The 60948-nt window shown below is 36.6% G+C and overlaps 2 protein-coding genes across 4 annotated transcripts in view; one reads left to right on the top strand and one right to left on the bottom strand.

The window, feature by feature from the left end:
• Positions 1 to 240: 240 nt before the first annotated feature.
• snrka (SNF related kinase a) lies at positions 241 to 58197 on the bottom strand. 3 transcript variants are annotated; one of them, XM_048151879.1, is made up of 6 exons: positions 58008 to 58197; positions 48392 to 49109; positions 22052 to 22193; positions 7770 to 7982; positions 6274 to 6408; positions 241 to 3895 (listed from the first exon to the last, which is right to left on the bottom strand). In XM_048151879.1, the coding sequence occupies exons 2-6, from the start codon at positions 48978 to 48980 to the stop codon at positions 2572 to 2574; spliced, it is 2403 nt and encodes an 800-aa protein (XP_048007836.1). In that variant the 5' UTR covers positions 48981 to 49109; positions 58008 to 58197; the 3' UTR covers positions 241 to 2571. The 3 variants fall into 3 exon arrangements, with proteins under 3 accessions (XP_048007836.1, XP_048007835.1, XP_048007837.1); XM_048151878.1 differs by lacking the exon at positions 58008 to 58197 and adding an exon at positions 55867 to 56085; XM_048151880.1 differs by lacking the exon at positions 58008 to 58197 and adding an exon at positions 50665 to 50752.
• Positions 58198 to 59753: 1556 nt separating this feature from the next.
• Positions 59754 to 60948, top strand: part of pomgnt2 (protein O-linked mannose N-acetylglucosaminyltransferase 2 (beta 1,4-)) — a 16077-nt gene continuing 14882 nt past the window's right edge. Inside the window, exon 1 of the mRNA XM_048153541.1 lies at positions 59754 to 60735. The gene's annotated coding sequence lies outside the window, so the exon portion shown is untranslated. The remainder of the gene's footprint in view (positions 60736 to 60948) is intronic.

Raw genomic sequence — 60948 nt, 5'->3', positions numbered from 1 at the left:
AGCAAATACCTTTCAGCAGCAGGGGCTTGTGGGCAGCGGTACTCTATCAAGTTGAACTTCTTTCCACAGTGTCCAGTGAAAGTCTGAACCAAGACTTTTCTATTGTACAGAACGCCCAGTGATAAATAACTTGAATCATTTTACTGTGATGTATTTTGGAGTAAAACAAGATATTCAATGAGAAAAAAAAAAGTAGTGTTCCCCCACACCAAAAGAAGAAAAGGACAAAAGAAGTCCAGATTTAAAGACAACATATTTCACATTTAATTTGGACATCACCATAGCTATATGTAACTTTTAAGGACAAGTTTCAGCAACAGAACATTTATTCATTTTGCTTCTTTAAAGTTTTTTTTTTTTTTTTTTCCTTCTTTTCTTTGAACGTCAGTACATGGTTTGGTCCTGTAACATTTTGTGGTGGTTCTTTTCCTCTGAATGAACGGGGATCAATAATGTCAAACGCACAACACATGCACATATCGTTTAGCTGTTTACATAAGGGTAGGACAAAGTCAGAGACTGACATTATGCATATAGCACGGTTTTCTTTTCAACCTCCCTTGCTCTGTTTTTGACACTCATATCTAATAAGGCTATATTACAGCTATGAACATGAAGTCCAACACTGCATTTCTAAGTGTAGAGCACCATATATACACCAATATTTACAGACTTTATTTTTTAAAACAAAAAGACGAACAGAAATACTTAAGATAAATTTGAGTCAAGTGAGCCATTTTAAGGATGTACAGGTTTGAAATATAAAAACAAAACAAAATTATATTTACATATAGCTGCAACTTATAGCTTAGCTTATTGCAAATGCCCTTTAAATCTCGCAACCATTTCTCTTTCACACTCACAGTCCTGTAGAGCTTTGATTTATTTCTATGCCATATGATGGTCAGCCAATGGCCAACTCTTGAGCCATATTTCCTGAAAGAGTGGCCATCCACTGAATAGATGACATACCATTTAATTATGTTATCAGGTGGCCAGGTGACAAAAAAGCCCCGTTTTATCCCAACTACAAGCCAGTTTAAGGCTCACATCCAAAACAGCATTTTAAAACAGCAGTCCTTTCAAGAAAATAATCTTTAAAAAAAATTATATGTACATACTTATAAACAGCCCCTAAGGCCAGTCAAGTCTGAGACTGGTATATACAGTAACTCAAAGCTGATTGGTACAAGAACAACAGGGTTGAAAGAGAACAGGATCTGCAACCAAAAATGATTTCTTAAGCCAAAGAAGAGTTCTTAATGATAAAATCATTTCTCCATTCAAATTTTGTCTTATAATAATGTCATTGAAAAAGAGGGGTACTGGCTCAACAGTTCTCATTAAAATATTCAGTACAACACAAGCTGAATACTGTCGCTGTCTGCGGGTTTGATTTCGCTCTGGCAGAAACAGCATTGTAAAGGCTAATTATCCCCACTGTGATTTGTATGGTGTTCAAAGTATCCTAATTGTAGACTCTACTTATACCGTAGTGCAATTTTAATTTTATAATTTGATAAAAACTAGGATGAACGCATTAATGTGTGGGTGTATCCACAGTGCTGTCTGGGATGCAAATTTGGTAAACATTATTACTTAAGAGGGCATTTCGCAGATGGAATTACATAATTTACCAGCTTGAATGTATAAATTGCACTTAAATCCCAAATGATCCCTCATATATACACAAAGAAAGAAGAAATGTGGTGTGATGTAAATCAAGAACATGGTGAATGTGTCAATGTAATTCAAACTAAGTCATGTGGGTTATCCGTAGCCCCCTTTAGGGAATTATCCATTAAGAATGTCCCTTGTTATTGCAACTGATTGTCACTAACCCCAGAAATTTAACTATAATAAATGGTGACAAGGAAACAGTCAATAGCACTTTAAAATTGGTCGGGGAAAAAAGAAAAAAAATTGTGCAAAATGGTCATTCAGTTTAAGACTTATCAGACAGCACTATGAATTAAAACAGTTTGTTATTTACTTTCACTATTGCTTTTACTGTATTACCATCTCATTAGAATCATATTGGGGCTTAAATTTACAAAACCAATTGTGGTTTTTATAGGTTGAGCTTCTTTAAGTGCTTGTTTTATGAATTGCCATGTCCTAATCTATCATACTGTTAGTCTTAATTTAAATATCTCACTTTATTAAAAGGTCATTTTATTTATACACAGTTTCCACAACTCTTGATTGACTGGGTGGTGTTGGAACCATGGAATTCAAATTAAGAGTGTTTCATTTCAAGGGCTATAAAAGCAAAATAAACAGGACTTAAAAACAAAGATTGAATTCTAATAAAGTCTAACTGGGCGAAACAAATAAAGACAAAAAAAGGAAAGGATAGCAGCGTGCACTTCATTAAAACAAATGGGTCCAAGAGAAGAAACAATAAATAAGTTGTGAGAATGATTAAGACAACATAGAAGGCAGATTTAAAGGTCAAGTTGGGATCAAGAGAGGTCATGTACAGCTACTAGTGGAGAACTCAAGTCATCATATGCTACAAATGTGGCAATTGGAACAATCCACTCTGAGAACCAGCCGTGTGCTGTGCCATCATATGACCTGACAGCAGTTGGCCTGGGCTGAGGCACAGAGTAGCCCATCCCTGGGGCTTCGCTGGATGTTCACGGAGATGGTCTTTTCACACAGAGGTAGCTGGAGAACATTATTTTTCAAGTTCAGATCGTTCTCCTTGACCAGGCCAAGTTCATTTAACATGACTGCCGTTTGGTCTTGATAATGCTCCATTGCCCCAACGCCACCATTCAAGGCAGGGTTGATCACTTTGTCCAGACTGTTGTTGGAGCCAATGCACATCTTCCAGGATGATTTCTCCTGGACTTTAACGCTGGACAGGCTCTGAGGATCAAGGATAAACCGTCCGCCACCACCACCTCCAGAGCTGCGATGCTGAAACTGAGAACTCAAGCAGAGACTCATGAGTTTTAAACTCTCAACCAGTTCCCCTGCACTCCGAGCTGCACTACGTGTTGAGCCAGATGAAGCATTGCTGTTGCTACGCGAACAGCTGGAAGGGCCTCCCTGTCCTTTTGTACTCCCACCACCTCCACTGCTTCCTCCTGTACTACCACCATTTCCTCCTCCTGGAGGGCTACCCTTGTCTGGTCCCGAGTTACCTTCCCCAGGTGGTTTGCTCTGCCCTCCACTACTGCCGCCCCCATTACCCCCAGAGTTTCCAGGTGGACCCTCACTACTGTCTCTGCGGTTCCAGTAGGTGAACCCTGTGTCTTTGTCTAGTCGGCGGCGATGGCTCTCTGAATCATCATCGCTGGTCTCTGAGCTAGAGCAGCTTGAACCACGGCCCTGACTTTTGCGGCGGTGGTAACGCTTCTGGGCCGTACCGGGAGATGCCATGTTCATCTTCAACCGGCTGAGCTTGGGCGGAAGACTCTCATCCATGTCAAAGTCATCATCTGACTCGCCTTCCTCCTCGAAGATCTGATTGAGCACTGGGGCACTTTTTCGAGACGTAAGTCGGTTGGTGATGGACAGTGGTTTGCGCCGCAATACCACCTGGGTTGGCAATGGTGAAGGCTCCTGTTCTTCCTCCTCCTCCTCATCTTCCTCCACTCGAAAGAGGCAAGTTCGTTGCTTGGCTGAAGCGGATACAAGAGGGGCCATGACCCCAGGCTTAAGGGGATTTGGGGGCAGAGCAGCAGGTACAGCAGAGCTGCTGGAGGCTTCGCTGATCTCCTCTCTACGGCTCACTTCCAGAAGCCCTTTATTGCGGTGACCGTTTAGCAAGTTCTCTGTACTGCGAGCCGGAGACTGTGGACCCCCAGCATGAGAGATGGATGAAGAGGCTAAGCTGTCCTCGATGTCCTGATGCATGTCGAATTTAGTTGGCCATGACTGCCTGCAAAAAAGAAAAGAACATAGTCCTTAATATAAATAACCTTGCTTTAAATCGAGTACAATCTCCCTTAAAGTCAAAAACAGCATAAGGTTGTAACTAAAAGCAGGATATTATTAAGTACAGGTGGACATTGCCAAAAACAACTTTTAAAGACAGAAGCTCTGGAGAGAAACACTCTGGAGAGGAAAACAACCCAAATGTTAATGACAGTCCTTGTCAAAAGCCAGACTTGTTTCTTGTGCCAAGCACTCAAGCAAGAAACATGGCAATTCAGAAACATGTCTCTGACTTGATGCTGCAACTATCCTTACATTCCTGCTGGAGTATCATTTACACAGTACACTATGTGCACTTAAGTCGCTATGGAAAGATATACTTTGTTCAGGTGGTACTTTAGGCTTTTGAAACAAAGTGAAACAGTGGAACGGAGCTCCACAATGTCCTCCCTGGTTGTCATAACTGCATGAACACTCCATAAACTTTATGCTGGTATGACGACAACTCAAAAAATGCAAACACAAATGCAGCAAAAGCCTTGTGTGATTAAAGAAATGTTTATTCACATTTGAAAATCTGTTAGCACGGATACAGGGTGAAACTTGAGTCAAGCTTGGTAAAATGTTGCCTATTTTAGTCTGTTTTTGCATTACTTATGTTATTATTTCTAGGATGTAATAAAGAAGTGGACTTAGCTATAGTTTCATAAATCAGACCTGGTCTGTGTTCAGAGGCCTGATGAGAAACGATTGTAAACATTTCCATATACGTTCATCATTAAGAAATGAATTAGATAATTTCTGCAATGGCCTAATAGAACTGTTGCAAATTATGCAGTCAGTCTATACATGTGAAAATTCCTGCATAACATCAAGAGTCAACCTCATACAGTGGAATAACGTTCCAGCTACAATTTATACTCTACTACTCATCTGTATTCTCCACTAGGATGAGGAATTACAATTCTGAGTACATACAGCCTATAAACTCTTTGTGTCTATGAAGGGCACACTGATGAACGAGAACACTGCAATCGTGATCTGGGTAACCTATTGCAACGCCAAATTACATGATTCTGGGAAGAATCTGGGAGGCTCAGTTTGCTTTTCCATTCTGTTGATACTTCTACATAGATTGCCACAAAAAAAAAAGTAATGCGTCACCCTCTCATGATCCCTGCTGCATCCTGAACTCTTTCCTCTCTTCCCCCCTCCGACATCTTACTTCTTTCCCACACCACATCCTCTCATTTCTTCCACTCCCTGCTCCTTTCAAAAAGCATCCGCAGCCTCACTGCTTTTCTAGGTCAGTCCGAACCAATTTCAGCCTCATCTTTTAAACACATTTGTCACACGGCGTGGCGCTCCGAGGATGTGCTGACTGTCCACACACAGCGCAGAGAACAGACAGGGATACTGACATCTAGCAGATCTGACCTCTCAGAACCTCTTATAGTGAATCCTGCCCCTCCCTGAGCACATACACCTACTCCTGAGAGCCAAAAACCTGCAGTTAGCCTGCCTGTGTACACCATGACATGGTAGACTTATTGAAAAGAGATTATTTTTGACTATGTTTTGACTCCTACAACAAATGATATGAGCAAGACTGTTAAGGATTTATGTTTCATAACATTTCATAAAATGTGGCTTCACACTGCAGTCACACTTCACACTGAGTTTGATTGACAAGCGATCTAACCAATCAGAACGCCGCATCCGTCATTTTGTCCGACAAAGTAGCCAGTAGTTAGAAGATTAACCTTGGTGGAGTTAAATTCGAAAAATTGTGTATATCGACGTCTCTACGCGTTTGAAACAACATTCATTCTCATGTTCATTCATGTTTATTTGCCGCTATAAATGAACTAGTAGGAAGAGATGATCGGTTAACGAGCCTCTTGAGCTGAGGCGTTACAGCAATCGGTCACGACCATGGTCACGACATATTAAAGAGCCACAAAACGTTTTTTATTGTTTGAATTTCTTTAATAACTACACAGTTTGAAAGCTGGGACTTTGTTTAATATCATAAGTAACCTGCTCTGTCTTGTCTGTCGACGTGCTGTCAGTGTCCTCTTCGCTCCACAATGTATTTTTCACTGCGTGTGGCGTGACAGCGCCACGGTTTGTCGGACAAAGCAACAGTAACTAAGGGGGGGTGGGTCTTTGCGAAGGGTCAATTGGTTGTAACTGGGGATGAGTACATATCACAAAAGTTTTAAATGCCTTCAACACCAAGTTATACATTTTGCCTGTTGCACCAAAACTAAGAAACCGTGGAGAACTTAACAATAGAGTACATAACTAAATAGCATTCTCCTGACAAAACATGAGTGTATAAATAACAGACAGCAGAGAGGAGTAACCCCCATGAAGTACCTGAAGTGGGTCTTGATGTTACTGGGACTGGAAGAACGAGGTTGGACCTCCTTCTCCTGCTTTTCCCTCAAAATCCGTTCAGCCAACAAGAAGTAAGTAGCAGTGATGTGGTTGTACTTGTTTGTCTCCAGGGCTCTGGAGGCAGAGCAAAGAGAATGGACAAGTGAGGAGGAGATACAGACAGTGTGTGAGAGAGAAACACCAGTTTAGACAATGCAATTTGACATGTCAGTAACTAGTAAAACTCTAAGGCTCTAACAGCTGGAGACCCATGTGGCTTCTATCGGTTCAAAAGGTCTTGTATAGTGGCCTACATTTTGAACACCCGAGACTAAAATAACTTAAGAATCCCAGATAGCACACTGTCCCAATACAAATGGGACATTCTGCATCCAGCTTTTCTAGATGGTGAGTCTGGGCATGTTAGCAGAGATTACACTGCTTCTTTGGGGATTACATATCAACAATTGAACAAATGAGTTTGAATCATGGCCTGTGTTCCTAGCTCAGTCCAGCTCTTTTTTTTTTAATGCACTGAGCATTTAACATGAGTAAAGGAGTAAGTGCCACTTCTGTTTTAATCTCACCTTTTGTGTTTGTGTGTGTGTGTCTAATAAACAAGGACATTTTAGAAAAGGAAGAATGACTTGTACATGGGATTTTAATGCAATCATTCAGTAGACATTCTCTTTAAAACATCTTGAGGGGTTCTTTAAGGCAGATTGACTGCAGTTTCTCATAGTGGGGTTCCCTAGCTGCCAAGGAGTGGGATCAAAGACATAAAGGAAAGACTGATGGGTGCTTTGAACTGTCACCCAGCATGCATCTTTCTACAAGACTGTACAGCGGGTGTCTTCTGCACTATGTTTGTTTCATGCTCCACTGACAGAGGGATGAACTTATTTTTCAACACTTGTACCCTACTAACAATAAAACCATGTTATCTTACAATAGCTTAGCTAGACAACACAACAGTATGAAATGTGGATATTCATTTTGAGAGTTGCTAAAGACTATGCTATAGTGCCTGTTGTGGCAACACTAAAAATAAGAATATATGATTCATATTATTCATATTTTACATTATACATTGCTTAATAAATTACATTCAGACACATTTCAGAATACAAGAATGTGTGAAATCTAGCTTGTGCAGATTTTGTGTTCTTGAATTGTGTAGAGTACACTTTGGGCCTAAGATGTTGGCGAAAACATTACTTGACAGGTGTCATTGAAACTAGATGGAACACTCACGTTTAATGCTACCTATTCCCTGTCCAGCTAAATGGTCTTCAGGCAAAGAGCTTCGACACCCTTTACACCAAACTCTTAAAACTGATTATGCATAAACCTGGAGGCTCTTTCTAAAGTAGTCTTTAAATTCAAGACAGTCCTGCTTAAGGAAAATGAAAGAATGACAGAGGTACATTTCTGTGGAAAATATTGCACATCTCAGCTTCATAAAATTTGTATCACAAGCCTACAACAAGCCTTACTCGATGATGGCTTCTCTATCGGCAATGTCTCCCAGCACCATGCGTTGGATGATGCTGTTGTGTTCCTCTTCTGACAGATTTTTGTGAGACACCAGTGGGGTGTTGTATTTGGTAGCTGGAGATGGGTCCACCCCTTGAAGCCACGCGTGGCTCTCGATCTCCTCCAGTGATGCTCGCCTCTTCGGATCCCTTTGAAGCATTCGGTTTATCAGGCTGTGAAGAACAGAAAGAGAAGACGATGAGGAAGATGCACATCAAAAGTTTCTTGAACGTGAGCTCTAGACACTATTCAAAGCCACAGGATTTGTCATTCTTTGCTGGAAACCAAGGATTAGTTCAGTCCAAATATTTATCTGAGAAAAAGATGCTCCATGATATCCATGTTACTATTAAGTTCTCATGTTTCAGTGGTCAAAATTCTAACTCATTGAAAGTTAAGCTAGGCATCTTACATGGTTATGGGGAACTAATGGGGAACATGCTTAAGATGTAGCCGCCACAGAGGGCCTTTCCATCATTAACTGAAAAGAAGCCAATAATACACTGACTGAAAATGACTTGAGTTGCTGTTGTTGTGAGCAGCCGCTGAGGCAAAGTTCGACCGGACGCATCAGCATTCAGCGCACGTACGTGGCAAAATTACAGCCCAACCACCATGAAAGAAGCCTAGGAGATTCAGCAGGCTTACAGCGGCAGTCTGAAAATCATCACCACTGAGCTGCAGAAGCAGCTAGCCTGCTCTAGTCATTATCTGCACGCAAGAAAATTGTTAAGGCAGAGAGAGAATAAATAGATATGAGAACTGGCGAGAGAATCAGCCTGTTTGTCTCCACTTGAATATGCTGCCAGGCTCTTATCAACCAACATTACATCTTAAATTTCCATTTTAGTGCCAAAAATGGGATTCGGAACAACAGGACGCTTTTTGAACAGAACCGAAGTGATTAAAGCCACAATTTCTCCCTGTCACAATATGATAGGGGACGAGACTGCAAGATGTCATGATGACGTTTCCTCTCCAGGGTCTCAGAAATAACCACAGTCATTAGGCATTCTGGCAACAACAGCTGTCATTAGTGTAACGTAATAAGAATATAGTTATCAAAGGCTGTGGGACAAAGTAATGGGGTCCAGATGTAACCTTTCAAAGTCAACATTTTAAAAGCCCAAAAGAGCAAACTATGCACTGTGCCTGACATCTGAAAGGCTGGGACTAAATGATATCTCTGTATTCCTGTCATCAAGGCTTGCTTGAGTTTATTAATATGCTGTTGAAACATTGAAAAGTAAAGTGCATATTTTCATTTTGATATCCTTGAAAATAATGATAACTTGCCGTTTAATGTCAAACAATGATTCAATAACCGCTCTAAATGATTCCGTTCAGTGTAGGATGTGTGAAACCTTTTTTTTTTTTTTTTTATCAGATCACTATAGGAACTGGCTCATAAAGAGTCGTAAGTTTATGAATTACAGTGTAGTTGTAATGGTAAAAACGCTGTGTTTTTGATTCATAAAAACAACTAGTTCATAAGAGTAAATTGTTTGTGAATCAGGATACACTGGTTATAATGTTTTTGATTCACTAAAAATAACTGTCTGTAATAGTCATCTCTTCATTAATTTGACTACACTGGTCATGGTGTACATTGCTCTTGCAAATAGCCCATCAAGACAACTCAATAGCAAGACGTTTCTTGCCATTACTCTATGGCACGGCCTTTTTATTGCATAACATTTAATACAGACAATAAACTAACATTCACAACTCAAGTAAAAAATGGCAAAGCACCGCTGTTGTAAAGTGGTGCAAGAAAAACTGTTGTTCAAAGTCAATCTTCAATTCTGTGCTGCTAATGCCACACCACTGTTAAGTTTTCCAGTCACATTCCTGGTTCCTTATGGCAAAGAAAGCAATCTACCTTCTCCAGACAGAATCTGTCACCAGGAAAAAGGACACCACTTAGATTCATAGCCAACTATATACTTTTAACCTGTCATTGTTTTTAACACGTTTGTCAATGAAATATTCATGCTACAGTAGAGCTTTCCATTTCTGCTCTCCACAGTAGAAAACAGCTCCTTCTGCAGAAAAAAAGGTTTCAGGGCTTTATCTAAAACAGATATTCCTTTTCTGCAAGGATTTAAAATCTTGTCGCAATCTGGAAATAACAATTACGCCAAGTTGCTTACTGTCCACAGCCTCTCTGTGAGGGTCATTTTACTGCTTTAATTGTTCTTATTAGCTAAAGACAAGATGAGATTTCACAAAAGCTAGACGTTTGAGTAGCTTGCAGTTGGTGAGGTGGAGGGCTGTCTATCAGCTCAATAGCTTCAATTTCACATGCAAATCAAATGTGTGAAAATAGAGGTAGTTGTTTAACGAGAGTGAGAGTATTATGCAAGCAGACAGTGACTAAATTAATCTGCTTGACGCGGTTTCCTTAAAATACCCAGTCTGAAAAGCCCTGGAGATAAAACCAAATCCAAATAAAAGAGCTTAAAACGGAAATCAGAGAGACCGACAAGCTGCAAGTTAAAATGAAGAATGGATGAAATCAACTACTCAAAACACTGAAATATGAAATAATAAAATGCTGTCAGCATAGCAAAAGAGAAAAAGGCTAGAATTTTGCAAATCGAAATTAAATTCAATGTAAATAAAGAGATTTAGACATTAATTTAGACATTTAAAGTCTTCTAATTCCAATCCATTTTTTTCAACAAATATAACAATTAAATTTTTTTTTTATTATGCTACCATATTTTATATATATATATATATATATATATATATATATATATATATATATATATATATATATATATATATAAAAAAAATCAAGTACTTGTAATTAGAGTAAACTACTTTTTAAAATACTCGTAATCAGACTAGTTACTTTATGGATTACATGATTACATATTATTTACACAATGGCAGCAAATTGTTCACAATTCATTGATTCTTTTTGATTTTTCTTTTTTTTTTTTTTTCTCAATGTTTATATTTTTTTCATAATAAACCAGTTTTTCCGGCGGTGAGGGGGAAATATAGATGAAATATAGATGAATATATATGAAATATAGATGAATATATATGAAATATAGATGATAATGAAATAATAATAATAATATATTAAATATAGATGAAGTATTTGATGTAGCAGTGATATTGCTGTGAATTTCATGTTTTTCACTATTTGTTTTTGTAATGTTGCTGTTTTCTAAATTTACTTAATTTTAAGTAAATGTGTTTTAAAATCATAAGATGTGATTTTATTTTATTCAGTGTTACTATCAGCAAACACTAACAAGTATATTAGTGTTAGTATTTTGAAGTATTAACTGTCCATACATTGCAGTTTAAAAAGAATCTGTTGAGGCTCTTGTTGGTGAATAGAATATATTTTTTCTTTATATCTGTCAAAATAGTACAAGATTATCCTACAATATATGTGATACCAAAGGGTTAGCACAAAAGTAATCTAAATGTAATCCAAAAGTAGTCAGATTGTTACCAAAAATGTGTAATCTAAGAGATTACTGATTACAAATTTTGTCATGTAATTTTTAATCAGTAACTGATTACAATTCACAAGTAATCTACCCAGCTCTGTATGTGTGTATGTGTGTATATATATATATATATTTTTATATATATATATCATTTATATATTTTCTTTCTTTATGATCACTAATACAATTCATGGAAAGATGCCAAAACTAAAATGTGTTAAACATATACATAATAAAAACTGAGAAATATGTCATTAATAGCCATAAAATAAATAAATTAGCCAGAATCTATATTTTGTAAACATGGGCTTTGGAAATGGCTAACTGACTTTATTGTGCGTTGGCTACAGTAGGTAGTTCCAGTGAGAACAACAACCATGCATGTCATTTCTGCAGACTGCATCTTACTCTGTGAGATAAACAGTCACTCTTTTCATAGCTTTTGCTGGCTCTGAGACACCCGCTTGGTATTTCTCCTGCTCTTTGTCTAGCAAAAAAAACCCTCATCCCTCATGAAAGCTTAAAATGAAGGCCTGATTATTTCAGGGGCCTTGTCACAAGTCCATTGTTTTTGAATTTCTGTGTTACTTTTGCTATATTTTCACACTTAAAACAATGATTTTGTAATCCTCTTGTCCTCTTTTGTGCTAAGAAATGAGTCTCCTGACAGTTCTCTCCCAAGTAGTTCCATTGCTGTCAACATTAAGTATGAGAATGATTGGGCTATGGGCTATATAGTGGGCTATATAACACTTTTAATTGTCAAGAAATTACTTATCTTTAAATGTTTTGGTTCAACATACTTACCTGTTGATCAAAAATTGCCTTAAACTTACACCAGAAATTTTTATTTTATTTATTAACTTTGCTACACAACATTTTATCACCTTGATAAGAAAATCTTATTTTCCTGAATAATTTTGACATGCTTCTTTGGTAATTGATTAAGCGGACTTGCTGGAACATTATATTTCTAAAAGAACCCTAACATGTCTTCTAAGGAATTGAGTAATTGCTGACTTTCAGAAGTTTCAGAGGGGGTGTATGGCAGAGATGTCTAGCACTCATTGAAGTATATGCGCGAGACATCACTTTAGTTGTCAGAGCGCGATCAGACCTCACCAAGCGAATGCTGAACGCAGTTGGACATAGTGGTGTTTTAGAGGTAAAAAATGATATTAATACTGTTAATTTTCTTGCACAAACCGATCGTTTCGTGTCTTAGGACATCAATGTGCCGTCACGAGTCGCAGGGTTTCATTTGGATTTGTCTGTGCATGTTTATTGACTCTTATAGACTGTGTGACCATTCACTTCCATTATTTGACTGACAGATGGCAGCGGTTGCAGTTAAAAATCATCATTTGTGTTCTACTGAAGAAACAAAGTCACCTACATCTTGGATGCCCTGGGGGTAAGCAGAGTTTCATTTTTGGGTGAACTATCCCTTTAATGCTTCAGCATACCAAGACATTTTGGACAATGTCATGCTCCCATCTTTGTGGGAACAGTTTGGGGATGGCCCCTTCTTGTTCCAACATGACTGTGCACCAGTGCACAAAGCAAGGTCCATAAAGACATGGATGAGCGAATTTGGTGTGGAGGAACTTGACTGGCCTGCACAGAGTTCTGACCTCAACCCGATAGAACACCTTTGGGATGAATTAGAGCAGAGACTGCGAGCCAGGCCTTGTCGCCAACATCACTGCCTGACCTCACAAATGCGCTTCGAGAAGAATGGTCAAAAATTCCCATAAATACACTCCTAAACCTTGTAGAAAGCCTTCCCAGAAGAGTTGAGGTTGATAGCTGCAAAGGGTGGGGCAACTCCATATTAAACCCTACAGATTAAGAATGGGATGGGATGTCATTAAAGTTCATGTTCACGTAAAGGCAGGCATCCCAAATCTTTTGGCTATAAATATATATATATATACACACACACACACCATTCCATTTGTTGACACTTGTGGCACAGAAATGACAGACTACAGTGTTAAGCATCTTTAATAATAGCAAAGCTTACATTTAAAGTAAAAAACCGTCAACATATCACATTGTGATTTGTCATCTTCCTGCAGTGAGTTCAGCATTAGATTCATGGACTGACTCTATCTCTCTATGAAGCCAGACTGCTGTCAAAAACTACTTCCTCTGAGTCTCCACACACCGCTCAAATCTCCAGCATGGCAGGCAATCCTGATAAGACTCCTACTCAATCCTAATAATCACTCTACCACTGCTGAACGGTCCAAAACACTTTTGCAGACCACTGCTGCTTACCTACCACACACATGCTATCTCATGTTTGGCAAAGTGAAGGTTTTTACTCACGACATAAATATGAATGTCTACTCTTGTCCAGGGAAAAAGATATATAAAAGTGAAGCATAAATGTAAGGCCCCAATATACTTCAAGAAAAATCAAATAAACTGGTGACATAATTTCAAAAGAAATCTGAGATAAACGAAGTTTACTTGAAGTTCTCTGAAAACAGCAAACTTTTCAGAAAAGTTTGCTTTGGCTAGTAAACACCTTCGAACTACCATTACGATTACATAATAGGTAGGTGTGCTCTGTGGCTTCGCCTACTTTGACGTGGAAATCTTCCCTAGTTCATTTCTTCTGTTCAGTCCGTTAACATCAGACATGAGTAAAAACAAACACACTGGAGAGCTGCTTTACAGTAGAAATTGAAGTTGTAATTCTTATTGAAAGCAAAACTGACTCTGCTTTTTCATGTTTAATCCTGTAAAGCTGCTTGCTTTAAAGCAATATATTGTAAGTTATACATTAACATGACTTGAGCGCAAAATTGCAAAGCTCATACAAACATATCCATACAGCTATGATCAAATGCTTTTTTAATGGCTGTTTTCTCACAGCTGTCATTATGTATGAAAGCTTGTTTCTGCCACTAAATAAAAAAATAAAAGGTAATTGCGACATCTCATAATTCTTTTTCTCCATTTTAACACCTATTTGCCACTTGTTTGCCACCTGATGTCACCTGATGGAGTTTGGGTTCCTTGCCGCTGTCGCCTTTGGCTTGCTTAGTTGGGGACACTTGACATTTGACATTTGATATTCAATAGTATTCTTGACATTTATTCAACAGTGCTTCTGATCTGCCTGCATTGACACTATTATTTAAGAGCTGCTGTGCAGCCAAATTATGTACCAGCTATCAATGTAAAGCTGCTTTGACACAATCTGCATTGTAAAAAGCGCTATATAAATAAAGGTGACTTGACTTGACTTCAGACTTTTTTCGCAATTCCGAGTTATAAAGTCAGAATTGTGTGATATAAAGTCAGAATTGCGTTATAAAGTCAGAATTGCAAGACATGGTCTCAATTGCGTCTTATAAAGTCAGAATTGACAGATATAAACTCGCAATTCTGACGTTTTGCTCAGAATTGAAATCTGACTTTATAACATGCAATTGTGAGTTATTAAGTCAGTCACGCAATTCCGACTAGGTCTATACCTCGCAATTCTGACTTTATATAATGTAATTCTGACTTTATACCATAGAATTCTGACTTTATAACTCGCAATTTTGAGTTTCTCTCGCAATTCTGAGAAAAAAAAAGTCAGAATTGTGAGATAAAGTTGCAATTACCCTTTTTATTTTTTATTTAATGGCAGAAACAAGATTTCATAATTATGTTTATTTTGTAATTGAGAGTAAAGCGCACAGCACATATTCATCTGTTTGCTGCCCTCAGATATTTCAAACTTGTTTTTGCCCCCAAGCAAAAGAACGAAAAAGAACTTTGCCGTGAGGATATTGGGGCCTTAATACTTCAGCTTCTGCAGAGATTTGTCAAGGATGTTCTCCCCCCGAGCTGAGAAATGGGCACTTTGATTGTTTTGTCTAAATTTATCTCCAGTATCTCTACTAGCGGAAAGGCCATCGCATTAACAACCGTGGAAATCTGTTTGGAATGTTTACGCTCTTCCTGAGGTTTCCAAGGACAACAGCAGATATTCACTGCATGTAAAATCAACAGAAGACACAACATTCAGCGCACAAATGTAGGCTGAATAATCCAAGTTATGCTTTCTATTTGTGTTGCACCAAGAATGTAGATGAGATCCACATGAGATTCTTCTTCCTTTAAGAATATAGGAATGTAGGGTAAAAAAAAAAGAAAAAAAAAGTGACCAAATAATGATGAATTATTCATGTTAGTAATGATTGACATGAAAATGGTGGCAGATGGAAGCACAGTGGTGTTGATGAGCCAACCACTGCTTGTACACGTATTAACCACATGGTGTGCTGCAATGCCTATCAAATTCAGCTGTGATTCTGCAGCGCTGAGAGAGAAAGCAACCTGACAGCAGTCACAGGGGTATAGAAAGGGCTAAATCAGAGAGCTGGCTCTTTTTATGGCCAAAATACACCCTGACAGCGTATGCCAGTCTTAAACACTAAGTTTATGCTGCATGAGCCAAACTAAACACAGAAAAGTAAAAATAAAGGAATTTGCAGAAGTGCTCTGCAGGATTGGACGTAGAGCAGGGCACACCCTGATGAGAGGAGATATTAAGACAGAATGACAGATAGTACAACTAGTTCTAGCTGCTTAACAATCTTTGTGTTGACACATAGGCCAGGGTTCCTTTTTCCTGTTAACAGTGCTTTAAAGGAGCAATGCAACATTTTTGTGGCATTAGCAGTTTTATTTTAGTATTTATATGCGATTTTGTTAATAGTTTGAATTTGATTTCATTTTCATATTTTTAGTAATTTTGTTGTCTTTTTTAATATGGCTATATAGCTTCTTTTTTAATTAAATTTAGATTTTAGTTTGAGTTTATTTTAGTTATTTTAGTACTTCAAAATTAAATTAAACAAAAAATGAGAAATGTTTGACAACTAGCAGAAAAACACCAATTGATAAATACTGTCATTAATGAAACCCAGGGAAAGATTTAGACAAGACATTGCACTTTTCACATTTTTATTGAAATGATACAGTAATTGGAGCATGGTCTTTTATCATACCACATACCAGTCTCATATTGCACTACTTAAAATTCTGCCATTAATTACCCTCATTTTGTTCCAAACCCATAAGACCTTATTTCATTTTCGGTCACAAATTAAGATATTGATATTTCCGAGAGCTTTCTGATCCCCCATAGAACAACGCAACTACCAATTTCAAGGCCCAGAAAGGTAATAAAGACATTAAAACAGAGATGTTAAAACAGTCCATGTGACTAAAGTAGTTCAACCTTAATTTTATGAAGCTATGAAAATACTTTGTGCACAAATACTTAAGCATGCTTTAAGTGTTGGAATGTATAAAAACAACACTGAAAGGTGAAGACAATCCTTTCAGAGAAAACCATCATTTTCTATAATATGGGTTTTAGTGGAGACAGTTTGCTGATAAAGCCATAAATCACATTTGCCATACTGCACTGTAACAGAGATTATGTTTGTGCAGCAGAGCAGCAGATGCAGTTCCATAGTGATATCAAAATGACCCACACTAAAAAAAGAGGAAAAAATTGAATAAATAAAATGAGAAGGGTGAAAGCACAGGACAAAAATAGAAAACTGATGAGGGAAAAATGAAACTGAACAAATAAAAGACTAATGGAATGCTCTGAATTTTTCATGCATCACTTGTTCACATTTGAACATGCTGAGAGAGCTGCACATTAAATGATAATCTTTCAATATTACCATATTTATTAAACTCAAAGAGAATAATAACAGAAAGAATTTGAGGACTATGAAATGCAAAGATATGAATACATAAAATGAATTCATAATATAATAAGATACAATAAATTAGGGGGGAAAAAAATCTAACAAAAATCTTGACAGGGACACCAAAAGAACTCTGTTGTTTTGGTGTTCTTTGCTGACTAAAGGAGATTCAGCTCAGTGAACATTTAGAGCTGATTGGATCCCCACAGAAAGTTTAATCACATGCCAACATCCAATTAGCCCCGTGCTATCCATATGAACATTTCCGCAGCTTACTGTGTTAACCTTATTAACATGTACACATGTTGGCTCTACAGGTCTACGTTGTGTAGTTGCCTCTAACAATGTATGCATAAACAAATAAATCTTATGCTTTTATTGTATCTTATTGTATCTATTGTATCTTTTATTGTATTGTATGAATATCTGAGCATGCAATATATCAAAAGGGAAAAAAAAAAAAAAAAAAAAAAAAACTTTATTCTATGCACCCTTTTTTAATCAACACTTGAATGTGGGTAAGTTTAATAAAAAAAAAAAAAAAGCAACATTTTAAACAAGAAAATAAAAAAATTATAAAAAAAATATTATATATATATGATGGAATTAAGGCTCGTTCACACCAAGAATGATAACTATAAAGATAACCACAACGATAAGCGATAAAGGTCTGTTTATTCTAATCTCACGTGCTGCGGTTTCAAAGTGTGTACAACATGTTTTTGCTGTTCTTGTTGCATTCACACGGCTTTAACCAGCAGGTGTCCTCAGCATGCTATGTTTCAAGTGAATAGCTAGTGTAATCGATGTAATCAAACAGTGAATTTACCTTATGTAGTCAATATAATGGAGTAAAAACAACAACTATTCTTTTGCACTGCAACTTCAAAGTAAGCAAGACAATGTTGTTGAAACTAACACTGGATCCCTGAGGTAATTTTATGTTACACAGTTTGCTAGCCTGGCATTATGATCTCATCGTTAATACTTCTCGCTATTTATTCCGAGGGTATGACCGACTGTTTTCCATATATCAATTTTCTTTGAAGTATCCTTGTAAAGGGGGTTTGACTTGTCAAACAGTGGTGGCTTTTTCTGGACCTTGGCGATGAACTTCCCCGCAAAGTTGTCTTCTGTTTTAAAATCATGAACCTTTGAATTAGAATGGATTCTGATTGACTGTCAGTGATTTATCGTTCAACAGCTGGAAAACATTTTTTTTTCTGAAAGTGATCCCAACTATTTAGTTTCTATATATTCTTGTTGTAGTTGTGGTGGGGACAGTGCTATTATTATTTAATATTTAGAACGATTTTTAGAATTATATCTTCATCGTTATCTTTATAGTTAACGTTCTTGGTGTGAACGGGCCTTTAAAGTTACGCGAAAATGATATTCAAACTCAAATGAAACAATTTTAATTACGTGAGACATTCAATCCCATTCCAAAATAGAATACTGTTGCTCACAGTTAAGGACAAGAAATCTGATTAACATGGAAAACTTTTATCTCATGATGTGTTATGTTTCACAGAATTTGTAATTTCTGGGTTACTAACGTTATCGTGAGTGAGCTATTGAGAACTATACATTTGATTGTGAAATCCAATATACACGAGGATGTGCGAGTAGTTCACTCTATTACTTGGTCAATTAATTAAAGGTCAACTTTGTGTAGTTTCAACCAGCTATATATTACAATGACTGTAGTAGACATTTACTGACAAATAAACAGGGATATATGGGTGCAGGTAACATGGAGATAGAGTACACATTGTTCATTTACACATACTACAGACTTAATACAAAAATAATACAAAGTTATCCTTTAAAAACCTATATTGGAAATGACTGTGCTAAATAAATAGGTTCACTGTGCAATTTCACTTTCATTATAAGCTGTGGTTTGAAAAGTGTCTTAGTCATTCAATAAAGTGGCTGAACTAGGTGAAGTCATTCTGACTTGGCTTTTAATAACCACCTCAACACCTTTGTAATAGGTCACAAGCTGCCATCTTTACAAAGACAAAACCTAAAATTCCTTTCATTCCAAGAGTAGTTTGCATTTATCAATGAGTAACTGATCTTTACACAGATATGTACTGAAATATTTACCACCGGTGAAACAAGTTTTGTTTCTGTGCTAAACTGGCCCAACTGTTCATGTAATTTCCAACAGAGCATTGTGTGATACTTTTAACAGCCTAACAATGGCATCCCGCAGAGAAACAACGTCAAGACCCAACACATTTCCTCACCCCACCACACAGTTTCCACCTTGTTCTTTCTGAAAGTGATAATGATAGGATGAAGTCTGCAGCACTAGCATAACACATGCTAACTTTTCTGAAGTGTTTGAATGTGTTTGGCACTTGAATTTATGATAAACAGAGACTGTGATAATCAGAAAACACTATTCCTGTAAATATCAAAAGTAGGCACAAAAGGCATTAAGGATGTGCAAATAACGTAATCGGCTGATATTATGGCTGTCAATATAAAGCACTTGAGAGTGCAATATAAATTTTGTGTATATATAACAACATTTTACAGTCAAGATCAAAGACAGAATTAAGGCTTATGTTCGATGACAAACGAAGATATAAATTTCTAAAGCCAATTTTTGCAATGTCATTTCAATGATTTAGTGTTACACAAATTAATGTCTTTTAATCTTTTAATAATTAAGAAATCAAATATGTATTGATAATTTGGGAGCAAATACTAATATATGCAATTAATTACCATAATGCAATTAATTAGCATATACTGCAAAGATAATCAGTTACAGCTGGAGAGACTGTTTGAAAGATGTTCCAAGATAAATTTTTGCTCAAATGGTGGCAGGGCATGTAAAGCACACAAACCATTTTGGACCAGATTGTAGCGTTTCCACCAGCTGGACGTATGAATGTGTGTGTTCTGCGCTGTTTCTCTGTGAACAGACTTTCTATTTAAGCTACAATATAAGCAGAGTCTAATTTTAGATGTTGGCAGCAGTTCTGAAAGATGTTAACACTAAACATGTGTGCTCACAAAGCCCGGACAAAGAACTGAAGAAAAAACACACACACATACACTGGCCTGATATGCAAGTTCCTGAGGACAAACCGCAAGAGATGGCTAGTAGTGTGAGCTAAACGACACAGTTTGGAGTGGAGGGGGGGAAATATGGTGAGTGAATGAGAGAGGTTAGTTCTGGCTTCTGTAAAGATGCCTGGAGCTTATCAGTTACATAACCGTGCTGTTTGACACAATACGATCAGTCTGGCTGCAACAGCCTATCATAACAATACATTTTCCCGGAAAACCAATCACAAGCACCCTGACACCTTAAGGACACAACAGATCTCTTTTTACCTTAGGTCTTTAACCCTGCTAAATAAGGGAAATTTACAATTGACATCTTCATATACCTTGTAGAAAAACTCAGCATCGATACGGAAGCTCTTGACGCATATAATTTTGGACATTTTGCGGTCATGTCCAGGACATTAAATACTAATATTTGTCGAATGATTTTTGTGTATTATGGACCAAAGTACTGCCTAGCTTGCATCAAGGACACAAAACGTAGCTAAACAAGATGTGTGCTATTATAAACAAATCATACAACTATATACTTATGGTGAGCTTAACTTGCATGTTGGTTAGAAGGCTATTAATTATTTTTCAAAATAAAAGAAAACACTAGCCCCCGGTTTCACAGACAAGGCTTAAGCTGAATCCCAGACTAAAATGCATGTTTAATTATCTTAAAATATCTTCTAATATGTCAGTGCCATTGTTTTGCCTCAAGATGCACACCAGTAATTAAAAAAAAAAAAAAAAAAAAAAAAAAAAATTATAAACAAGGCCCGTTTAAATCTACTTAAATGTCCTAATTAAACTAAGGCCTAATCCTGGCTTAATCTAAGCCCTGTCTGTGAAACCCAGGCCTGTAACTACTGCTACTATTACTATCTAGTCTATAAAAAATGTTATAGGTTTAAATATTTCATGCTGTAAATGTAGGGCTAATATTCCCTATATGAACTGTGTATTAGTGTCGATACCAAGTCGGTACTGAAATTTTATAAATGTGATGAGATAAAATTGTTGAGCGGATTTGTAAACACCTCCGATTGGCCACTGTGTTCATGTGCTCATCAGATATGTCTGTGATTGGCTACAATGGTCAACACACGGAAGTGTTTGAATTTGAAAACGTTTTGAAAGCGGGAGCATTTGCGGACGGTCCGCTGATAGACGCCTGCTTTCAAATGCTACCATGTGTATCTGTGTAAGTGTCTGGTGAAGAGCGTCATTAATGTCTATTTACAACATGTTTTTGAAGCGTTGATCATTGTAGTCAATCAGACATTGATGATCGCGTGAACACAATGTCCAAACAGAGGTGTTTACGAATCCGCTTAAAGAATCACATTTTTTAAAATGTCAGTACCGACTTGGTACCGAAGTCGGTACTTTTGACAACACTACTGTGTAAATATTATGTATGTAGATCTATTGTTTACATCAAATTCATGTTTTATTCATCAGTCTAATCCATTTTATGACTTGTAACCATAAATATCTGTGTTTAGCTTCAATGGGCGTCTTTGACAATGTTCATAATCCCCATTATACACCCAAAAGCATATCATTTTGCCCCACCACTTTTGGAGTAGTGGCGCCACCCTTGAATTAAATCATTATTAGCAATTATTTGTATGACAATTAATGCCTGACAAAACTATAATTGTGACAGCTCCACATAAGACCTTTTCAAACTAGTTATGGAAGGAAAAAAAGTTGAGCACGGCAGATATAGATTCTGGGAAGGTCATTCCATGTCTGTCTAAGGTAGCTTATTAACATCCATGTCAACTTTACAGTGTCTGGCTTTCTAGATAATGAATGTATAGTGAAATGCTCCATAAAATCATTGTGTCTCAATAGCCTAAGGGAAAAAATGTCAAATATCAAGATGCAGGAAATGCCAGAGATGATCCAACTGGGGCTGAGACAGAGGTTAAAGCAGTGACTTACTCTTTGCAGGCGTTGGACACGTGGGCAGGTACAGTGTATTTGCAGTCCATGATCATAGTGAGGGTCTCGCTGTCGTTGGCCTCCTGGAAGGGGGGCTGACCACACACTAGCATGAAGAGGATGACCCCTAAACTCCAGATATCTACAGGGAAGAAGGTTATGTCATCAGCCTTTTCAACAGATTGTTTCATACATGAAAATGGTGAAGAAAATCATTAGAGACCCTTCATTGCCTCAGGAAGGCAGAATGAAACAAACCAAATGTAATGCATAACAAACATTTTTGTGGTTGACACCTTAAACTGGTTTAAGATAAGCATGACTGAGTGTATGAGTGCGTGTCAAGGTCTACACACCTTCACTTACAAACAAGATTTTGGAACAGAGTAACATCTAGCACATTATTTGTGTTTATATTCAGTATTGATTTATGCTTCAATAAATCAGCTGTGTCTGTTCATTTTTCCAATAGTAGCGGGACACATTCAGTGGTTTTGATGCGGAGCAAATTTCAACCAACCATAACTTTCGGTTAATTTGATAAATGTGAAAGCATCACTAAATGTTGTTGCACACAAAGAACTGCATGATTCGATCTGAGAGAAAAAAAGAAAAAAGAAAAAAAAATGCTGAAGGAAAACCAACTGATCTTGGTTTTAAACGCCAATGTACGAAGTTGTGAATGCAATTTTAAAGAATTAGCTCACTGCAAAGTGAAAACTATCATCATGGCACACAAAATAATCATGATTAGACTTGAAAAGAGCATTCTTAAAAAAAGGAAACTAATTGAATTCGGTTTCAAAGCCAATCAAATGTACCAATTTTGAATTAGTTCACACCAAAATGAAAATTCTATCATAGTCACACTCATATAATCTGAAACTGTTCTTTCTTTTGTATTATGATTAAATAAATTGACTGTTTGTTTATATTTGGGTGAACAAGAATCAGACTAAAAGTGGGATTGGAATCTGTATTCCAGTCCTACTCTTCTGTGGGCACAAATATGTAATTTTGTCAAATACCATCTTGTGAGGTGGCGTTAGTTGGAATGACTGCAGCCTGGCACAGAATATCCCTGGATTTTTCCACGAGTAAAGCTCTGTAGCTTTAAAGGTGTGATTACTTTCATTGAATGCAGTTTTCTGTAATCGTGCAGCACTAATGTGCACTTTAAACTCTGGTAGTGAGCAGCAGAAGTGAACAGAGTTTGGGAGAAGTGGCCGAGCCCATTAACAGACATTAAATCAATTTAGCAGTGTGGGTGGGCCACAGAATAAGAAAAATTGTTTTGTCGCAGCCAAAATCTGCCCCACGAGCCCAGGCTGTCAAAACACATGGGAAGTAATTAACAAGTGCTACGGAATGTTCAATAACTAAACAGCATAAAAAAAATCCACCGCATGAGCAGTTTGCAGTGACGTGCACAACTTAATCTTAAATCAGAAATTCTAAGTACAGCTATAACTTTAATGAAAGAGAAGTTTAAGCAAAACTTCCATTAGCCCTTCACTCTCAGAGGATGTCACCACAACTACGGCAACAGTTCGCAATGGCAAGAAGCAAACCACTTTAACAGGCCCATTTTATGAAACTGACAACACATTCAAGAAAATGGAAGAGGCATGATTTCTTGCTCTAGCTTGCACAGATGGCAGGGGCGCATTACTAGGAGGTAATGGGAGATGTTTTATCTGATAATGGCCCCTCGGAGAGCTCCAATCTGCTGTGGAGTGTGCAGCAGTGCACCTGAGGCACAGAGCAGACGTGGTTATGCACTGTGCCTGTGGCTCTGGACCGTTTCTGTCCATGCTGGGACTGTTCGGCTGTAATGACCTGTACACCCACAGGCCACAGGTTTTGCTCTGACCACTGACAGACAGATGGTTCAGAAACAAATCTGGCCCAGCAAGAGGCCATTGTATAGCCAGAGATCCTGAAGTATGTCAAACTCTACCATTCACAAGAGGGCAAACACACAGCATGCTCTACCTATGGATAAAGATGTTATATCATCCGATGTGATTGTACGAGCTTTGCTATTTCTGATTCTTGAATTTGAATTAAACAGGTCATTTATGGTGGCACTAGAAAGTATTAAAATAGTTATAGTTATCATCATCGGTGTCAGTGGGCCTTTAAACACTGGCTAATGGGTTAGTGAAAATGTCAAACTTTTTTCTGGCGGAAGCTAGATATTTTACTTTATAACTTGTTAAATATGAATATTTTTCTTACACAAACGCATCGCTTCGCTTCAGAGGGCCTTTATTTACCCCCCAGAGCCGTGTGGAGTATGGTTATGATGGATGGGATGTAGATACATGCACTTTATTCAGCTTCAAACTCGTTGGTCCCATTCACTACCATTATAAAACTTGGATGCGTCAGAATATTTATTAATATAACTCCAATTGTGTTCACCAGAACGAAGAAAGTCATATACAGGTGCATCTCAAATTAGAATATCATAAAAAAAAGTTGTTGTTTTTTTTTTAACTGTAATTTAATTCAAAAAGTATTGACAAAGTAAAATATTTCCAGACTTTTTTTGTTTTCATTTTGATGATTACAGCTTGCTGCTCATCAAAATAAAATAAAAACTTGACAGTTGTCCAGAAGACGATCATCAAGACCCTCTACAATGAGGGTAAGCCACTGAGGGTCATTGCTGAAAGAGCTGGCTGTCTGCAGAGTGCTGTGCCAAAGCATATTCATGGAAAGTTGACTGGAAGGAAGTGTGGTAGGAAAAGGTGTACAAGTGAAAACAAATGACCGCAGGCTTGAGAAGATTGTCAGGCGAAGCCGATTTAAGAATTTAGAGCTTCAAAAGGAGTGGACTGAAGCTGGAGTCAGTGCATCAAGAGCCACTGCACACAGACGTCTTCTGGAAATGGGCTACAACTGTCACATCCCACGTACCAAGCCACTTCTGAACCAAAGACAATGTCAAAAGTGTCTTACCTGGGCTAAGGAGAAAAAGAACTGGACTGTTGCTCAGCCCTCTTTTCAGATGAAAGTAAATTTTGCATTTCATTTGGAAATCAAGGTCCCAGAGTCTGGAGGAAGAGTGGAGAGGAGAAACCATGGAGAAACCATGTTGCTTGAAGTCCAGTGTGAAGTTTCCACAATCAGTGATGATTTGGGGTGCCATGTCATCTGCTGGTATTGGTCCACTGTGTTTTTTTGAAGTCCACAGTCAACGCAGCCATCTACCAGGAAAGCACTTCATGCTTCCTTCTGCTGACAAGCTTTATGGAGATGCTGATTTCATTTTCCAGCAGGATTTGGCACCTGCCCACACTGCCAAAGGTACCAAAAGCTGGTTCAATGACCATGGTGTTACTGTGCTTGACTGGCCATCAAACTCACCAGACCTGAACCCCATAGAGAATCTATGGGGTATTGTCAAGAGGAAGATGAGAGACACCAGACCCAACAATGCAGATGACCTGAAGGCTGCTATCAAAGCAAGCTGGGCTTCCATTATACTGAGCAGTGCCACAGGCTGATTGCCTCCATGCCACGCCGCATTGATGCAGTAATTCATGCAAAAGGAGGCCCAACCAAGTATTGAGTGCACAGAAATGAACATACTTTTCAGAAGCCTGACATTTGTTTAAAATATCCTTTTTTATCTATCTTATTGGGTTTTTGTTAAATGTGAGCCAAAATCATCACAATTAAAAGAACCAAAGACTTAAAGTATTCCAGTCTGTGTGCACTGAATTTATTTAATACACGAGTTCCACAATTTGAGTTGAATTGCTGAAATAAATTAACTTTTTCACGACATTCTAATTTATTGAGATGCACCTGTACACCTAGGATGGCTTGAGGGTGAGTAAATCTTGGGGTAATTTTCATTTTAAAAGTGAACTAATACTTTAACTCCATCTGATTCAACATATTGGAGAACGTAGACATATCATGTGAAAGCTCCTTTATTCACTTGATGGCTTCTTTCAGCCATTCAGCGACACAGGGCACTATTATTCAGCACATTATTATAACAATCATTATCAGGTTATTGATAGATCATGCCTTTGCCAATTTGTTAGAGAAAAGAAATTGCAACAAAAGGCACACACAAACAAAGACACCGAGAGTCTCATCGAGATACTGGCATCATAACAATACGAAGACATTCAGAGACAACATCTCAGATATTCACAGCTCTTTGGTACATCAAAAAGATCAATCCAAGCAAAAATAAATCAAACAACTAATTTTGCTGTCTGAGTATTTCAAATATAAATGCACTTGGCGACAAGACAATGCCTCTAACACACTTTCACCAGCTCTAGACAAAGACTAATGGGTTGTGGCCAAACAAAGGGCAGCTTTAGTGTATGAGTCCATCTGTGGTGCTCTGTCTGTCAGCTGTGGATGAACTTCAAATGTAGTTCCTTTATAAAGAAACAATGGCACAGTCTGTGAAGTCTGCAGTAGAACTGTAGCAAGTCATCAACAGATGCCACCACTACTGCGCCCCTCGATGACTGAAGTGCTTTTCTTTGCGTCAAGCCGTCAGATGCAGCTCTATCCACAGTTCATTGTCACAGTGCACTTGACACCCCTGGTCAAGTCACCTTTATTTATATAGCGCTTTATACAATACAGATTATTTCAAAGCAAATTTATAGTGATAAACATTTAAAAAAAGGTCTGTTAAAACATTAAGCCATGAACCAAGCCAACCAGCTACGAGGTGAGTCATAATATAACAAACTTTGATTTGAAGCAAAAAAGTATTTGAAAATCATACAAAAATACAGAGGTACAGGACTACGTACTTAACGGCTTTAGTGATAGAAAGAATTACAATCTCATAGCATAATTAAAATATAAACAATGGAGGAATATAAACTTCATTTACAAATGTTAATCATATATATATAAAAAAAAAAAAAAAGTTTTTGAGAGCATGTTTTGCTTGTTTTGACTCTGATTGGTGGAATTTTCTGTACACCTTCATGGGTAATATAGTTTTTCACTATGAATTTTTCTGTTAAACACGATTATTTTGAAACTAATTTGAAATTATGCAGGCTAACGGCTTCAACATAAGGAAACAGCATTAATTGACAACCTTGCAGCTCACAGTAAGGCTGTCTTTAAAGGTTTACAAGTTATTGTTAAAAAACAATTTCCCTATGGAGAAACTGAATGGAGGTTTTACTTCCGGAACCTGACAGTTGCACGTGTCAGTGTAGTCAAGTCAATGATATTGCAAAATATTAAGTTTCCCCAACTAAGCAAGCCAAAGGGCGACAGTGGCAAAGATCCCAAACTCCATCAGTGACAGAATGGAGAAGAAAAAAAAAAAAAAAAAAAAAAAAAAACCTTGGTAGAAACCAGGCTCAGTCAGGGGGAACCAACAAATCAACATGGATTGGTTTATTTCCAGGCTGTATCACGAGTCAGATTGTGGATTCTGAATATTTCATCCTGTTCCTTCTGCTTGGAGATTAGGATACATTATGCCAGCATTTGGTGGCTCTACAAGTCATTGCAAAACCTGGGTTATTTTAACCTCAGGGCTGGACAATACTTAAGCCTGGAGGCATCTTAGGACTATCACACAACCTTGGCACTAGAAACACCTGCACTATACATAAAATATTTACAGCATAATGTAATCCTAGATCAATTCACTAGCATGGTGTGCACATACACAGTAAGTTCTAACTAAATCTCAAATGATTTGTTTAAGCCTCTCAATGCCCTGCTGAACACCTAAAATAACATGCATGAATCAATTCAAGTGGATACAAAAATCTAAAATAAAAGGAGCATTTAAAATAAGTGGATTTTATCTCTACATTTAACAATTTATGTATTTATTATGTATGTTTGTCAGTTTGAATATTGATTCAATTATTTTTCTATATATATATATATATATATATATATATATATATATATATATATATACACACACCATGTGTGCTTCTAAACAGCACTCTTCTGAGCAATAGATTTTGATTTCTGACACTGGAAAACTTAAAAGTACCATGCCAACAATCTTGTTCTCCATCCATTTCTGATATCACCTCTAGAAACTCAGAATTATGTCACTTCAGTAATCAATCATTATAGAATTTCTTTTGAAATGTATAAAACTCTTCTATGCTGCATCTGTGTGAAAGCCCAAGCCCGTTTCTCTTATGCACATCCTTCATGTCTCCCACTGTCTCTCAGCTGCTCCATACATGCATAATGCGAGTGAAAATCAGCACGTTAGACCTCTGGGGTTTGTCATAAACTAGAGCTCTCTATAATTCAGATGAAAAAAAGCTCACATGAAAAACTGCAGTGGCCTAATATTCTCAACAATGAATCTGATAACTACTACAAAAAAAAAAAAAAAAAAAAAAAAAAGTTAGGCTTTACAGTCTGAAGAAAAGAAAAAAAACTCATTTGAAAGTTAAAGCAAAAGATCTGGTTCAGTACATCCGCTAAGGGAGCTTTTAGGAGTGACAGTCGTGCTCTCATGTTGAATGCATCAGGTGAGTTGTTATTACATAATACAGGTGCAACACAGTCAAATTCGAGTGGTGTGACTTTAGGGTGTTAGGCATTTATATATAAACTTCTACATTTTCTTAAATAAAAAAATATGCTACAGTACAACCTTGATAATTGGTTAACTGTAAGTTGCCTTAATAAACAGTAAAAAAAAAAAAAAAAAAAATAATAAATATAAAGGGATGCACCGATACCATTTTTTAGGGACCGAGTACAAGTACCGATATTTTTTTTCTGGTACTCGCCGATACCGATACAGATACTGATGCCTATTCATTTATTAATTTTTTTTTTTTTTTTTGGTGATGTGGCAGTTTTCCAAGCACAACACAGTGAGACTAATGAATGTAGGACAGCTTCTTTATTAGAGAGAGAGAGCTCTGGTCTGTGTTATTCAGCACGATTCCACCTATCCTGCCTTCACTAATCGATAATGAATGATTGAAAGCATGCAGTTCACAATGTGTGGGTTGTCATCATTAATTTTGAAGTATTTCCACACCCCTGAGACTGCCGCAGGTGTATCTCTGCACAGAAAATTCTGTCAGTTACGTCAGGTATCGGTCTTTGGTATTTTTACGAGTACTAGTACAAGTACATGAGCTTGGTATTGGGCCCGATACCGATACTGGTATCAGTGCATCCCTCGGTTTAACGGTACACGTATTCGTACCGAATGCTTCATGGGGCAAGTTCCAAATGGAATTTGTGATGTGATCATCCCTATATGAGCAAGGCACGCATGTGACGTATGCAGCTGTTTGGAATGCACTTGGCAAAGGGAGTGGCGTAATTTCCTCATTATCTTCAGCTGGGATGTTCCCGTGAGTACATCATGAATACATTTTCCAAATCGTGTTTTTGTCTCATCATGAATCTCTATGGTACGCCTATAATAAGTGTCTATATTCTGACTGTTTTAGACCAGTCGCAAAGGTTATTTGTCACAAATCTGCTGGCAAAAAAAACAAAAAAGCACAACGGGGCTCGTAATAAAATGAGAATCAAAATTTTTTGGCTTTTTGGAGATGGCGAGAACTGAAGGATTTGAAAAGTTGTAAAAGCAATGCGGAAATGGAGTTTTTAATTACTCAACGGTGAGTAAGGTATTTTATTGAACAGATAAATTGCAATATGTAGCTCTCTGACAGAGTTAATTGTAAAGCCTTATCTACTGTGAAGGGTCATTTCATTATGGGTTGTTGTAGAGCTGTGCTGGAATTTATTTTCAAGGAAGTACCGCGTCTAATAATGGGTATAGCTACAGTAACGTCTTCAGCTAGTCAGCTTGAGAACCTTTCCATTTAAACTGGTTATATCTCGTAAGCCTAGTAGAGAATGTTTTATGACCAGCAGAAAAAACATATTCATCTGCACAGTCATGCAAAGCCAAAGCACAACCAAAACAATGTTCTTCCACAAAATGCACGCAGTTTTGTTTTATTTTTTAACCGCTGTGGCTTTTTTTTTTCAAAAACCATACATGTAATTGCTTAAAAAAGTAATGACACAACATAATCAGGCACACAATTAGAGGTATCATACATTTTCATAACAAAATGCAGTGTGGTTCGAGATATGCACCAATGTTTTGTTAAAATTCTCTGACCATAAGTATGAATAGTAATGCATAATCTGCAGAACTGCATTACAGAAAGCATGACAGTTTCAAACACACCGGTGCTGTACTATTAACACAAGACTCACTGGCCAACTGGCTATCATAAAGTCATAAAATTAAAGGAAATTTATCCAGAGTTCAAGTTAAGTTTTAAGGTATGCAGCCTTACAGGCAAGAACACTACTGACTACGATGCCGCATGTGACGTTTTAACAAAAGTCTTGTGTTTTTCAGTTTGGCTGAATATATAACACCCACAGCAAACCCATTCAATGGTCTAATAACATCCTGCGACTGCTGACCTGAACCAAAACAATAAGGACTATTTATGTTTCAGAGCAAGGCTCAGGGGTTTTTGCATGTCTTTGGCATCTGTGTACTTCAACTGATGCTCCAGTATGAAATGAAAGGGACAGATTTTTAGCACATCCTTATTTGAGGGCAATAGGTTCATGAGGAAGAGAAAAGCTTTGCCTTAATTTGTCCCATCACCTCTAACCACTGTATGCACTCCTTCTGTGAGTTTACACAAAATAAAGAATCCTATTGAATCAAAGGTCAGACAGCCATTGAAAAGACTCCCTGTCTAAGGAGAAAGGTGTGTGTGTGACTGAACAAGGAAGTTGCGTGCAAAAACATGAACAAATAAAGAATATGAAGTGTCTAATCACTGCACATAGACACCCGCGACAACAGAGAATACCAACTGGGGAAGGCCAGTCAATTTTATTTTTAGACATTAATAATATTCTCAGCTCACGCAACTAGACACCAGCTGATGTTGCTTGATATTAACAGAGTCCTCAGTGTTCAGAAGAGAAAAAAAAAAGGAAAGAAAAAAGATGAACCAATTTCATCTGTACAAATCACCATCAGGGAAACCAATCTTAAATGTGAGCAATGAAGGAAAAAACTGGCATTCAAAGAGCACTTTTGACTTAAATCAAAAAGATACTGTTATCTAGCTAGCTAATACAATGTATATGCGGTTGCTGAAATTCTGAGAACAATTTAAAGATTTTGAAAGAATTCAATCAGTTGAATGAGTTTAAAAAAAATAATAAAAATACAAAAAATAAACAAATGACACTATTTTTTCAAATAAAGTGTGTTCATGAATTTAAATGTTGGTTTATGATTACAAGCTTAATAAATTATTTGCTGTAACTTTTAATTTTTTAAAGAAAAATACACAAAATTTTGTAAGAGTTATTTTTTTAGTATTTATTTATTTCTATTACTTTTTATGAATATATAGCCAGTACTATATAAAAACAACAATAGTTACTTTTTAAAAGTTAAAGGGTTGGTTCAGCCAAAAATGAAAATTCTGTCATTAATTACGACCTTTGTTCATCTTCAGAACACAAATTAAGATATTTTTGATCAAATCCAATGGCTCAATGAGGCCTCTATTGCCAGTAAGATAATTAACACTTTCAGTGCCCAGAAAGCTAAAAACAGTTTATGTGACTACAGTGGTTCAACCTTAATGTTATAAAGTGACAAGAATTCTTTTTGTGTGCCAAAAAAACAAAATAATGACTTTATTCAACGATATCTAGTGATGGGCGATTTCAATTTTCAACGTCATTAAGCTTCAAAGCTTTACGAATCTTTTGATTGGGAATCAGTGGTTCGTAGCGTGCATCAAACTGCCAAAGTCATGTGATTTCAGCAAACGAGGCTTCGTTACATCATAAGTGTATCGAAATGTCAATGGTTCACCACTGGGGGCATGACTTTGGCAGTTTGATACATGCTCCGAACCACTGATTCGAAACAAAAGATTCGTAGAGCATCTAAGCTTCATGAAGCAGTGTTTTGAAATTGCCCATCAATAGATATTGTTGAATAAAGTCTTTTTTTTGGTGCACAAGAAGTATTCTCGTCACTTCACAAGTATTTATCGGTAATTATCGGCGCTTGATAAAATCCGATGGATAAAGAAGATAATGAACGAAGGTCTTACAGGTGTGGAACATCATAAGGGTGAGTAATTAATGACAGAATTTTCATTTTTGGGTGAACTAACCCTTTAAAATTTCTATCTAGTGTTCCAAATTAAAAAGTAATTTCCAAATTTAAAAAAAATAAAGTATTTGCTGTCTCGTTTTGCTTTTTTTTTTACCTAAGATATTAATACATATTAATATTTTATTTACATATTTTATTTACAATAATATATGGCTGGCCAAGCACAAACTGAACTACTTGCCTGACTGGGTCTGGCAACAAAACAAATTACTGTTGAGCCCTAAAAGAGTGGAACACATCAGTACCCCCGCACCTGGAGTCTTGTTCTTGTGTGCTTGTGTCAGGTTTGATGAGTGATCTGAACGGGGGGCACACTTCTTTGGAAAACCTCACATGTGCCGGACACACCTGGTTCAACCGCGGCAGCAGGTGTTACCATAGCAACCAGTGGCCTCGATTAATGGCCCTCTGGGTGGATTTCACATTGTACACCTGTATCAGGCAAAAATCACGAAAAGACGCCACTCTAAACATAGTTCCTCCATTTCCTTTAATAGCCTGCACCATCCATCTCATGGTACATTGATGTCTGCTTCCTCCCTTTCCAATCCAGAGCTTCAGCACTGCACAGCACAGAAGAAGAAAGACACAGGAGGAGAAGAGGAGGAGGGTAGAAGACACACCCCAATGCCGTCCCCTCGTTGTGGTGCCAGGGCAGCAGAAGTGACGGGACTCGCGTAAGCGTGCAGGCAGCATATGTGCCTCGCTGGTGCTTTAATTAGTGATTGGGGATTAGTCACTTGGCAACTTTCTCTGGTGAGCTCACCGCACCACTTCTCCTCTCCAGTAACCAGCTTCAGAGCAGCCCATAGAAGAGCAGTGTGGTGTTCCAAAAGAAAGTATGCATCATTTCCTCTAACAGATGCATAGAGTCCTTCAATGTTAACTAGCCTCTCCCAATACTGATGTAGGCTGATCATACATTTAATTTAAGAAATATATCAATATATTTTGAAATATATTTAAGATCTATGTCTGTTTAAAGGCCACCAAGAGTATGTGATTTTTTTGTACATTTTTTTTCCATTATATGTGTGCATATTATATTTATAAGTAAAACAGTAAGGAAAAGTGTGTTATCAGCTCGAGCTGCAAGATACCTCTGCATAAAGATGTACAGCTGGCTAATCAGAGGTCTGTAATGTCTGTATAAAAGGTGTTTACTGCATTTAAAAGATGGCACACTTGGCATTGCTCAAGGATCTTGCTGCATGTGTTCTCAAGCGAGAGAGCATCACGTTTGCTGAGACGAAAGAAAAGGATGTGCAGAAAGCCCTTATATGGGCATGGTTTGGTTGTGTTTTATGCAAATTATTTACCTCGGACATGCAGTTGCTCATTTAGAATACTCTGAATTCATCAATATTAGAACGAGGTCAAGTACAATTTCATGGGTATGCACACATGCTGTGAATTGTTTTTTTTAACTGCTAAAGGGGGCCAAAAGTTACATAGTGTACCTTTAATGCATCTTTCCTGAATAAAAGTATTAATTTCTTTCAAAAGAAACTTTTGAATTGTATTAAACATGAATCAACATGGGTTACAGCCGATGGTACTATGAGCTGCCAGCTGGCCTCAGGGTTATCAAACAAAATTGTGGGAAATCATTCATTTTTCTATATTTCTGAAAAGTTTTGAGTGACACTTTGCTTGGGTCTAGGCTACCATCAACAGCCAAGGCCAAAGGAATTACCCACTGTACTGTCTATCCACTCTTCACTTTTGGCAGTTTTATTCAAATGGCTAGAGATGTCTTGATACCAAGTTTCATTAGTCGATAATAATAGCAGTGAATTTGTCATTTTCTAAGATATCAGTTTCAATAATACACCACAAACGAAAGCACTAAACACACATATTTAAATAGTTTAAGTTATTCGATTTTGAACAAACAGTCAGTAATGAAGAAATATATTCAATGCACTGTTTTTTTCAATGCTTTTTTCTTTTTTTTTTGCCAGTTTTGTTGCTTTATTAATATTAATGACATACTAGACAGTGGCAGGTCTATTAGCCTGATGCACTGCCAAGGCTTAATGCATTGATCCATTTTGACTGTTTATATTAATATCTCACCAAGATGGGAATTTGCATTAGACAGTTCACACACACACAGCCGCATACTATAAGCCACGCACAGTCTCCATAGGGCACGTGCTGATTGTTCAAATGCAGTCACCTGTCTGTCAGACAGCAGTTCAAATGTCAGTATTTTGACCTTTCTATACTGTAGAAAGACTGGTATTTCAAGTTTCTGGTATATCAAGTTTAGTATTGACAAAGTACTGGTACTTTTGACCTACACATGTAGAATTTAAATTTTATACATCTATACCAGGGATTTTTTTTTTCCTCAATCCAAGGACCTTTTAGTAAAAATTAGGAGACTGTGAAGAGACCCCCTGTTGCATTTTGTAAAAATTAATGTACTAACATACTTCATGATATTGTGAAGCCATTAAAAGCCATCCAAACTACTCATATACATGCACATTAGATCTCTATATTTTTCTTACAATGTGGGAAGGAAAATTAGTTTTTATATAATTAGCTATAACGATAACTATTTGTGTCCACACCAACAACCAACAAATGATAACGGTCTGTTTATTCTAAGCTCACATACTACAGTTTAAAAAAGTATGTACAACATGTTTTTGCTGTTCTTGTTGCATTTACTCGGCTTTAACCAGCAGATGTCCTCAGCATGCTATGTTTCAAGTGAATAGCTAGTGTAATCGATCTAATCTAACAGTAAATTTAACTGACAAAGTCAATATAGTGGAATAAAAACAACAACTAGTCTTTTTCACTTCAACTTCAAAGGAAGCAAGACAATGTTGTCAAAACTAGCACTGGATACCCGAGGTAATTTTATGTTACACTGTTTGCTAGCCTGTCTCTCATCGTTAAAACTTATCACCATTTATTTCCAAGGGTATGACCGATAGTTTTCCATATATCCATTTTCTTCAAAGTATCCTTGGGGGTTTGACTTGTCAGACAGTGGTGAATTATTCTGGATCTCGGCGATTAACTTCATCTGCCATTTTAAATGAGCGAGCCCTTAAATTCGAATGGATTCTGATTGGCTGTCAGTGTTTTATCTTTCAACAGCTGGAAAAAAATAATTCTGAAAGTCATCCCAACGATATTGTTTCTCTATATTGTTATAGCTGTGAAGTGGACAGTGCTTAGTGCTTAGAATTATTTTTAATTATTTTCTCTCTATCGTTATCGCTTATAGTTAACATTCTTGGTGTGAATGGGCCTTTACGCATCATCTTGCACTTGAATGGACAAATACAAACACAATTGTCAAAATGCCTATCTTGGCAAGGATCCTCATAAACACAGTTGGTTATATCTTGAGTAAATGTAAACCAAACAGGTGTGTCAGTATATTGGAGTCTTAAAGTGCTTCAATAAGCTTCAGTGCGTTATGAATCTTTTGTGTCGAATCATGATTCGGATCGCGTGTCAAACCGCCAAACTGCTGAAATCACATGACTATAGCCTGGGACACACCTAACGATTAGCTGAAACATTCTAAGACTGAACTGAACACACATACCGATTGTTTCCTTCGACTGGAGCCGATTTATATACTCACACATGGAATTTGAACACCGACTGTAATCGTAGACTGAACGCAACTGGCTCTGACTGGACGCGTTTGAGCGCGATCAGTCATAAGTATCAATTTACATTCATAATCGGCCTTACAATCGTTAAGTGTGTGCACGGCTTATGGTGCTCCTAACCGCTGATTCAAATCAAAAGATTCATAACGCTCCGAAGCTTCCTGAAGCAGTGTTTTGAAATTGGCCATCACTATATAAGTTTTTTTTTTTTTTTTTTGGTGCACCAAAACTATTCTTGTCGCTTTATAATATTATTGAACCACTGTACTCACATGAACTGATTTAAATATGTTTTTAGTACATTTATGGATCTTGAGAGAGGAAATGTCATTGCTGGCTATGCAGGCCTCACTGAGCCATCGGATTTAAACAAAAATATCTTAATTTGTGTTCTGAAGATTAACGAAGGTCTTACGGGTGTGGAACGGCATGAGGGTGAGTAATAAATGACATTATTTTCATTTTTGGGTGAATTAACCCTTTAATACTTAAAGACTTAATAGGCTATTTATTTTCAAACTTAAACATTTTTATATATTAAGCTGGTCTACAACATGCTATAATGATTGAAAAAGTTCTGATTATTTGTTATTGTTCAGTAACACTTAGTGACATAATGCTTCATTAGTTTACATATTAATTCATTATTACCAAACTGACAATGAAAAATACTTATAAAGCATTTATTAATCTTAGTTAATGTTAATTTCTTTGTTAATATTTAATAACATTACTGAAATCAAAAGTTGTAACTATTAGTTAACTAATAGCTAGTTTTTTTGCAACTTATTTCAATATCGTCATAATACCATATACTGTAATAAAAAAACTTCAGCAATTATCGCAACATGAAAATTTGATACCGTCATGTGCCTACCTGAAAGTATTAAAAAAAAATGCAATAACTATAGTGTAAGTGCCATTTCATGATGCTCTGATGAAAGTTAACTTCAGATAAAGTCATTTATAGCAGGCGTGAGATGCTCTAGAAGGTGAACCTGAGCTGTCAACTTGAGCTGAGGGACGCTGTTGGAAGTGTGGAAGAAAGCTGAGAACATTCACACACAAGCTGCACTTCAGTCATCAGTCTTTTTGTATGTGTGCGTGTCCTGCAGTGTGTACACATTTGCCTTTGGTGATGGTTTCAGATGACTGAATGGACAGGGTTCTAGATGGATGTGGCTATACACACACAAGGCCACTTTCAAGGTGTTCATATGTGACTTTCTGAACGTGCAAAATGGAGACATTTTTCTTATCAGAACAAATATGCTGGTGCACTTTTTCTCTTTTTTAATGCTTGCAGGAATTTGTAGTTCGCATGAATATCTAGTTGGCTTGTTCAGTCCTGTTGATAAATCTTGATTTTGAAGGCAGAATAATGCAGGAATGTTACGTTCAAAAACCAAAAGCCTTGCGAACTCTACTGTTATGGCGCCAATAAACCAACCAACCGCAGTAAAGACTGAATTTACAGACATCAGTGTTCATGGTCATGGAATTTCAGCTTGTGCTTCCAGTGTTTAGATTATCATACAACAAATCGAACAAACGTCAACACTCCAGAGCCTAAGAAAAACATGGAAAATTTGAGCTTTGCTATAAATAATAAATATTTAAGATTACAAGGACATAATGTTGATGCAAAGAAGCTTCTATTTTGCCATCACATGATGACGACATTTATTTAATTAACAGCATCTAAGGACACAATTTTCCATGTGCTGCTTTTTACAAATACTTTTGCGATCTCAAAAAGGGCCAGTAAAACAAAAGCTCTGATCTGTTTGTTAGAGGAAGGTATATCACACTGTGCCCTGTATGATTTAAAAACTGGCTAAACACAGACAGTGCTAGACAAATATTACACTCTATTGTTAGAGTCAACCAAATTAGACTTAAAATAAAGTCAGATCACTTCAGATCAAAAATAAAGATCAGGTCAAGAATTTGAAAAATAAAAATATACTTTGATTTAAGTTCGTTTCTGGTTGATTTCCAATTGTAATTAATTAATCAATTAATTAATTAATTAATTAAAAAAGAAAAAAGAAAAAAAAAAAGATTTCAATGACCGTGGGAAACCTGGAATTGATTTGTTTTCAAATCCTGTTATTCATGGTTTCCCTGACAAAAGACTAAGTTAACTTAGGATTGAAACTGAGAAAAGAATTGAGAAGTAAGGGAAACCAATAACAAACATCATGGTTCGATTGAACATTTTCATCAGATAAGCATCACGCTCAAATTATCTGAAGTGAAAAGTAAAAATTTCTTTTTAGAGTTACCATCGTTTCAAATGATTGAAGCTTTCACAAGCCAGTTCTCTTTAGTTTAAAAGTTCATTCATTTTTATTTCAGCAGGTGGATTGAAAGCGTCAATGCTAAGGTAAAAATGTAATAAAAATAAATTAAGGATGTGTCAGGATCACACTCAGTCGAGTATGGACAAAAAAACTAGTTGGTAGTTGTAGTCTAATTAAAGGACAAATGTCTCTAAAATAAAGTCTCCAAACACTGTAAATGATTTAAAATCCCTCTCCTGATATATTTAGCTGCAATCATAGACTATGTTCACGCTGTCATTTTTTGGGATTGAGAACAGAGACCTAAAACAGGGATGTCCAATCCTGCTCCTGGAGGGCCACTGCAGAGTTTAGTTTCAATCCCAATTAAACACACCTAAACCATCTAAATCAAGGTCTTATTAGGCATAGGAGGAAAGTTGAGGACAGTGACCCTCCGGAACCAAGTTTGGACACCCCTGTTCTAAAACCTTCAGATGACATACAGCTCATATCTCAGTCACTGTAAGTTACGCGAAACCAGACACGAAAACCCGTAACACATGGTAGACACATGTTTGTGCAGCGCAGAGCGGCTCTCACGCACTGTATAACTAGTTCTCCACCAGTTCCGTTCACACAGTGTGGATTTTCAGAGAATGTGCCTTAAAATTTATGGGTGCGAGTTTGGTTATAGAGCTGCCGCAAACAACTGAATTGTGTATGAACTAGGGCTGGGCGATATGTAAAAATTATTTGAACGATAATCGCCTTGAAAAATATCGCGATATCCGATAATATTGCCTACCCGAGCCCCGCCCCTTCCGCCCCGCCCCCGTCGGAGACAACATAGCCGAGACGCACTGTAAACACAAATCAGTTTGGTTGCACTTTATCTGACAATAGCCTGCAAATCAGTAGGCATAAACTTAATTTAATTAAAGGTTTGTTTTTCGTTTCTTAGTTTGGTCTTAATATAAAACATTAGCTTTATGTTAATCATTTCCACACTGCTCAAGTATTTGAAATGAATTTCGTTTCGTGAAGAGAACTGTTGAATTGATCAGAGTTTAACGGAGTTCATTGTGAAGGTGGACATTCTGGTGGTGATTGTAAGAATGATGCATGTTAATGTCAAATGTGTCTTGCCTATTTTTTCTTAAGGTCTGATGTTTCGCTGTCATTTTAGGAAGAGAAACATCGGACACATATCATGATGATACGTTTAATTTATTTAATTTTAAACGCGTAGCACTGTTTTTCAAACTTGTAGTTAAGCTATAATGTATTTGTTATTTGTCTAAAAGCGATTAAAAACAGTTTGATTCGTTCATGACCAGAAACGGAAAGGTTATTTTTTCTCATGTTTTAGAGCTCCGATGTGTCCTCCTTACAGGCCTCTTATAACGAAATTATAATACAAAAATCATTATTTGGAAAGATAAGTAATTACTAATGTTGTTTGTGAATTTTATGTTTCATTTATTTTGATAATGGACAGGCTGCGATGTCAAGCAGTGCTATTGACGTGTGCGTGTGAGGCGCCGGCGTGATCACATGAACTGCTTCCTTACACCGGTGAAAACAACTTAAAATACTCATTTTTGGTCATACATAAACTGTAAAGAGTTTAATCATATCTGTGTACACTCAAAATAAAAACAAAACATTTTGTTTTTGTAAAAGAAAGAAAACAGGTAGGCCTACCACTTTCTTCCGTCTTAAGTTTCCTTTTGAACGTGTTTTGGAGAGCGCCGCAAAACAATAAATCAATTGAAACAGCATATGGCTTCAGTTTTTTTTTTTCTTTCGTTTTGTTAATCTGTTAATTGTTTAAGTGAATATATTTTGTGTATTTATTCATTATATTTAAGCTATATGAGTTTATTTTGCTGCAGGTGCGTGATGTGAATCCTCCTTTTCTGTTGTTTGCGCATGTAAAACGAAACCACTGGAAAACAAATGTGGTTATTTTTAACGAGTTGTAGACATTTAGGCTATCCATTCTAATTAAACTTAGCCTTTTCATTCTAATTTAACAATCTTGTCGGTTTAAACAGAAATGTAATTACATTATTAGCGCCGCGGGTATAGGCTTAGGTTGATGTCAATGCACGAATACAATATAGTCTGTTACACGCACATGCGTGACAAAACTGTGTTTTAAAAATAAAAATACACTGTTAATAAGCAAAATCAAAATGTTTATTTTATAAAAGAGTAGCCTAGGCCTATTCGATTCCTGGCCATGTGATTCCAGAATTTTTTTTTTATTCCTAACCCTAATTAGCTACTATAGGCTACAAAATATTTTATTTATGCTATTGCATGTGAATAAATATGTGAATGGTAACTACGGGACTATGTTAAATACATTTTTATTTTTTTTCTCGATATTGGCGATTATCGTCTGTAACTGACTTTCAATATCGACATCGTGATACTTCCAAGACATCGTCGATATACGATAATATCGTCATATCGCCCAGCCTTAGTATGAACGTAACCGTATTAAAGCTGCAGTCCGCAAGTTTTGCCTCTTTGTCGCCATCTCTGTTTGAAACCTGCAATTGCAGTTATTTGCCGAATTATCATCTTAATACGAGTTGTGCATTGGCACGGCTTCTCAGCACAAATGAATCTAATGTTTGCTGTCAGTCACCACACCGGTGTGGATACTGTACTTAAGAATAACAGATTCAACGTTTTGGAAGTATGACCAAAATAAGAATTTTCACTGGAAAATGTCATCTGAACGAGTAAGTAACATGTCTGCCACTGCATTTCACTGTGTTCTAACCAGACGCGATGCTGCGACACGCAATAAAAGGTATCTTTTCCATGTTAATCTGAGTTTTTGTCCTAACCAGCTGCGATGGCGACACGCGATGATTCCATTTTAGAAACGGTTTCTATTTCTCCGTGACGTTGCGGCTGGAACAGCTACACAAAGTATGGCAATGATAATACCAGGTACTGTTTATGTGCTTTATTTAATGTTAAAAGCATATAATTTGAGTTTGAATATCATTCTGTGTTTCCAGCATTTTAGCTGTAATGAAAACAACACATGCTAATTCACCTCAGATCTTGAAAATTAATACATAAATGGGCACAAGAACGTTCAAACTGTCAACTCAATGCAAACAAACAAGTGTTTTCTATGGCAAAAATTGTTTCAGTCACTCCATATGTACTTTAAATAATGTTTAAATGGTGTAATATTTATGAATGTTACTATGTACATACCCATTTCATTGCTCTTGCCAAGAGAGCCCGCCCACACTCTATTCTGATTGGTTGTAGTTTTTGATTGATTTTTTCGCTTCTCATTGTCGCATAGTGTCTAGTGTGGACAGTCAAATTGCTCGTCGCTGGAATCTTATTGCATCGTGTGTAGTTAGGACACGGTGTCAGGCCTACAATAAATTGCGCTGGCAATGGTGATTAAATCTAACAATCGCTTAGTTTAGATCATGTCAAACCATGCAAATTATCCTTTGTTCTCAAATTGTTAATGTTAACAACATCAGCACTGCGTGGCTATGTGTATTTAGTGTGTATTAGCGTTACCTGTAGATTTCAATTTCTGTAGCCACTCCACAGTCCGAAATCTTTTGCTTTTGACTATGAGTGAATCTCCAGTTGTCACTGATGATTGTCATTTGGACCTTTCTGGATTACAATCTGCCATCAAAATAAATTTAATTATTCAAGCTGCTGTGAGAAAAGGCTATAAATGATCCGCTACCAGCAGCATCGCATGCCAAAGCCTACTAGCTGGGACTCCTTCTTTCTGTTTACAGACGTGATGTAATGACACAAAGACGAAAGGTTGCATGCTGGAATTTCCTAGAGAAACCCACCAGTACCGTTCTTATTATAAAATATTATTACAAGCTAACCGTTGTGAATTGGGCTAAGGTAAGGAGACAGTTTTGAACACTGGCTGGTTAAGTACTTGCTCAAAATTTGATTTTTTAGCCCAAAAAGCAGCTTTAAGGACACCTGTATTCTGTTGCTGTGGGAACGTGGCCACAGTATGAACTGCCCAGGAAATTAACACAAATATTTAGTGCTGACAGGGCCTGTCAGTTAGGATCCAAAATATACCCTGCTCCAGGGTCTGTCTCCGTTTCACAGAGGTGCATCTTTCCAGGAGCACAATGAGGTGTTAAACAGGTTTCCCAGCCAAACACTGGACAAATTATTATCGATTAGGAAGCGAAACCAGAAATCACCTCAGCAGGGAAGCCACCGGCATCAGAGCACAATGTCTATTTGATCACACTGACAGTGTCAATAAAGTGTGTTTAATCAGGACTCCGGCAGGGAAGCTCAGCTCAAACAAAGAGCGGATTAACTGTCCCCCCACCTACCTGTATAAGGGCTGGAAATACAATTAACCAAAGATGATGTCTCTATGATTGCAGTGTTGTGTCAGTTACTGTACAAATGTGTACAGAGCTTAACCAAGAGCTATCTGCACTGGAATAACACTGCAACATACATATTTAAATTAAAGCTTGAAAACACACCTCTTTTATTAGGTTTATTATTAGAGATTTTACAATTGTGCTCTACACTGCGTTCCAAATTATTATGCAAGAGACAAATTAGTAAGATTTCTGTACAATAAACATTCAGATTTTAGTTTTTCTAAGAAAATGTTTGTTCGTTTATTTATCCATGTCTTTTTAGATAACTGGTATCAATCTCAGACAAAATAATTTGCCAGGTCTATGGAAACCCTTCTTAGAGGTTGTTCCACATTATTAAGCAAGTCACAGTTCTCATGCAATATGGGGAGAAAGAAAGATCTTTCTGAAGATGAAAAGCATGAAATGGTGCAATGTTGTGCAAAAGGCATGAAAACAACTAATACTGTGTGAAACTGAATGGAGATTATCGAATTATCATAAGATTTGTGAGTGATTTAGAGCACAGCAGAACTCGGTCAGATAAAGGCTTATTGAGGAAAGTTCCTGTCAAAAAAAAATGAATTGTATTAAAAGGGCAGCTATAGAAAAGCCAGTGTTGAGCAGCAAACAGGTATTTGAAGCTGCTGGTGCCTCTGGAGTCTCAAGAAGCTCTCCATGCTGGCTGGCAGTTGTGCGTAAAGATGCATTTCATCCACCCTAAACCAAACCTCACAAAGAGAAACATTTACTGTGGGTTTAGAAATACATGAAGACTAATTTTTAAATAGTTTTATTCACTGACTAATGCCGTACTACAATGGATGGTCTAAATGGATGGATTTCTGGATGGTTGGTGAATGGCCACAACCTTCCAACAAGACTGTGACGTTAGCAGGGAGCTGGTGGGTGATGATTTGGGCTGGAATACTGGGAAGTGAGATGGAGGGTATTAAAATGACTTTTGCAAGATATGTGGAGTTCATAACTGGCCATTTTCAGCTATGGTATAAAAAGGAGGATAGTGCATAGTACAATGCACTATTGTACAATGCACTATGCACTATCCCATGCTGCAAAAAAAAAAAAAAACAGCAGCAATAAAACTGTTTGAAAATGTATTTCTACACCCACTGTAAATGTTTCTCTTTGTGAGGTTTGGTTAGTGGTGTCTAAAATGCATCTTTACACACAACTGCCAGCCTGCATGGTGAGGTTCTCAAGACTTCAGAGATACCAGCAGCTTCAAATACTTGTTTGCTGCTCAACACTGGCTTTTTTTATAGCTGCCCTTTTAATACAATTAATTTTTTTGATAGGAACTTTCATTAATAAGCCTTTATCTGACCGAGTTCAACTGTGCTCTAAATCACTCACAAATCTTATGATAATTCGATAATCTCCATTCAGTTTCACACAATATTAGTTGTTTTCATGCCTTTTGCACAACATTGCACCATTTCATGCTTTTCATCTTCAGAAAGATCTTTCTTCCTCCTCATATTGCATGAGAACTGTGACTTGCTTAATAATGTGGAACAACCTCTAAGTAGGGTTTTCATAGATCTGGCAAATTATTTTGTCTGAGACTGATACCAGTTATCTAAAAAGACATGGATAAATAAACAAACAAACTTTTTCTTAGAAAAACTAAAATCTGAATGTTTTTTGTACTGAAATCTTACTGATATGTCAATTGCATAATAATTTGGAACGCAGTGTATACAGACAAGTTGATACTTATATATTTGTTTTGTTGTTATGACAGATAACCACTAAACATCTTCAAATGGCCTACAACTTGACATTTTGTCCAAATAAATTAAAATAAAACATTAAAAACTTGTTTTGATTGCTACAAGTGAAATTAGGCACAAAATACATTAAAAGTTTATTTTACAGTGTCAACTATAAATTATGCATAATTACATGTAAGCAACCCTAAACCAAACTCTAATCCTAACCGTATAGTAAGTACATGTAGTTAATTAATATCACTCAGTACTTAAATGTATAATTCCACTATAACAGGGACACTAAAAATAAAGTTAAAGTACTAAAAATGGATATTCATTTTGAAATTTGCTACATTTAATGTAGCATTTTTTATTAGTACAAATGTATTAATTTATTACTTTAAAAAAATGTTTTTGAAAATTAAAGAGATTCAAGTGAATGTTAAAGATATTCTAAATTTAAAAATCGGAGAAATGAGCATGCAATTAAATATATAGGGTCAGTTAAAAAAAAAAATTTCTAATAGCTGCCAAATGACGGATATGGTACTGATCAGTGCTGTTTTTTTTTTTTTTTTTTAACTTGTAGTATTTTATTTTGTTAAATTAATGTATAAACTAACATGAACTAACCATGATCAATACATTTGATAACATAAAAAGTTAATAAAAACACAGCAGTTCATAGTTTGTTCATGTTAGTTCACAGTGCATTAACTAATGTTAACAAATACAACTTTTGATTTTAATAATGCATTACTAAATGTTGAAATTAACAGATTAATATATGCTGTAGAAGTATTGTTCATTATTAGTTCATGTTAACTAATGTTAACAAATTAAACATTGTAAAGTGTTGCCAAAATTGTTGCACAGTTTCTAACGATCATGGCTGCAGTAATACATTAAATAAGGCACTATGTGATTTTAATATTTCATATCAAGTGCAAAAAAGGCAGGAGATACTTTTGTGTATTTAGAAAGGACATTCTCCTTTTCCTCCCTGTATTGGCCAGTGTAAGGATTAGAGTTTTGCATGCCCCGACGTGCCTTACACCTCTACCACCTCTTACCCTTGGAAAGGTTAGATCTCAACCTGCATCAACTTGCATGCTCATGTTCATTATCTCAAGAAGCCAACACGGCAATAATGAAAGCATTCCGCCGACGCACTTCAGGAATCCATGGTCTAATAATCCAGAACTTGAAGCTCGAATGACAATTTCCCGTCATAACTGACAAGAAGAGCCACGTTTGTAGTATCTAGGGTTAAAGGGATTGTTCACCCAAAAGTGAAAATTTGATGTTTATCTGCTTACCCCCAGGGCATCCAAGATGTAGGTGACTTTGTTTCTTCAGTAGAACACAAATGATGATTTTTAACTCGAACCGCTGCCGTCTGTCAGTCAAATAATGCGAGTGAATGGTATATAGACGTAGTGGCGTATTAGAGGTAAAAAATTATATAAATACTGTTCATTTTCTCACACAAACCGATCGTTTCGTGTCTTAGGACATCAATGTGTCGTCACGAGCCGCAGGGTTTAATTTGGATTTGTCTGTGCATGTTTATTGACTCTTATAAATTGTGTTACCATTCACTCGCATTATTTGACTGACAGACGGCAACGGTTGGAGTTTAAAATCATCATTTGTGTTCTACTGAAGAAACAAAGTCACCTACATCTTGGATGCCCTGGGGGTAAGCAGATAAACATCACATTTTCATTTTTGGGTGAACTATTCTGACATAGTTGGGTTGTTCTGACATGTTTTCTGATAAAGAGGTTAAGCCGTGTTTTTGACAGCAGTACGTAGATGCCTTACAGCGACACATAATAAAATCAATAGAATATGTTGCAAATGTATGCATGTTAGAAACACTCAACACTATCTACATGCCATTTGTCTGCTTAGAGGTCAGGAACCATTGCTGGAAAATCAGCTCTGCTAATTGTACAAGCCTCACACCAACACAAATGTTCGGCATAAAAATTTGGTCCAAATTTCACATACAGCGGACAGCCTTATTGAAAAAGCAAATTTACTCTCTGACAGAAGGTGGTGCTTAATGAAAATCATGTGACAGCCTGCGCTTTTTCACAGTGCTCATATATATATATATATATATATATATATATATATATATATATATATATATATATATATATATATATATATATATATATATATATATATATATATATATATATATATATATATATATAGCATAATTATCAAATGGGGTAACGTAATAAATGCGATTTTGCATGTTCTTTACCTTACAGCCTACACTTCACCTAATAGGCCTGTAGGTGGCACATAAACTTAATTTAACCAGCTTTATCAAACGGTAAATCAATATGCATGATTTTGGTGAGCCCTTCATAATTTGTCTTTACAATATATACTCTAAGCGACACATTTTTGTTTCATATGGTGGAGATCTATGTTTGGATTTATTACAGTTCATCACTGAAGGTATGATGGCAGATTTAGTCTCACACAGCACAAGCAGCTTGTGACAGAGCACAGACTGGATATATGACACTTTCATTTGAGCAGAATATCACAATAGAGATTGCAAAACTCAAATGCTTGTCGTGTTTTCAGATCATCAGTGCTTTTTCTGCAGTGTAGAGAGTGCGTGCGCATGGTTTCCAGATTGCAAAGATTAAGTAAAACACCGGGCAGAAATGTATCCTTTTAAGAGACAAGCTCTGTTTGGGGGATTTATTCTCTTGACATCTGGCAACCCCAAGCATGGACACTTGTTACGAATGCGAGATATCACAAATATCAAAAAAAAAAAAAGGATTTTCAGTATAAATAGTGAGCAAATACCACAACGGTTATTTTTAATTAATCGTGAGAAGCAGAAATCTTTATCACAATTAAAATACAATTAATCGTGCAGCCCTAGTTTTTATTATGTTTTGGTTCATTTTAGTATAGTGTAAACCCTAACGCTCAAAATAACTAATTCGTTTGAGTAGGACAAACTTAAATTAAACTAATTTGTTCAGTCAAATTAACTTTTATGAGTATTCAGCACTTTTTTTCCTTGGAGTTCAAAGAACTGACATATTTTAAGTAAATTAACCATTTCATTGTTTTGAGTTTTATGAACTTAATTCTTTTAATTTAGACTAACTTAAGTTTAACTGAAACTAGGCTGGGATTTCTATTTCCCAGCATGCTTTGCCCATGGCACTCAAAAGGGAAAGTAAATGCTAAAATTAAGTATTATATATTGTTTCTTGCGCAAGATTAATGTTAAGTGGGAGATTTAGCAGTGATTAATGTTTTGTTATGTTAATTTAGAAGAGTTTCTGTTAATATTGGTTTTTGGAGAGTTACTATCATGGTGACAAGTGGTGCATGTGGCCTGGTTTGAGAGCAGGTATGTTAAATGTGTTATAGTGCTGTACTCATTCAGCAAGTGTTATACTATGCTATTGCTAACAATGTTAGCAAATTAGCAAGTTGGCATTTTCTGAATTAGCTTGTTATAGCTAGCTAAAAATGTTTACTTTGAGATTACATGACGATCTTAAGTTAAATTTATGTATTACTTTATTCGAATACTTCAATTTAAGAACAATTAAAATTTATGAGTACAGAATAACAAACTTCCAGTTCTGCTTGCTTAAACTTCTAATTTTTTAACTTAAAAAAAAAAATAAAAAATCTTGTAACTGATTGCCTCAATTATTTTGAGTTTTGCCAACTTATTCAGGTTTATAGCGTACTTTAACTTAAACGAAAAATGGCAACTAGCTAAAATAAAATAAGTTTTGGTTTTATTTAACAATAATAAGCCTGATTACAATTAATTTTATTATGGGGTAAAGAAAGTTCTCAACTATTCAAAAACTATTGTGCCAAACAACATCTTTACACATTATAAAAATCAGTGTATTGCTAAAACAGAGACACTAAAATAATAATGAGGAAATAAACTGCTTGAATAAATGCCCAAGGCAAACCGAATCTTTGTTTTGTACTTTGGATAGTAACTCAGCTCAGTAATTTACACTCCAGAGTTACACAGGAACTTACCCACAGCAGGTGCATCATACTCATCTCCCAGCAGGATCTCAGGGGCAGAATAAGCCAGCGAGCCACAGCTGGTGGTCAGCTTCTTTCCTGGCTGAAACTTATTACTGAAGCCAAAGTCGGTGAGCTTGACCAGGCCTTGTTTCTCAAAGAACACCACATTCTCAGGCTTCAGGTCGCGGTGAACCACATGCAACCGGTGACAGTACGAGATGGCGTGCACGATCTGGGCGAAATATTTCTTTGCCAGCTCCTCGTTCAATCCTTCCTCGTGCTTCATGATGTAATCGAACATGTCACCACCATCGCCGAGCTCCAAGATCAGGTAGAGCTTAGTCTGTGTGTCGATGACCTCATAGAGCCGAACGATGTTGGGGTGCTGGACAAGTTTCATACAGCGGACCTCCTGGAAGAGGTGACCAGTTGCAACCGTGTCAAGCTTGGTCTTGTCAATAACCTTGACTGCCACTTTTTCGCCGGTGAAGACATGACGCGCTAGTTTGACCACGGCGAAATGGCCACGGCCGAGCGTCTTGTCTAGGTCGTACAGTCCAGCGATCTTTCCGTCGTACCCACGCTTGATTCCTGCCATGATTGCTGGTCCTCCGGTGGGATGGAGGGGGGTGTGGCCCCCGGGGGAGGGGTGGGGCTTAAACCGGAGGGAAAATCCAGCTCACTTTAGCACACTGGCTGGTAACGGCAATACCATGATGGCAGGTTCCTGTTAATCAGAGATATACCAGTACAAAAATTAGTCATAAGTACACAATCAGTCATAAATTGATAACAGCAATAATTATCATTATATAATGCTTGTAATCTTGCATGCTGATGTTACATTTAAGACCTTAAAGCTCTATGAGGCCCAATGGTTTTCTCAATGTCATTACATTAACCAATGTTAGCCCATGGGTAGCCAATTTAATGAAGGTTTTACCACTGTTTTTCCATCTGTAAATATTGTGGTGAATATACATAAAGAAAGGGGATATAAAAAGACAACTTTAAACTTTTGGACTTTTATATAAATGTAACAAATTATTATTATTAAAAATGTCTTTAGTTTTATATAGACCTTTTTTATATGTAGACTGTTAAAGGTAGTTGCTTAAGGTGCTTTAAAACATGGCAAAAAAAGATATAAAAGTTACAAGAATTAAATGTACAGCACCATTAATACATATCAAAAAGATAAATTATTAATAATGAAATAAAATTCAACATTAAATATATTATATGTTGTGTAAGGATTGTACAGTCTACTAGTCATGCTTGTTAAACTGTATAAAGTTCAAATATATAATTTATCCAATCAAAATCAAGCATTTCAAAGAACCACATAATAAACGATATTAACTTTTAAGTTTAAAAATCAATTTTAACTCTTTATTCTAGCTTCAAATAATAAAGGATTCACATGTTTATATAGTCCAACAGCAGATTTGACTGAAAATCAGAGAAATCCCATCATGCCAAGCTACAGAGTGGTTCCACTGCCACAGGCCTTCAACATGGACCATCATAGATTTGTATTGATTTCCTCTCGTTAGTGAAAAAATAAAAGCCACAAGTCTGGCAAGTAAGCTGGTGCTCCAGAAGAGGCTGCCTCCTAAAAGGGCTGATTCAATTTTAGTGGCATTAACCTCAGGCCAGTGCTGGAGTTGAATGCCTTGAGAGCTGCCACAACTTTCACATGTTCACAGCATCCTATAGATTCTCCTTATCTCCTAAATCATGTCACTCATCAGGAAGAGATGAAGTATGGGCTAAAACACATGCATGAGAGTAACAAGATTATTATTTAGTACTATATTTTACATTTTCTGAAAGAAATCTGGGGTGCGTTTCCCGAAAGCATCGTTGGTGAACTATGGTCGTAAGTCCCATTGAACTCTATTGGTAACGACGGAACTTACGACCATAGTTCGCTTTGGGAAACGCACCCCTGAATGGTGATTGCCCATGCAAAACATGATGTAGAGATGCTAACAATTAATCGACAATCGATGATGTCGATTGATGATCGATTAAGCAAGGTCATCATTAGAGTGTGCAGTTTTGAGGTGCTTGCGGCTCATATGCAAAACGTGCAACAGACAAATGAAGTGAGCGCGCCGTAGTTACATATTCTAAATGTATTAATGTCTTTAAGCCTTGCAATGGATTAATAGATTAATGGATAAAGTAGGCTAGACTTTTATTTCGAAACATAATTAACCAAGGGTCCAAAAAACCCTCCAAAACAAGTGATTTTACTGAACCTAAGAACTACTTACTTGTGTAATCGCCACAATAAAAGTACATATAATACCTGAAACAGCTTCATAAAGTCTTTTCAGACACACGGTTTCATTATTTCTGTTACAATAATTCAAATAATCACAGAAGTACTGTTGTAGTTTATATTTCAAATGTAAACACCGATGTCTACGGTAGCGATGAAATTAAATGACATTATTGCACTTAGTTTTGTCAGAACCTTTAGTAAATTAGCCTACATGTTATTTTGTTTAGTTATCTATTATTTGTTTAAAAAAATTGTGATTCTGAATTCATCCAGAATCGTGCAGCTCTACACTGGACGGAAAACAAAATCTGATACTGTGTCAAATAATCTGGGTATTAAGTCTTGGGGTGTAAATGCAAATAATAGACTACCACTTTTTCTATGTAAAGCGTAAAGGCGGTCGCACACCGGACAAGAAGCACAGCGCCACGTCACATTGCATTTAAAGATTCTGAAGTTCGTGGCATATAATTCAGGGTATTTCACAACTTCACTGAGTTTTTAGTCATATTTTTCGTTATCGCTATGCTACTCCATACTATTGAAATAACCGTAAAGTGTGTTGTGACCTGGTACCTCCAGTAGGTGGCAGCACATGACAGTGAATGTAATCACGACAGGCAAATGTACTTTTCACTCAGGTTAGTTATGGGGGAAAAATAGCAACAGACGAAAAATGAAATATTAGAAATGGCTATTTTTATTAATTATTTTTCCTATATAGCCTATGTTTAGACTTTCTGAATGTAAAAATAAATGCAGCACGAGAAGAATTCAGTATACATTTATGATGATTTGGGACAAATATAATGTAATTTGATAGAAAACTTTGTTTGTGGCACTCTGTGGGGAGGCAGGATTTTGAACAGCATCCTAAGTCGAATCTGGCCGCCATGGACATATGCCGAATGGTGCTGCCGGTGTGCATACAAAATGTGTTTGAATTTTAAAGACATGGCGCGGCGCAGTGTTGCACTTCATGTCCGGTGTGCGACTCCCTTAAAGCATCAGTTCACTTTAAAATGAAAATTACCCCAAGATTTACTCAACCTTAAGCCATCCGCATCCAAACTTTATAAATGGTAGTGAACGACAAGTTTGAAGCTCAAGAAAGTGCATCCATCCATCATAAACGTACTCCATACTTACAAAGAAAGTGTAACGCCTGTTGCAGTTACGCGACATCAGTTATGCTTGTTTTGTAAGTTGAATACAGAAGGCAGTCTGGCAGAAGCTAGATATTTTACTTTATAACTTGTTAAATATGGATATTTTTCTTACACAAACTCATCACTTCGCTTTAGAAGGCCTTTATTAACTTCCCGGAGCCATGTGGAGTACGTTTATGATGGATGGATGGATGCACGCACTTTCTTGAGCTTCAAACTCGTTAGTCCCATTCACTGCCATTATAAAGCTTGGATGCGTCAGGATATTTATTAATATAACTCCGATTGTGTTCATCAGAAAGAAGAAAGCCATATACACCTAGGATGGCTTGAGAGGGTGAGTAAATATTAGGGTAATTTTCATTTTAAAATGAACTAATCCTTTAATGCATTACTTTTTAACTTTTCAATCAGTTAGTGACTTTTTACATATATATTTACAGATTTTTAAATATAAAATAGATCTAAGCACTTAGTTTTATGATCTGTTTTGACAGTTATTATTTTTTATCTCATGACTAAATAGGATAAGCTAATATGATTATTTATTCTAAGGGAGAGTCTATGGGCAGGAAATCTATGGGCTTTTTCAGATCTTTCGATCTAATGAACAAAATAAGTTTGCGCAATTTACCAATGAAAGCGTCCGAAGACGCCAGAAAAACATGGTGAGCAGCAGTTTGGCTAGCACGCTTCCCATAGGTCTTTTTGTGATCCGAATGACCAAAACGCATCTTAAAACCAGGTGTAAACTAGGCCTGAGACATTTCTTAAAATATCGTATTTTATGTTCCATAGAAGAATGAAAGACATACAGTTTTGCAACAACATCAGGGTGAGTAAATAACATAGTTTTCATTTTTTGGGTGAACTATACCTTTAATTCCTAAAGTTATAGATTCATTCAGATCCCTAACCTTAAGTATGAGAAGCAGCAGCATGTTTGCCTTAGCAAACACCATTAATTAGCCTGCAGTTTCATTAATTTTGCATAGTGCTTTCATAGCACACAAATAATAGCTTGGTTCATTAACAATGAACACTACAGGCCACTACACCATCTTTTGTTGAATTGAAAGAAATGTCCTTCTCTTTTCATAAAACAGAAAGCTTGTTATGGTTTAAGAGGAGCAATTGTTCAAGGATCTGGATCATTGTTCAGGACCCTGCACTACTGATTATTATGTTGTCATCATAAACAGCTGATTATCACCGATATTGACACCAAAGCCCATATTGAAGTGGTGAGAATTTCTAAGGATAATATTAGTATGCATTTATAAAATCTGGACTTCTTCCAAACAAGGCGTCCCAGATGCTCCAAATCCTTTTGTACACAACCAAAGTGGGAGATCAGCATAAATAGCATTTCAGATTTCAGCTTGCCTATTGAGCAGCCTACAGCAAAGCTTAAATAAATCATATTCCGTTGTAATGCCGAATACTGGATGGCTACCAATTACCACGCAGTCCTAATGGATTCAAATGACCCTAGCAGAACAGTCAACCCCTACTTGAATGTTCCAATGCAAAACGCTAAAATCAGAATACATTTACAGTCCTTTCGCAATTACACACCAACAGCTCCACCTTTTTGGAGAATTCCTGATATACAAGCATATCAGCCAACAATCTGTCAGTGAATGACTGTTCGTTAGCTGGAATATACTGTAACTGTTGAGTAATATTGTCTCTCTCATTACACAGGTGAGATCATCAGAGTTAACCCTGTAAAGCCTGACATATAAAATAATAGTAAGAATAATCTTTTTTTTTTTTTTTTTTTTTTTTTTTTTGTAAATGTGAGTTTATTAAACCTTTAAACTAGGGGTGTAACAATATATCACAAATTCGCAATATAAAAATGCAACAATATGTATCATGGACAGTGACAACATTGTTTATAGTTCACCCAAAATGAAAATTACTTTCAGTTTACAGAGTTTTAGTGTCAGTACTACATTAAACTACTATATATAATGTTGAATATAATAATAATGCAATAGGGGAATATTTGTGGGTCCTGATAATGCCAAATGTCTTATGTCACCAGTAAAAAGTGGCCTACATTATTTTACATATATAAAGTCAGTGCAAGCATACTCGTCTAAAATAATTCTGTATTTTCAGCTTCATAATCATGAATATTTTTATTCTGGTGTCACCATTGACCTGTGCATTGGGTTACCAGCAACAAGTCCAAACCTATTAATTTCCACCCCCAATACAATACCAAATTTAGCATTTTAATCAAAAGTACATTTTTTTTGTTAACCGTTTATCATACGTCTTGGAGTATTGCAATAATATCGTATCGGGAGTTCAGTATCGTGATATTTATTGAATCGACATGAGGGTATTGTTACCCATACTTTAAACAAAATCTATGTTTTATGGTTTTAAGGCCCATATAGTATGATATATTGAGAATATGGAGATCATACTTGAGGGGGAAAAACAGCTCAGTTTTATTCAAAGGCAACTTGTATAGCAGACTGTTTATATATATAAAATATTACTAATGATAATTAAATACTTTTATGATCAAAGCTCTGTAGTTATTATTGTGGGGGGAGGGGGGCAAATATAAATAAACATTCCTCAAAAACCTGCTGTACCACATTTGATATTTACATTTAAAAATATATATACATTTTAAATCTAAAAAATATATATGTTTTATGAAGTAAATCTAAGTTACTTCAGTAAATGTTATTAAAAAAAATCTAATACCAATATAAAAGTTATTCTGACATTTACTTTTAAAAAAAAATCTTTCACAGATTTCACAGGAGAAAGATATGTACCACAACCTGAATATTTTTTAGAATTATACTAAAAGGTGTTTTACTTACTAAAAAAGTATGAACTATCTATCAGATGACAAACAGCATGTAGTAGTTTGAGTACAACAGGTTCTGATTGAGTTCTGATCATGTTAATAATTTAGAGGCCTTGCATGTATCAAATATGATACAGAAGGCTTTGTAGGGTTATGGTCCAAGTCATGTTCTTGGGCTCAGTTTTACATCAAGAGATGGTTATTTTCTTATATATTAACAATACATTCTAACCACAATGTATAAGCCAACCCTGCTAAATTAGCACATAATCATATGGCCAGAAGTTACAGGCCCAGTTTTGCCTTTCAAGTTGCATAACATGATTACAGTACACTAGGCTGAAGGAACGTGTTCCACACCTTACACATTCCAGTGTGACATGAGACACATTGATCAGAGTACAGCACTGAACCTGATCTTCTGAACTCTTACATGCCTCTGCAATCAAGTATGGAAGGACTGATGAAGAATTACAACTCTGAGTGAAGACTGTTGCCCAAAGCTTTGTGAAACCCAGCAAATTAAAGCTTTTTGTGTTCACAAAGCTATTAGACGAAAAGAAACCTCCATAAAAACAGACAAGCAGCAATGGATCAGTAATGTGATCACAATGGACGGATATACAATCTTTAATAGTGAGAGCATCAAACCACAGTTACTAAGATGCACACTCACATCAGAAGCATGCAAAACCGCATCCATCTTCATGATAAGATGCAATTAACCAAGCTTATTAAAAAAACAGACTTGTTAAAGTCCATCATCATTAAACACTCTCCTAGCATCAATGCTAGCAAAACCACATGTGCAAAGAGAGAAAAGCATCCATGTCTGGTGATGATCATGGACACATCATGTGAAAGCAGACCTGATATACCCATGCATGTCAGGCCTGATTTGGCCCATAAGCTCCTTATGAGCTCCATACATCCATAGAGAGAAAGAGGATATAAATAATAGCTAACTGGCTACACGCTTCTAATACAGCCTGTGATGACCAGATAAACTGGAACAAGGCCGATCTAGCATCATGTGCCCCCATAGAGCATGCATGCAGCTGTCAAATCACATCCAGATTAATGGATCTTCTTTAACGCACGTTTATTGTGCCTTAAACAGATGCTAACCGGCTAACCGTGTTAGCATTCTAATGCACTATCACACAAAGCTTTGACTTACCGCTCGCTCGGGCGAACATTAAAACCACTTAAAACTCCTAAATGCCCCGGCGGCTGTAGATCCGAAGACGGGTGAAGCCCGGCTGAGTGTGAGTCCAGCTCGAGTCTGTGTGTGTATGTGTGTGTGTGAGGTTAGTGTTGATCAGTGTGTGTAAAGGCTGCTGGTGGAAGTGCGACTCTCAGCGCTTCTCGCTCTCCGCCCTGAAACCATTGAGCTGCACGGAAACATCGGATGAGTCACATTGTGGCGGGCTGCACTGAAAAATACCATCAACAGAGGGCGCTATGTGGCCGTAACTTAAGCGCTTGTGTAAAGAGACTACATACGGTTTTCAAATTCCTTCATCATAATGGAGCCTTCAGTCTTCCAAATGATGTTAGAATGGGGTATAACAAGTACAGTAAACATGTTTAATTCTGAGTATTGCTTGAGGAAGGTTAAAATAGAATTTTAAACAACGCTTCTGTAAAAGAAAAAAAAAATCTTTCTGCGAACTGAAATTGCGACTATTTCAAGGACGTAAACAATAACAAACGCGTTAGAATGCTACTGCGCATGCCTGGTCCTGACATTTACAAAAACTGAAAATCACAATGATGTGGAATAACCGGGCCCTTTAAATAAGACTTTGAGGCGCAAACTTTTCACACAGAACATTAAATGTTTCCCTTAAGTACCTGATCCAGACGACTACCATTATTTGGTTGATACTGTGTGCGTCTACACTAGATGCAATAAAAACAAATCGCAGTTTGGATGCTTACTTTCTTAGCGGAAATGGTGGGAACATTTGTTCGTACAATGTGGAAGACATTTGTCTTGTGTTGGGTGAAGCTGAAGCAAGTCAGCTGGTGTCAAAAACGTACTCATCTTTGTTTGCCGCTAATGTGCCCGGGGAGGATTTTATTAGTTTACATAGCACTTGTATGGCTGGGTCAGTCTGCATCTATGCAAATAGTAAATTGCTAACTGTATGCTAGTAAACTATTTGCTGTGTGCCATTATTACTTATTTCATACGTTTCACTGACTTTTCCAAGCCAGTCAGACAACGAGCAGTTCAGAACAGAACATACTTGGGCTGGACGATTAATCGAAAAGTAATCGAAACCGAAATTCAGAACTAACCGATGTAATTTTCCCATGTCGGTTATTTCGGTTTTTAATCCTGTTAACAGTTTCCCCTTGATGTGGATGGTGTGTAGTCACATGACTCTGCCCCATCCAGTCAGCGGCATGGAAGCAACACGGAAGCAAACTCAAACTCAGAGTCAACACACAGAGACGACGAGAGGAGCGCAGAAACTCACTGTCAATGCTGTCCTGTGATTTATCACTAAAGTAGCTTAGAAACTCAAAAGTTATAGCATATATTTTTTCTACTTTTGAAGTAACTATACTTCACAATTAATAGAGAGGCGGTATGACTAACTCACACATGCAGTCACTCTCATTAATGCAATAAAATAAATGTACTGGTACTGTGCTAATTTATCTGTATCTGTTTTACAACGAGCAGAAATCTATAAGAAATGTTATGAACCACAGATAAAAGAACTGCTGAAAGTGAGCTGTTATGTCGGAACACTCTTTCATTAGGAAAAAAATATACCTATATATTAAATATATATATTATATAATAGTCAAGCATATTTGGGTTGTGGGTTGGACATATGCAAAATATGTTTCTATATGTTTTTTTTTAAGTATAGAGTCACGAATATGCAACGCAACCAACACACACATTAAAAATAAATATTAGATGTAACAAGATTAATTAGAATTCCAGTCACACTTTATGTGTGTACTTCACCATTTTATAATATACATGTAATTACATTTAAAATACTTGCATTTAACATTTGTTGTTACACTGTTAACTTATCCCTACCTGTAACCCAAACCTTTACCCCAAAACCTAACCTAATTTAACCCTAACCTAACTTAACCCTACCTTTACTCTTAAACCCAAGCATACCTCAAACTCATTAGCAATAAATGTGGGAATTTTCCAGAATAGCATGCAGTAACACAGTAATACATGGTCTTATGGGTAGTATTTAATATTAGTACATAGTTCATACCACCTAATATAAAGTGTGACCAGAATTTCTGATGAAAATCCTGTCATCATTTACTCACCGTCATGTTGCTCCAGTCCCTTATGACTTTCTTCACCAGCATCACTCTTTCGCTTTCATTAAAGAAAAAAAAAAGCTGAAACATCAAATGCCTAAATCATCGCGAACTCGACGGAAGAACATTAAGTAAACACATTATTTATCGTAAAATACATTAAATTCCATTAGCTACATTTTTCAACAAGATTAGGCTTGTTTATAAGAGATTAGGGTCGTTTTCATATCACGTGACATATTTGACCAATCTGTAAATTTAACGGTGCGGAAATAGTAATTCGTTTGAAACGTGTTGTCTTTTCTAGGTTATAAATGTACTTCTAAAATTAAAACAACCGCATTCTTGTGCGTCACTGGACGCGTTTATATTGTGAAGAATGTTTTGCATTTAAAAAAAAAAATATTATTCTCAAAGCGAAGCTATTTTGTATGGGCCATTTGAAAGTTATTTTGCACGTAATAATTTCCCATGCTTTCTAAACAGAGAATTATGAAAACATTGCGGCCGAATGTATCCAGGGATAAATTACTTTTTCATTTTTATATTTATTTCTAGGCCTATATAATGCACTGAACCTTCCTCATACTGCTTTCACAAAATGAAATTGTGTTATAGGCCTATTTGAGGCAAGATCTTATTTCAGCATAAGGGACACATCCATTCAAGTAGTAAATAGGCATACATATAGAATCATTATTGTTATAAATAATACATAATACTATGATAGAATAAGCATGCCATTGCAATGTGACACATTTGATAGAGTTAGATAATGATTACAGTTGCAGAACAGCCATATAGCCTGGTTCTTGACCCAAGAGATGGATTTGCAATGGCCCTTATCAAAGATTTTATAATGCTGCATTCACTGGAGAGATGCAGGTCAATTCCACATGAATGCACAGAGTATGAGCAATGAAACATTTTGGCAAAATATTTGTGATTTTATTGCAAAGAACACTGATGACCAATTTGTGTTGTTATGGAAAGATTTATTATTTGGTCTTATGGAGGACTGTAGAGACAAGCGCAGTCAGGTTTATATAAAAAGTTATATTTTTAATGGCAAAATTCCACATTCACTAATGTAGGTTTTCTTGCAAAAAAAGTTTTATATCTTTCAAGAAAAAGATTTGTAAACTTTTAAATATCTTTATGTAGATCTATATTAAGCCCCCTCTCGTGTACATTTGTTTGTTACATTTATGATGTTATTTATTGTATTTTGACGCATCTGTAACACTTTTTCCTGTTAATAATAATAATAATAAAGCAAGAGATTACCATTAGTTTCTTGAAAAGAAGGTTTATTGTAGCTACAATATACACACCGCCTCAACACTGAATATTTAATTCATAGGAATATTAAATTCAGCATTTATTTTCACATACCGCTTAATAAGAAAGGAACTTAAAAGCACAAAATGGCTTTTTAAAGCTATCGTCTGCCATCTACTGGTCACTAGTGGTACTTTCTGTATTTAAAGAGCTCTGCATTAACGGTTTACCTCAGAATCTAATTAAAGGTATGAAAAAGAACCATTTGCATATTATGATACACATAGGCACTGATCACTTTAATAATTAAAATATAAAATTTTATTAGTTTTCCAATCTTCTACGAACGTATTGTAATGAATTGTTGTTATACCTCAAATTGGCTCTAGAGGGCGTTGTGTTACCGCTTAGAATCAACGAGAACTCACTGATATCATCTTTGAAAGACAAATGAATCATTTTCAAAACACGAGACGCTTAAATCATGGCATGAATAATTTCTCAGTTAGGCAAGCTGTAAGTCGATAAAAAAGGTCAGCAGACTGGTCACACCGTTGTTATATGCGTTCTGTACTACAACAACTGTATAATAGGCTACAATCTCTGTGGCTTTATGAAATCTATGGATATTAGCCTATTATTTTTAGCTAGTTTGCTAAAATTAATTTCTCATATTACACTCACACCTAAGAGTTTAATGATTAATAGTATTTACTCACTCACCTGTAGCTAATATTCAAACACCTTCCAATGCTTTATCTCAAAAGTCACATATACAGCTATATTCACGTAAATAAACATGCTGAATGTCAATATTAAAGTTTAAGTGAATCAGAATATGTCTAAATATGTAATCCATTCTTAAGTTATTTGACTAAGTAAATAAATAATTAAATAGGCCTAGAGTTAAATTGTTGGAGAGTGTGTTATACCTATAACTCGGTTTATCTCAGTTTACCATTTAATATTTAACAAACTTTATTAAAAATAAATTAAATTAACTAGGAGATGAATTTGATATTAATATGCAGCCTACTTTTTCATTGTGCGGCGCTCTCAGATGGGACTTTCAATTGTGCTGCGATGCTCTCGCGATAACACACGAATGCAAACGTCAGCCTGATTAGCGGCGATAAGATCTCGCGAGATTTTCTCATCTGAGCTCGGTCATCGCGGTAGGTGGAGACTTCTCCAGCAGCTGGGTTAATGCTCGCAGAAATCGCGCGACGGAGTCGATTTTGCGCAACGTAGCGATACAATTACCGAAAAGCCATCAGTTGATCGCTGTGGTGAATGAACACATCATGTATTTAACACAATAAACCCGAAAATGTTGCGTTTGTCCGTTGTAAAGTTGTAAATGATCACTGGCACTGGTTTGCTGGAGCTGCTGTTGAAACAGTGTATCTGCAGTGAATTCACATCACTTCGTCCTGGCTCACCTTTCCCACAGGTATGATATGCATTTGCTTTTCCATATGGTTTGTTGTGGATTATTATGTGTCTGTTTTGGAAAACTTAATGCAAAAAGTTTTTTTTTTTCTCTATAGCTGTCGTCATGAAAAAGTAGATGCTTCTTCTCGATTATTACAGATCGATCACCCACTCAATTTCTATTCTAGATATCTCCAATCAAACCTCACGTCATGAGTTCTTGACTCTAATA

The sequence above is a fragment of the Megalobrama amblycephala genome, linkage group LG13, assembly GCF_018812025.1.
Source record: "Megalobrama amblycephala isolate DHTTF-2021 linkage group LG13, ASM1881202v1, whole genome shotgun sequence".
In the NCBI taxonomy this organism is placed as follows: Eukaryota; Metazoa; Chordata; class Actinopteri; order Cypriniformes; family Xenocyprididae; genus Megalobrama; species Megalobrama amblycephala.
The sequence above is the reverse complement of the archived record's forward strand: the minus strand, read 5'-3'. Positions and strand labels throughout refer to the sequence as shown.

Excerpts from the sequence above, each read along its gene's own strand:
- snrka (XM_048151879.1), bottom strand. The coding sequence starts at position 48,980 with ATGGCAGGAATCAAGCGTGGGTACGACGGAAAGATCGCTGGACTGTAC. Across the intron at positions 22,194-48,391 it reads GTATGATGCACCTGCTGTGG|ATATCTGGAGTTTAGGGGTC; the intron begins GTAAGTTCCTGT and ends TCTTCCCTGTAG. Across the intron at positions 6,409-7,769 it reads GATAGAGAAGCCATCATCGA|AGCCCTGGAGACAAACAAGT; the intron begins GTAAGGCTTGTT and ends CTCTGCCTCCAG.